The sequence below is a fragment of the Papaver somniferum genome, chromosome 7 (assembly GCF_003573695.1).
Source record: "Papaver somniferum cultivar HN1 chromosome 7, ASM357369v1, whole genome shotgun sequence".
In the NCBI taxonomy this organism is placed as follows: Eukaryota; Viridiplantae; Streptophyta; class Magnoliopsida; order Ranunculales; family Papaveraceae; genus Papaver; species Papaver somniferum.
The window spans coordinates 196,262,158-196,334,246 of NC_039364.1; the positions used below are offsets into that span (position 1 = coordinate 196,262,158).

Sequence of the window (72,089 nt, forward strand, 5' to 3'; positions counted from 1 at the left end):
GACTTAGCTCTAGAGTAACATGCCAGAGTGCCCCCCAACAACTGAAGAATGCACAAACTGCATAATAGAATTTCTAATATCGTTACTAGATACAATGTAAAGTCTTGATTTATACCTGAGAATACCACCTTGAAGAGAGAATGACTTGTCAGAAGGATAGACAAGTAACTGAGACAAAAGTTGCTTAACAATCGGGTCAGCTGCAAAACTGCTGAAAATATCTTGAGTCCATTGAGGTTGAGCTAATGAGAGAGCAAGGCATTTATAAGAAGAATGAGGAAATCTAAATAATTCTTCGGCAGCTGTATTGTCTTATTCTTTTCTGTATCTAATCACATAGTCTAGACCCAATAATTTCATTAACCATTTCTATTATAAAACAGAAGTCATTCTTTGCTCGATAAAAACTTTAAATTCTGGTGATCAATGTTGATAATAAACTAATTATGTGATAAATAATGCTTCCACTTTTGCACAACCATGACTATTGCCAAAAGTTCTTTCTCATAAGTAGAAAGAGCCAAAGCCTTGGGGCCAAAAGGTTTACTAAAGAATGTAGTGGGCTTACCTAACTGCATCAAAATAACACCAAACTCTCTGGAACATGCATTAGTATACGAAACAAATGTCAAGGAAAAAATTGGTATAGCTAAGACTGAAGCAGTCGTCGTAGCATGTTTAAGATCGAGAAAAGCTTGTAAGGAAGAAGTAGACCAATGTAAGGCATCTTTCTTTAGCATGTGGTTTGCTCATGGTTCCATATACTTTGATAGATCTTTTGTAGTACCCAGTAATACCTAAGAACCCCCTCAACTGTTTTAGATTAGTAGGTTGAGGTCAATTCTGCATAACAATTGTTTTGTCAGTATCAACAACAACACTTGCAGAAGTGATGAGATGACCCAAATAATCCAGTTGAAGTTGAGCAAAACAACACTTTTTGAAATTAACAGAGATGCAACGTTGTTTTAGTAAGGATAATGTCTGAGAAAGGTGCTCAACATGTTCCTCTAAGGAGTGACTATAGACAAGAATGTCATAAAAAAAGACCAAAACAAATTTCCTGAGAGAAGGTTGAAAAATCTTGTTCATCAGGGCATGAAAGGTGACATGAGCATTAGTAAGACCAAATGGCATGACCTTAAACTCATGATGGACATGATGGTTTCTAGAAGCAGTCTTATAGATATCTTCAGCATGCATTCTGATTTGAAGATAACCAGATTTAAGATCCAATTTGGTGAGGATAATAGCTCTATTAAGTTCATCTAATAATTCATCAAAGAGAGGAGTTAGAAACTTGTATTTAACAGTCAAGTCATTAAGTTTCCTATAGTCTACACAAAGTCTCTATGACTAAGCGCATGACAGCTTGGCCTTTGAGAGTTTCCTGCCTTGTGCTTGTACCGACCTGAGATAGGTTCTCAAGTTCTCCATTGGCTTACAACATCGAGAATCTTTTTTAGATTCGCATCTAGACTCAGGTCTTTCGCTCCCAACTTCGTATCTCCACTTTATTTGATCGCTTATGACTTGGTCAATGGACATCTGGTTCAGGTCTTCTCCGCCTGACCTTGAGTCTTACTTTGTGTCTCAGTTGTATTATTCTTCAGCTGCCAGTTCTTGGGTAGATGTTATATTTTTTCATCCACATATTTTCCCCCATTTTTAAAGTAAGTCTGTAGACTTATTTTATTAAACTCAAGTTCTCTTTTGCTTTGATAACTCAGTTGGTTTTGATGTTTTAGATGTTGCCTACCTCTTTTAGTGGCTTGCAGCTTTATCAGTGTGTCGACTTTCGTGGTTTGGACTCGAGTACTTTTTTTAGTTTGTATCGCTCCAGGTGCACTATCTTTCCCGAATTTCTTTTGGGGATTTTGGGCCTTTCTGGGTGATACACATGTCCCCTTTTCCCTTCAAAAAGGTAAGTATATTTTCAAAAATACTTTGGATTTGATTATTTACTCGTTGATATTTTGTCTTTTCATGCCAGACTAGGTGTCTTGTACCGTCATAAAGGCGTTGTTGCTTTTTGCACCATGCTTAGTCTTTAAGATGTCTTTTGCTCAGTAATCGAGATAATCAATATCGTCATACTCATTTATTCATTGCTTTATTCTGCTGCTAATTATTAGCACAATTTTCAAATTTGGGGAATTGTTCACCTTCTTGGAATACCAAAATTTTGGTATTTTTTAGTGGTATTTTTTAGTGGTATTTTTTACCCACCGTCAGTTTTGCACCTTTTGACTTGTAGTAGTGTCTCTAATGCGTATAGAGATATGAGAGTGATTTAACCTATTTACCGGTTGTAACCCTATCGGTTTTCTCTTCACTTAAATAGGGAAAGGGTTCATAAAGTTTTTCTTCAACACCGTTCTCTTTACTCTGTTTCCCCTTTTTTTTTTCCCTATTTTAGTGAATTTCTTTTTAGATCTTCAGAAATCTCCACTTCGCTCAACTTTTTTGTTTCTGCAATCATGGATTCTACTATTTCCAGTTTTGAGCCCACTCCTATTGCTGATTTAATTAAGGCTTATTGCATCCCATCTAATATACAAGTCTATTCATCTTCTCCCTCGCTGGTTCGGAAGTTACAGAGTATGGGGATGATGGGCTTCTCATACCAGAGTCTCATCTGGTATGTGGTTTCAAGTTTCCGATTCCTCGTCTTGTGCACGAACATTTTTGTTTGATGGACATTTCTCGTTTGGAGATGAAATCGGAGTTTTATTCTTTTATGAATAAAATTATTATGGCCAACAAGGGTTTGACTAGTGGTGAGAAGATTAATGCTTCTCAACTCAAAACCTAGTTTTCTTGTACTGCCAACAAGAATACTGGTCTCAATAATGTTTCATATGCTTGTACTAGGATTATTCTTGAGTTTTCTCATGATATCGAAGTCTTTTTAATGGCATAAATGATGTTACTGTAACGATGAGCATCTGCTTATATTATTTGGCTTTTGGGAGTACGGTCGTCTCCCTTCTGCTGGTGCGCCTCGCCTGAGGACCTATCTAAGGACAAGCGAGTTTTTTTCTTCTAATGTTCTCGATTTTTTCTCCATCTCTGTTAGTTTTCAAAGAGGATGAAAAGTTCTAGCAAGGATCCTCAACCCAAGAGGGCTCGATACATTCATCCAGCTACCAATGATCCTAAGTACTGGGCTCAGTATAATAGTCGTGTCGATCCCATCATCGACGGTGATGAGGTCGCCAAATTCGTGATGAGTTTTCCTCGTGTTGCTGAGGTCAGCGCTTTTGAGTCCATGTCGACTCAGGCTATGTAGGAGGAGTCATCTCTTGAGCTTCTTCGGGTAATTTATATTTTTTGTCATTACTATCTGTTGATGGGCGAAAACGATTTAGTGGTTTTTGAGGAAAATCACAGGGTTGTGCAACATGCATATCCTCAATTGATCAAATTGTCTAAACCTTTAATAGATGCACTGCATGGGAGTGCTTTGAGTTTGAGATATCAATCTGTAAGACTCCGGCCTAAACCAAGACAATGGACGTTCCAGAGTCAATTAGGTCAAAAAGAGGGATAAAGGTCGACCTGTAGGAGGGAAGCTGAGAATTGTGTGAGATCAATGAGTATTGAAGGATTGTGGATGTGTTGGAGAGTTTTGCAAGTTTTATGACCCAGATACGATGATTCTGATTAAGTTATGTTAGGCTCTTCAATCATGGATTGGTGAACCTATTTATATTGCAAAAATAGTTAACACGTTGATCTCCAATAAATTTGATGGTTGCAAATGAGTGAAAGAGTGGGAAAGTGGGAAATCATGGTTAAACCAGTTTCATATGCATAATAGAATTGGTTGAATGTATATCCACTACTTTGATAACTCCTTCAGTTGCTTGCACGACTTAATCACATTTCTCAACATGGATGTACAAACGTGTTGTAGGCCGCCATACCAAAATCCTAGTGAATATCCCCTCATGTGACGTGATTGATATCTCATGAATGTGGAGTCTGCCAGGAAAAACGTGTATTTAATTGGTCAATTGTTGACTTGGATAGACCATAAGTCTTAATCTTGATGAGTCGAGCATAATGGACGAATGTGGTATGCTCTGAAACTCATGGATTGAGGATAAGGTGTCTGCTGGGACAAAATAATGCACAAACGTTGAGTCTAATGAATTGTGATATATTATTTTACCATTTGAGGCAATAATGATGTTCTGATAATTTGGATCGAAGAGCGTCCAAAGAGATTGCTCGATCATGGACCTATTCTGATATGTCGAGCATTTGATTTATGTAGAGTGCTCATTCCCGATCTAACACGTCATGAATTGTCGAATGATAAAGTAGGAATTTGAGTATTAACTATTGAATGACCAATAGTTGTCCAATTAAATATTGGGTGATCGGCCGAGTGGATGGCCGTCCAAATCATGTTGCTCTCAAACAGTAGAGCAACTAAAATATTGGTAGCAGGACCGAACATTAAAATTAATCAAAAATATTGATTGTTGGATCTATATAAAAGGTATCCACTTTTATCGAATCATCATAAATTCGAAATCCTAACTTTTGGAGAACCCTTAATCCTGAAGATAGATAGTTGTCCAATGTGGGTCAAGGAATATCGACCAACCAATGGGCATGAGAGCCGGCCATTGGTAATATATGGAAGTTCGAGCGTGCGGAGAAGTGTCCATGAAAAAAAGATTTACTTAGAGAAATTATGAAAAGTATGGATGATTATTTAAAATAATAATGAAGAGGCGTGGAACCGGCCGGCCATGATGGCAAGGGACCGGCCAGTCCGGCCATGGTGGTGCACGGGCTACCATGTCCCTTGTGCGTCCATTCCTGCGAGTCTTATGTATTTTGTTGGACACTTGTGCGATGTTTTGTATTTTCAGAAGAGTTTGATCTTGATTGAAATTCTCAATTTTTGCTTGAATGAGCAATTAGGGTTTTTTGCTCGCATGTTCAACATTCAGGATATTAAAATAATGTTATTTTAATATATTATTAGTAAAAAAGACCTAATAGTCATGGGATTAGGCTTTTTTGGAGAGTTGAGCAATATTTCGAGAAATATGAAAAATTAGGAGTTTGCATGAATGTGGGAGTCAAGAGATGTGAGAAAATAATAATAAATAAAAGAATGGAGAGGTGTGGGACCGGCCATGGCCATGGCATGGCCGACCGGTGGGCCCGGTTCCATGCGTGCCTCTTTATTTTTTACTATTTTATTTTCCCTTTTTGCATAGATCTCCATATTTCCCCATTCATCTATATTTTTGGATGCTCATTCGTGCATTACTGCTAAATACACCCGCACCATTTTTTCGGGGCTTACTCGGTGGTGGCCCATATGCCGGAAAGTTGAATATTTATTACTAATCCATGGAATTCTGCTGGGAAAAGCCGTGAATTGAAGTAATGATATATTGTAGTGAAAATAAAATATTTTCTAGGAATTCAATTAATGAATACTGCACTAGAATTAATTAATTGATGGCTCTATACTAGCAGGCAATCTATCTAGGAGCATTATATTTATTTGAGAATCGAGGTATGAGGTAGTAAAAGCATCATACTCGTTCTGAATGTTTATTCTGCATAGTCAGGGAACATTTGCGACATCCTGAAGACGTTATTGCTCTATACAAGTGGTCAGTCAATCCATCTAGGAATCGTCCAATCTTTCTAGATTCTATACAGAAGTGAATACTGAAATTGCTCAGTATTATTGATGAAATATGCAAAATATTCTGAGAGGCTTTAATGAGCACATATTTACGCATGCTCTGAAGAGGCTATACACTCGCTCGGAGATTATCGTGACATGAGCTTTCATGTCTAAATTCTAAAATATAAACTTCACATATATATACTCGTCTGAAGGTAGGTCATAAATATGCAAAATTATGATTTTACTGTTTTAGCCTTTGTCAAAAATCCACCATCAACACTATTATTCATGTTTGTTTTGAGTTATTGCTTCGAGGTATTGATCCTTTTTTTTTAGGTGGTAATGAACATGGCCACCTACTTCTATCAGGTGAGGTATTGGAAGGGTCAGTTCGAATTGGTGAACTGCAGGTTCATCTCTTTGATGGCTGAGCGTTATAAGCTTGTTGAACAAAGTAAGAAGCTTGCACTCAGCTTGGAGCATGAACGGGCTGAGGTCAAAAGTATAAAGTCTCTGTCTATGGATGATTTATCTGGATCCATTTCCCTTCAAGGCCAAGTTCTCATCTCGTAGTTGAGAGGTACCTTTTGCAGAAGAAGGTTAAGATGTTGGACGGTGATCTGGTCCATGCTGAGATGGCTCTAGCAATTGTTGAAGGTCATTCCATCCCTGCTCTCGAGTCTGTCCCTCATGCTCTGGATTCTCTTCATATAAACCCCGAGGTTGCTGATATTGCCATTTCTTCTCAGGGCACAACTCAGGGCTCTGAAGACATTGTTTAGGAACCTTCATTTTCCTCTTTCCTGATCACATTCTCTGTAATTACTCGATTTATTAATGGAATGAGTTTATTATTTATTTTGATGCCTTATTATGTCACATTTGCACTCTTTTGATCCCTTTCCCCTTTTTGATTTCTTTAAATTAGTTTTAAGGTTTGGTATTAGAGAATTTATTAACTAAGTCCACCTTTTTTTTCCTGGTGATTTAAGTTTTCTCTGCTCTGGATCGCCGAGATTTGATTTAATTTGGGATTATCAAATCCTTACTTTGGAATGTTGACCCGGCTTCAAGTTTTATCCAGTGTTCGTAAGCTTAATTTAATTTTGATAACGCTCTAGGAGGGTTGTATTCCTTGCACACAGATGTGGTTCAACTTTTCCTCTATCCTTTTTGGATGATCTTTAGTTTTATTGATTCTGATCCTTTGGGCTTCAGACCCATTTCCTTTATTGGGGATCAAGTTTGTGGCTTATCTGGACTTTATTGTCTCTTTTATGATGGACTACCTAAATCCAGGTGTCTCGACTATTTTATCCACCTGTTTCAGGTGATCCTTCTGTTTTTGCATTTTCTAGTAGAGCTACTGCTTCAATTCGGCTCTTTGTTTCTTCTTCTTCTTTTGGTGTGTGTTTTGATTTCAGTATTCTTTTTCTTGGGTGTCTTTGACACTTTTCTCTTTTTCTGTATCTATTTGTACCATGAGTAAAATTGGCACATATAGGGCCAGAATGTTGCCCGAGCCATTGTTCAGCTGTCATCCAAGCCCGCTAACCAGTTAACCAAAGTAGCCCACCAGCCTGCCCAATATTACAAAGACCGGTCAATGGTCAAAGTCAACGCTCAATCAACGGTCAAAGTCAATCGTTGGTCAACTGTCAAAGTCAGGTTGCACTTCGCACCTCTAGCCAATTTTCAGTCATATTGTCAGCAGTGCTGCTAACCAATTTCCAGCCAAGTACTCAGCCGCACTGTCATCCAGTTTCTAGCCATGCTGATGCGCTGTCAGCCAGTTCCCATCCATACTGCCAGCTCATTCTGCCTGTCAACCATCAATACAGTCTTCGAGCATGCAAAATTAATACAAGAGGGGAGTTTCATGGGGTTTTATGTAGAATTAATGCAAGGCAAGGCCAGGAGGCATGCATGTCAGCTGCATGCAGTATTAATTCCAGCAATTTTATGCAGAATTTAACATGGAGGCATGAATGAGCAGTTTCATGCATAATTTAACATGCTGGAATGAATGAGCAGTTTCATGCAAAATTTAACATGGAGGCATGAATGATCAGTTAATGCCATATAAGTTTATATTGAAATTAGGAATTCAACTGTATAAATAGGGAGGTCCTGAGGGCTAGAGGGGGAGAGGCTAGCAATAAGAAAAAAAATACTATTGTAATTCTAATATCAATAAAATACCACCCCCAAGGGGATTCGTCCGTGGAAGTAGGCAAACCATGTCGAACCACGTTAAATTTGTGTCTCTCATTCTTGACTATTTTTTGTTATTAGCCCTGTTTCCATCAACAACACCAAAATCATCGTGTTTAGTGCCTGGAAATATTTATGGGTGCAAACATTGGCGCCGACCAAGGGTATTACGAGAAAAATGATCGTGTTTTCCTGTTGAGAAAAGTAGTTCTGAAGGCTTCAAAATCAGATTCTAAGAAAGCAGTTTGGATGCCGTCAAAAATCACTAATGCAGTCCAGCTGATCGCTGCTGCTGCAGACCACATAATCGCAGTTACTGCAGTCCAGTTGATCGCAACTGCTGCAATCCAGATTCGCGATTCGAGATTTGCAGAAACTATTACCTTCGGAAACCACTAAAACTGCATCATTACAAAGACCGATGAAACCGCTCCTAGGATGTTCGGTCCACGATAAAAGATGGCGTAAAAATATCATCAAAGTTGTTTCAGTATATTCGATCCGCAACATGATTGGGTCCAGTTTTGATTTCAATCGCTGCAGTCCAGCTTCACAGTCGGAAGCCACCAAAATTGACTCACTGCAGAGGTCGCTAAAACTAATGTCAGGATATTCGATCCGCAGCATGTTTAAGTCCGAAGTTGAAAAAATTTCCTTCCCAAATAACGTAGTGTCTACATGTTCGAGTTTTTCAAGTTATCTACATCTTTAGGCGCTTAAAAATCCTAGAGAAGACTTCTAGAAGAGCATCTCAAAAAGCTCCAGAAAATACCACAAAAGTGAAGCAAAACATTAGCAGAAAAGTCCATGGGAAACAACCACAGTGCCCGATGCACTGTTGCTAAAAGTTCAAGGAGAATATTGTTGCAGACCAGAAAAGATAACAGTTCAGAAAAATGTTGCAAAATGTTCGAAGAAAAGATCACAGTCGAAAACTGTTGCAAGAAGTTTAAAAGAAAAGACCACAGTCTAAAAAAGTGTTGCTAAAAAAAAACGGCGACCGGTAATGCCCTGCGGCAAAGGTCGGTGGACCTGTCACCCACGTCAGGGTTTCATTCACCCACATTAAGTCCACTCACCCACCTTAAGTTCTATTCACCCATGTCAGACACTTCCTTCACCCACGTTAAGCAGTTACAGCATCATTACGTCAGCGAACACTGCATCATCATTGCGTCAGCCAGCATGACATCAGCCAGACCCGGCGGCTCGACCCGACTGCCAGTCCGGTTATCTTCTTCGGCAACAGTTCATCTCTGTTACCTTGTCCAGCGATGCAACAGTAGCAGCGGCTGATCCGTCACCCTCTCCGGCAGTGGCAGCAGGTCGCCGTCTCCGTCATCTTCTCCTGCAACAACGACATAGCAGCGGCAGCTCCGTCATCTTCTACGGCAACGACAAAGCAGCGACCACAGCCGGCGGCATTGTCGGCGGCAAATTCGGGCCGATCAGTAGGTTTCGCTCCAGTGTATCACGGCACAGCGTAGTACGGTGGCCCTGATTCGATGCAACGCGTCGCAAGTTACTCCCATGCTCCTTGGTATATTTACACCCCACCCGTTTAAACTGAAGGATATTTCCACCCCGAGCCGAGCGAAGCAAAGCCAAGCTAGCCGAGTTGCAAGCTAGTCAAGCCATTAGCTCAGGATTTTTCAGGCCCAGTTCGTTTGGCTTGAGGATTTTTCGGCCTCACTTCGTGGGCTTAGCGAAATACAATCATTTTTGGGCTTGGTCTTCAAATTTGTTTCTTTGATATTTTCTTCACGTCCGAATTGGATGATTTTTGGCTCGTTATGATCGTATTTCGATGTCCTACATCATGAAGGTAAAATTTTTACATTTGTAGGAGAATATTTTTGCAGCAATCACATCATCTACATTTTTGGAGCAAGGTGATCATCGAGCAAAGCCATTAAAAAATGGATCACGTCATCAACATGTTAATATCGCGTCTTCAACCGGGTGCCACGTCAGCTAATTCCTACCATAAAAGTTGCCACATTAGCAACTTACCATCTTATTAGTAGAAGTTGCGCCACATCATCTTCTCCTATCCCAACAACAATCTAATTCTCGACTTACTCCACATGCAAATTTGTTTGTTGGATAACTTCTTCATCGTATGTCCGAATTGAGCGATTTTCGGCTCGTTGCGATCGCGTGTCAATTAACAACAACATGTGGGCACAATTTAAACATTTAAAGAAAAATTATTTTTTTGGATTGGAGTGGCGACATCGAAGAGTGGCGTATCTTAAATCACCATATGAAGCCATAACGAAGTCCTCAAAGATTGATGTTGTGTCAATTTAAGTCCACAACATGAAATGTTCATGCTAGTTGTGTAGATTTTAAAATCTCAAGACACTTATGTTTGGTGATCATCACAACTGCTACACTCCAGTTAATCGAGCTGTTGTAGTTCTGTTCCGCAGCAAATACTGCAGTCCAGTTGATCGAACTGCTGCAGTCCTTTTTCGCATAATTACTACAGTCTTGTTCCTCATCAAATACTGCAGTCCAGTTGATCGAACTGCCGCAGTCCTTTTTCGTATAATTACTACAGTCCATTGATCGAACTGATGTAATCCGGTTTTCCTCAAGATTGTTTCAGTACAATTTTCCTCACAACTGCTTCAGTCCAATATAATCGAACTTCTGTAGTTCCATGGAAACTGTCTTCAATCCATTTTTGATTCAACTGGTGCTTTCCAGTCCCGCAGACAAATCTAGTTGCTGAGTCAAGCTGAGACGCTAAGGCAGCAACACTAGTCATTGTCGCTAGTAAACATAAACATAGCCAGTGGTCATCCTAATCACCTCATACACGAAGTCGCAATGGCACTTTTAATATGGTACGTATACAATTTACATATTTTCGCATCTTTTCATATAATTATTCATAATTTTATTCAATGGGCACCTACAATGTGGCGAGCATTTTTCACGAGGAGATGCACACATTTCAATTCTGCGCGCATCTGGAATAGTGGGATTGGCCCCATCGCGAATTCCAGATAGCAGACAGCTTCAAAATTTCATGCGCGAGCAAAATGCAGCAAGGCAGTGCATCCTTGTGCGAGCATTGAGCAGCATGACAATCACTATCTTCTGCGGGCGAGTTGTATATCACTTGGGGGCGAGATATGTAACACCTCATCGTCTAAAATAACTCTCTTGGGGCGAGCTGCGTAACACTCCATATAGAAGATAACAGACAACTTCAAAATTTCATGCGCGAGCAAAATGCAGCAAAGCAGTGCACCCTTATGCGAGCATTGAGCAGCATGACAATCACTATCTTCTGGGGCGAGTTGCATATCACTTGGGGGCTAGATATGTAACACCTCATCGTCTAAAATAACTCTCTTGGGGCGAGCTGCGTAACACTCCATACGCTTGGGCGCGAGTTACATAGCACCTAAATGCAATGCGGAATTCAACTTCTAAAAATCGAAACAAAAGGTAACCCAAACTTCTTAATCCTCCAACGAGTTACAGGATTAAGAGGGGGCGAGCATACACCCTAATATTTTGACGCAATTATTGCAATCAGTAATGTTAAACTGCTGCAGCTAAGTTGATCGAACTGCTCTAATCTAGTTCCTAAACAACTTCTGCACTCCGTTGGACGCAAATGATGCAGTTCAGTTTTGCTCATCCATTCTGTACTCAGTTGGACGCAACTGATGTAGTCTGGTTTTGTTTATAACTGTTACACTCAGGTTTATCGAACTGTTTAAAGTTTAATCCCTCAGCAGCTTCTGCAGTCCAGCTGATCGAAGTTGCTGCAGTTCAGCTCTGCTTGTCGCTTCTGCAGTCAAACTTATCACAGCTGCTACAGTGCAGCGTTTCTCACTCCTCCTGCAGTCCAGCTGACCGCAGCTGCTGCAGTGCAGTCTTGCTCGTCGCTGCTGCAGTTCAGCTGATCCAAGCTACTGCAGTCCAGCTATGTTCGCAGTTCCTACAGTCCAGCTGACCGCATCTACTGCAATGCAGTCTTGATCGTCGCTGTTACGTTCCAGCTGATCGCAGCTGCTGTAGTCCAGCTATGTCCGCAGTTCCTGCAGTCCAGCTGACCGTCTGCTGCAGTGCAGTCTTGATCGTCGCTGCTGCAGTTCAGATGATCGAAGCTACTGCACTCCAGCTATGTTCGCAGTTCCTGCAGTCCAGCTGACCGCAGCTACTGCAGTGTAGTATTGCTCGTCGCTGCTGCAGTTCAGTTGATCGAAGCTACTGTAGTCCATCTATGTTCGTAGTTCCTGCAGTCCAGCTGATCGCAGCTGCTGCAGTGCAACTTTGCTCGTCGCTGCTGTATTCCATCTGATTGCAGCTGCTGCAGTCCATCTATGTTCGCAGCTGCTGCAGTGCAGCTTTACTCATTGCTGTTGCAGTCCAGCTGATCGAAGCTGCTGCAGTCCAGCTCTGTTCGCAGCCCTTGTAGTCCAGCTGATCGCAGCAGCTGCAGAACAGCTTTGCTCAAAGCTGTTACTACCCAGTTTTGCTCAGGACAGTTTTTTGTGTCCTTCGCAGTCCAGTTTACCGCAATCACTGCAGGCCAGTCCCGTAACAACTATAGCGATCTAGTTTACATCGCTGCTTTTATCCTGATTCATATAACTATTGACGACATATAAAGATCGATATCCTATCCAGTAGCACAACCAAGGCCGTTGGAGGTCCAACAACACACAAAATATAAAACCATCTCAACTACTAAAGGGTCACACCCCTTCGCTCGCAACTACCGCGGCTCAGTCCATAATTGATAGCAGCTTAATACCAACAGCTACTACTACCTAGTTTGGTCGGAAATTACTGACAGTCTGCAAATTCAAATTTCGTTTACAACAACAGCTCACACAGTTTCCAGCCGAGTGACATCAAATATAACTCGTCTTTTCCAAACAACAGTTACTAGTCAAGTTCTGCGCAACTACCACGGTTCATTTTACATCAACAGTTATAGCTCACTTTCAACACCACTCATGTCCAGCATCACGCTTCCGTTGCAGTCCAGTTCAGCCTTCAGTCCAGTTTTTGCATACAACAATGGTTCATACTCAATTGTTTCCCATCGATCTTCCAATTGCAATAGCCTCACTTGGGGGCGACTTGATTACGATTTCCACAATAAACGAAGGCAGCTTTCTTTGCGCTTCAATAACAATAATTTACTCTTGGGGGCGTCTTGATTTCTGCAAACGAACAAGGAAGGTTGTCATTTACTTCATACGACAATAATCCACACTTGGAGGCGAATTTTATCATAGTCTGTTAATACAAAATGGAAAACTAACTTCTTAACCCCGCAACAAGTTGGAGGTTAAGAGGGGTCGGTGTTTGTACCATGAGTAAAATTGCCACATATAGGGCCAGAATGTTGTCTGGGCCACTGTTCAGCTGTCATCCAAGCCCGTTAACCAGTTAACCAAAGCATCCCACCATCCTGCCCAGTATTACAAAGACCGGTCAATGGCCAAAGTCAATGCTCGGTCAACGGTCAAAGTCAACCATTGGTCAACTGTCAAAGTCAGGTTGCACGTCGCACCTCTAGCCAATTTTCAGACATATTGCCAGCAGTGTTGCTAACCAATTTCCAGCCAAGTACTCTGTCGCACTGTCATCCAGTTTCTAGCCATGCTGCCAGTTGTGCTGCCAACTAGTTCCCAGCCATGTTGCCAGATGCGCTGTCAGCCAGTTCCCATCCATACTGCCAGCCCATTCTGCCTGTCAACCATCAATCCAGTCTGCCAGCATGTAGAATTAATACAAGAGGGGAGTTTCATGAATTAATGCAAGGCATGGCTAGGAGGCATGCAGGTCAGTTGCATGCAGTATTAATTCCAGCAGTTTCATGCAAAATTTAACATGGAGGCATGATTGAGCAGTTTCATGCAGAATTTAACATGGAGGCATGAATGAGCAGTTTCATGCAGAATTTAACATGGAGGCATGAATGATCAGTTAATGCCATTTAAGTTTATATTGAAATTAGGAATTCAACTGTATAAATAGGGAGGTCCTGAGGGCTAGAGGGGGAGAGGCTAGCAATGAGAAAAAAATACTATTGTAATTATAATATCAATGAAATACCACCCCCAAGGGGATTCTTCTGTGGATGTAGGCAAACCATGCCGAACCACGTTAAATTTGTGTCTGTCATTCTTGACTATTTTCTGTTATTATCCCTGTTTCCATCAAAAACACCAAAATCATCGTGTTTAGTGCCTGGAAATATTTCTGGGTGCAAACAATATCATTTTATTTTTCTTAACCCGCTAGGGATGTTAGCTTCATTGTTTTCAGTGGTGCTGGTGACGGATCTTAGTAAAGAGGTTAACTAGCCAGTTTACATTTTTTGTCGTCTAGATTACTGGTCTGGAGCTTTGATTGTGTTTGTCTTAATGACGGCATAACTCTCCACCGGGATAGGGTCTTTTACTGCTCTTAAGCAATCATTGTCATGACCTTAATTGTATGATTCTACGACCCAATAGAGGTTTTACCTAGTTGTATCTTTTCTGACCAACTCTTCAAGAGATATATTCATAGAATTGATAGAGAAATTTTGGACTTTTTACAGTCTAGGTGATCCGAGATCATTCTTGTGGATTCAGGGTTATCTCCCTGAGTTGTTTTTTTTAGTCAGTGTATCTACTTCACTTTCGGTCTTATTGGACCGTTTCAATTGTTACTTTTCTTTTCCACCATTTCAGCTTTCTTCTTTTTCTGCATTTCACCTTTCTACTTAATTTTTATTTTAGTTCATCAGCTATCTTTTATTTTGAGATTTTCAGCTCTCTTCTTTTGTCGTTATGGGATCTTCAACTCCTCCTTATTTTTCATACCGAGCCTTTTAGCTATTTTTTGTTTTCGGGATTGATGCGTTTCAGCTTTTTCCACCTTTGTTCTAGGCATTTCAGCTCTGCTTCTTTTCAGGTGCACTTTCTATTTAGCTTTCCCTGTATGTCTTGGTATATCATGCTCGCACTTTATTAGAATGTTTTGAATTTCATAGCAGAAATATAAATTTTTACAATTCAGCTTTCAAGCATTTTAGCTTTTCAACTATTTTCAGTTTTTACAGGGAGTTGTCGTTTTTAACGATGGTCTCTTACTGATAATATTCTTGGGTGACTAATGTTGTAGGGGTAACTGAGGTTTTCTCCTAGTCGGTTTTTCGTCTAGCAGGACTCTCTGCCCATTTTCTCGGATACAATGTAGGGTCTTTCCCATGATGCTTTGAGCTTTCCTAGCTTGTATTCTGCGGTGTTGGGCAAAAATTCTCTTAGTACTAGATCACCAACGGTCAGATCCCTTGGTCTGACACGCTTTTAGTTTTTTCTCATACACCATTGGTGTTTTTCTAGTTGTATAAGTGCTCTTTCTCTCTTCAGATCGACTTCTTCGGTCGCTTTGAGGATGGCTTCATCGTTTCTTCCCGACTTGGAGAACAATATTCTTGTTAGAATTTCAATTCAGTGGGTATTACAGCTTCCATAACGAATGGCAAAGAGAATGGGATTCTTGTGTTGAAGATCTTTTTGTTGATCTATAAGCCCATAAAACTTCAGGTACTATGTCCGCCATCATCCTTTAGCAGATAGCAGCATTAGGATTTCTCTTGATGTTTGACAACAATTTCTTGTTTTAAATTTTCGCCTGACCATTTCCCTATGCGAAGTATGGTGTGCTAAACTTGTTTTATTTAGTAATTATCTATGGCACAATATTTGTTTCTTTTCTTCTCATGCTCTGGCATTGCAAATATCCGTTTCTTTAGCCAGGGCACAATATTTTTTTTTTCTTTTCTTTTATTTTATTTATGCTCAGGGGCGGAGCCAGCACATTGCAAGAGTGTGCACTTGCACCCCTGCCATTTTGCTCCAAACCTATTTTAGGTCCAATAAGACTTTTTTTTCTTCTATGGATAAGCCTTCTTTTGTTTCTTTGCACTCTCTAAAAAGAAATTTTTCTCCCCACAACAAATTTTTGCACTCATCTTATAATTTTTGGCTCCATCCCTTTAAACATGTTAATTTATACCTGGTTTAAGAAACATATTTTTGTTGTATATTGTTGTTTCTGTAGAACTGCGCCAGCCTTTTAGCTAGGAATTGAACTGCGCGAGCGTAGCTAACTGCTAAACGAACAGGAGTAGGTTTTGCTCATTAAGAATTAAGAGCATTTCCAATCCTTTCGTTTGTTGAGCCAGGTGGATGTCCAAACTAGTTTTTCCACTATGGTAAAGCACTGGGCGTCAGATCAACAGGCGTGTGAACTAGATAAAAACGCTAGAGTCCATAAATCGAACGCAGGCGTAGGGAAGAAAAACGCTCGAGTCAGAAGAAAAAACGCGCCATCACAAGTAATGTGGCCGACGATTTTGCTTATAACGCCAACGTGTAATTTTTAAAATTCTAATTTCACTTTTTACCACCATCTTCAAACAATTCACTCACACCAAAATTCACTTGAATTTTCTCTTCTAAAATGGCTGAAAAGGCGATCACACTTTTTTGCGATGCAAAACTTGAAGCTACTGTTTCTAATATATGTGGGAGTTTTAAAAAGATTGAAAATTGTAAAAGGGAAGTGCAAGTTTTAGAAGTTGCTCCAAGAAAATGTTCCGCTAAACGGCAAAGAAGAGCTCCAGTTTTGAAAGTTAACAACAAAAAATTCAAGAACAAAGGTGAAACTGTCAAAGAGTGCGTTGAATGGAAAATACGTCAAATGAAGATAAACAGGAGGCCAAAACTTGTACTTGATTTTTATTAAAGTTTTTATTATTGTCTAAGTTTATATCATGTAAAGAATTGGCATTAATATCAATGAATGAAAATGTTTATATTTTAAAATAGATTTCAACTTCAGATTAAGTGAAATTTATTACAATTTAAACTTGCAAATAACATCAAACTACATTTTAATAAACCACAACAAAAACATCAAACTACATCAAATCCAGAGACATTCTCTTTGTAAAGTTCATAGCATTCAAAATGCCTAAACTCTCTCCCGCTTTCTTCAGTAAACTTGGTCTGAGCGATGACTTCCAGTTCTTCGTTGGATAATCCAGAATTGCTACGATGAACCATCCACAATACTTCCGTATAATGTTTGACGTCATTAGTGATGAATGCAATTCTTAGTTCTAGGCTCTTACTATTTCTTATCGATTCGTTCCGCGATGCTACAAAATATCCAGATACTCTTTCTCAGAAATTGTCATTGTTCATTGGTCTCACCATACGATATAACCAACATCGAACAAGAGCAACATCTTCTTCCATTGTAAATTCTGGCAGCGACATTCGAGTACAGTAACGATGTGCTTGAGATGGACCATCTTTTAGAATTTCGAAACACACTTCTGTTGATGGTGGTTTTTAGACAAGGGGTAAAATCGTTAAACCTTACGCATAACATGACGTCACCGGTAACGCTAAACACATTTATTAGAACATTTAATGCACTTATGTAAAAAATTACCAGGGTATCTTTTTTTTCAAATGCTAAACTAGGGTTTCGACACAAAAAACCCTAAGCCGCACAATCGTTGCACATCATGGCAACTATGCCAAAACCAAAGCCGCACAATCGCTGCGCATCATGGCAACTATGCCAAAACCAAAGCCGCACAATCGCTGCGCATCATGACAACCATGCCAAAACCAAGACGCACAATCATTGCGCTTCACGACAACCGTGCCAAATTCGAGCTGCACAATCATTGCGCTTCACGGCAACCATGTCAAATTCTAGTTGCACAATCATTGCGCCACACGCGCCATTGGCACATGCCAAGTGACGCTTACGGCCTAGCATGCCAAGCCGTGCAAACCTAGGGCCAAGCCGCCACACGCGCCATTGGCACATGCCAAGCGACGCCTGCGACCTAGCGTGCCAAGCCGTGCAAACCTAGGTCCAAGCCGCCACACGCGCCATTGGAACATGCCAACCGACGCTTGCGACCTAGCATGCCAAGCCGTCCAAACCTAGGGCCAAGCCGCCACACGCGCCATTGGCACATCCCAACCGACGCTTTCGACCTAGCATGCCTAGCCGTGCAAACCTAGAGCCAAGCCGCCACACGCGCCATTGGCACATGCCAAGAGACGCTTGCGACCTAGCATGCCTAGCCGTGCAAACCTAAGGCCAAGCCGCCACACGCGCCATTGGCACATGCCAAGCGACGCTTGCGACCTAACATGCTAAGCCGTGCAAACCTAGGGCCAAGCCGCCACACGCGCCATTAGCACATGCCAAGCGACACTTGAGACCTAGCATGCCAAGCCGTGCAAACCTAGGGCCAAGCCGCCACACGCGCCATTGGCACATGCCAACCGACGCTTGCGACCTAACATGCCAAGCCGTGCAAACCTAGGGCAAATCCGCCACACGCGCCATTGGCACATGCCAAGCGACCCTTGCAACCTAGCATGCCAAGCCGTGCAAACCTAGGGCCAAAGCCGTTACGTGCGCCATTGGAACATGCCATGCAACACTTGCATTTTGACCTTACCACCTGCACCCGATGCGCAACCTACAACCAAGGCATTCCACACAAGCCATTGGCACATGTCATGCAACCCTTGCATTTTGTCATGTCGCGCCTACATCAAAGGCCACGATTACTCTCAAGATGCAAAATCTCGACCGTCGAATGTCGCCACTGAGCCGACACATCTCTCAAGATCAACTTATCAAACACCAGCGACATGCTACACGTTTTCCACGAAAACACTCGAGACATCAATACATGTCAAAAATTGGGGAATGCTCTTTAGGGTTTTGGTTTGGCGGTTTACAGCATGCGGCATACACAAATTTCCGTTTCAAGACAGTGTATTAAGAATAAAACGGTTAGTAAATGCAGGAAGTAATGGTGAAACGCTCTTTCATTATGGAACATCAATTCCATCAATACCAGGCGTTACCACCTCTTCCCATTTAACTCATCCGTTTCTTTTTCTTACGAGGCCAGAGTACGTTTCACTTAGACTTGTATAAATAGGTCTTACCTATTTCCACCAAGAATAACAAGTTTTTGGTCAGGAGAAATACAATACTCAGAAAGGCAACTTTGCTAGCTTTCCCAAAAAATTTCACCTTCTGATACAATTCAAGTACTACTCTTCCAGAACTGTTCTGGTCTTAACACTCTCTTCGCTTCCCTCCCTAAACCATCCCTTCTCCTCCTCTTTGTGACCGAAGCAAATTCGGAACGACCATTTCTTGGTTTAGGCCGGATTTGTACAGATTGATCTCTCGAATCTAAAGTACTCTCGTGCAGTACATTTGTTTAGGGTTTAGATTTGTTTCTTACTCACCTACTGAAATTATCAAAATCGGCAGAAACGATTTTCACCCATAAACAATTGGCGACCACAGTGGGAGATCGATCTCTTAGTTGCAAAGTTAATTCACGGTTCCGATATTGCCTTCCTGGTTCTATTCTTTCAGCATGGTAGAACTAAGGTCTGGATCCGCGACAAACTCCGAAAGCATCAGTATGGAGATCGCTCCTGGCACTGACGGTTCTTCCAACGGCACTGCTACATCACTTTCCAACCTTAGCAACACGGAAAACACCCCTTTCAGCGTTACACCACCCGTCACCAGAGCCAGAGCCTCCTCCATTCCGAATGCTCCTGCGCAATCCGCTAACTCGAGTGGTATAGAAGGTGCTCCTTCAAGTGTTACACCACCAGTCACCAGAGCTCGAGTCGTCGCTACTACCCCTAACGCTTCAGCAAGCGCGACACCTCTAGCCGCCACCCGAACAACGTCTACTCCCTTACCAGGGCGAGAAAACAGGGGAGGCAGACCTTACATCACCATCGCCGATTTGATGGACAGACAAGAGGTTCTTGCTAGGGCCCAGACAGACATGGTTTCAACCCAGAAAGAGGTGCTTGTTTTTCTCAAAGCCTTAACGGAACGGCTGCCACGGGAGTTACGTCAAACCGAGTCAAGGACAGACACTCCCAACAACCCCGAGGTCAACACCTCAACCCTGTGGGGACTACGCCAACCCGAGTCAAGGACATATATTCCCAATGACCCTAGAGCCGGCACCTCAGCAGGGCGCACTGACACAGGCGAAGAAATTCGTGTTGGAGCCTCAATAACAAGAAATCATCCGTCCAACTTTGTCACACGAGAAGATTTGGAACGGCTTCTCCAGAATCGGATCAAAAACGACGAGACGGATACGCATCAACACCAACCTCCTTACCCAATCGAGATCCAGAGAATTCCCCTCCCAAGAGGGTATCGTCCCCTCAATTCACTTTATATGATGGAACCGGCAATGCACGAGAACATATCTCGCGATTCCTGGAGGCCTTGGGCGGACATAAGTACAACCACGTTCTCCGCCTAAGAGAGTTTTCAAAATCGCTTATCGGAAGAGCATACACGTGGTACAACAGTATCACACCAGGCAGCATCCGCAATTGGGGTGAAATGGTTACGTCATTCTACAGGAAATATTTCTTCGTGTCTGAACAAGTCACTCTCTCGGATCTAGGGAGGATGTTCCAACAAAATGACGAACATCCAAATGATTTTGTCAAGAGATTCAGGATCCAAGCACTGGACTACCACGATCCGAATGTGACTGAACAACAATTGGTGAATTCATGCATCAACGACATGACTCCCATATACCGCGCCTTACTGGAGAACTTACGATTCCAGACGTTCTACGAACTCCATGAAGCTGTCAAACGATCAGCCACGAAAGCACCGGCTTTATTAGAAAGAACCAGACCATCCATAGGTGAAGAGGTGCGTGATGTTCGGAGAAGTGCGCGCCTCCTCAACAAGCCGTACAACACCGGACCCTCCTCTGTAAGCGTGGTGGACGAAAGAGGGAAGAGGAAGGCGCCGATGATGGACCAACACCCTAAACGCGCGGCCCCGACACGAAGGGAAGCTCCGCCACGGAAAGCTACGACTAAGGCTCCCGGATCCCGTAATGAAACAAGAGAGGACGACCTAGACTTCCCGTTTCCAGTCGAGGAAGTAATCGAACTCTTAGAAGCGTGGGTTCAAGATGATGTCATCAGACTGCCACCACTCAGACCCCCACCAACCGAGGCCGAAATGGCAAATCCCAAATACTGCCACTACCATAGATTCGTCAGTCATCCGACCAGCGACTGCAACAAATTGAAGCACATTTTCAAGGAAAAGGTGGAAGCAGGATAGCTTCGTCTAGGAAACGAAGGAGTACATAAAGACCCTCTCCCCTTAAGGAATTGTGGAATCTCTGGGGACTCCGTACATGAAACCGTGCAGTCCATAATGCAACACGTATGCGAAATCCTCTATTTCTCCAGGGCACAACGCCAAGACATTTTCGCGGCCCTCAACCACGTAATATCTGGCAAACGAGTTCTTCCCGCTACAGAAGCCGCACCAAAGGCGCAAGTCTTCCCCAATGATGCTATTGAGAAGCGCAACTGGGGACTTGTAACTACGGTCCATTTGAAGAACATCGAGTTCAACAACACATTAATCGACGCGGCCTCAAGATTCAACATTATTGCTTTCAAGACCCTGAAAGCAGCAGGAATAACAAAGCAAGAGGCTGTCCATTCCCCATCAGTTATCAAGGACCTTGAAGGAAGAAACCTAAACACACCCGGCTACGTCAATCTCGAAGCCAGCGTGGGAAATACTGCAACACATGGGAGGTTCCACATTGTCGAAGAATTGAGTTACGACATGGTCCTGGGACGCCCATGGATACTCGACAACAAGACAAAACTAGGGACATCCCCTCTCCCCGTATCGACGCCCGAAAGAGTATCCAACAAACCGTCTGACTTGTTGTTGTGTCAACAACCTACTGACGAAACTCAATTGCTTGGAGGAAGCCTGCCGGCGGTATCTCACGAGCTCCAAACTCAAATGACTGACTGAACAACCCTCTATACAGCCAGTCATTTCTCGTCATAACCCATCATGGGGACTCGACACGATTATCGAGCGCGATGCCGTCAAAAGGTGTGAATGGAACGCTGGGCGGTTCAAGCGTTTCGCCAAGGACTTGAAAATTGCCCTCGAAGATGACAAAAACAGGAACCGAGCGATTTCCCAACAACCAAACCCGTTCTAGAACGGAGATATGGTGGTCAGGGCTTCCTCGTTTCAAGTCGGAAAGATGACAGTGAATATGACGGTTCAAAAGAGCCCTCCTGAAGGAAAAGAGGACGAACCATATCTGGTGGCCAACATCCTTCTAGGAGGTTATTGCAATCTCATCAACACGGACAAACTGGAAGGTGTGGTGGTCCACTCACGATGGATCGAACCCTTCAATACCTGAAATGCCACACTACCTCACTTTCCGACATCCACTCTTTGATATTTCCTTCATCAATTTCCCTTTTCACCATTACAATTGTATTCCCCCGAGATAAATGCACCACTTGCATTTATCCAGCAAGGTTCCAGTTTTCTTTTACTAAGCAATCTTATCTTTTCCCTCCAGTAAAATCTCCGAATCAAAAAAAAAAATCCTTTTTACCCATCCAAACTAATCTGATATCAAAACCATACCAAGAAGACCACTTTCAGTCAACTGGATGCTCCAATAAAGACAACACGGAAATTAAGACAATCCTTTCCGATAAAAGTCTCGGGGTTATAAGTTTTATTCAGTATGAAGCCACAAGAAGTTCAGCATGAATACAAAAAGTGGGATTGCAGAACGTCAAAACAAATAAGCGACAAGAAAAAACAGCAAAAGAGAAAAACTATTCGCCAGCAAAGACTCGAATCCCTGACGCCCCTATTTAAGCTGCTTCAGACACTTTCCCCAGAAATCCATCGGGAAGCAAAGATTCCACAAGAAAGGCGTGTCAACAACAACTGCCTCCATGTCCCACCTGGACACTGTCCCAGCAGCAGCGATGTCCAATCCCTTCCTGGCTTCCGCTCCAACAGTTGATCTGATATGCGCCACCATGATTTCCCCAGCATCACCAAAATTTCCGCCGTACGTCTCAGAAACTTTCTCAATATCCTTTTGAGGAAGATCCCCTGACTCACCCATGTCGGAATCCATAGAAGTCTGGGCTTTCGCCTGTATCTCGCATGGGTAGACGGAAGGAATACCCTGGATAATTGCTCTGATTTCGCAAAACAGTGACCCAATCCTGTCCAACGACTCCTCATGATAGGAGGACCGGCCTCCATCAACCCCACGACAACTCTCCAAAGACCTGGCGGTGCCATCATTACTAGGAGACGCCATCACGGTATCAATAGAAGAACATGGTTTGCCCTACCTACAATTACTGGAAAGAGGAAGACGATGCAATTTCACCAGCAGTATATATATTATACAAACCCTAAAAAAGAAGAAAGGAAAAAAGAAATGACGGGTGTAACGTTTCCGGATTTTGAATAATGAAAGAATGTCTTGATTAAAGCCGTGCGTGAAGGAAGGTAATCGGTCCCACAAGGAAAAATCCCGTCACTCCCAAAGCATACGCATCTCCCTTGCTAACACCGGCTCTACCAAGCGCCTACTTTCCAAACATCATCCATGCTCTCCTTTGCCAACGCCATGCCAGCCAGATGGCCCATACCCGTTCCAAGCTCCTTGATGCTGACAAGTCCCTCTCACACCAAGTCTATGCTAGCAGCTCCGCCTCGCGCTCCAAAGCCTGACCACAAAGACATATAAACGACTGGGATTTATACAAAGCTTCCATGCAAGAATTGCGAATTCTACTTACATCTCGAAAAACGTCTTACAAGTCTCCTTAGCCCTTTTTCACGACCTACTGTCTCAGTTCTATCCTCGTCTGTCACCATCTTATGCTTACCTTGCAACAAGGCCCCTGTTCCAAGCTAAGCAGGGGACTTAATGTTGATGGTGGTTTTTAGACAAGGGGTAAAATCGTAAAACCTTACACATAGCATGACGTTACCGGTGACGCTAAACACATTTATTAGAACATTTAATGCACTTATGTAAAAAATTACCAGAATATCTTTTTTCCAAATGCTAAACTAGGGTTTCGACACACAAAACCCTAAGCCGCACAACGCTGCGCATCATGGAAACTATGCCAAAACCAAAGCCGCACAATCGTTGCGCATCATGGCAACTATGCCAAAACCAAAGACGCACAATCGCTGCGCATTATGGCAACTATGCCAAAACCTAAGCCGCACAATCGCTGCGCATCATGGCAACTATGCCAAAACCAAAGCCGCACAATCGCTGCGCATCATGGCAACCATGCCAAAACCAAGCCGCACAATCATTGCGCTTCACGACAACCGTGCCAAATTCGAGATGCACAATCATTGCGCTTCACGGTAACCGTGCCAAATTCGAGCTGCACAATCATTACGCCACACGTGCCATTGGCACATGCCAAGTGACGCTTGCGACCTAGCATGCCAAGCCGTACAAACCTAGGGCCAAGCCGCCACACGCGCCATTGGCACATGCCAAGCGATGCTTGCGACCTAGCATGCCAAGCGGTGCAAACCTAGGGCCAAGCCGCCACACGCGCCATTGGCACATGCCAAGCGACGCTTGCGACCTAGCATGCCTAGCCGTGCAAACCTAGGGCCAAGCCACCACACACGCCATTGGCACATGCCAAGCGACGCTTGCGACCTAGCATGCCAAGTCGTGCAAATCTAGGGCCAAGACGCCACACACGCCATTGGCACATGCCAAGCGACGCTTGCGGCCTAGTATGCCAAGCCGTGCAAACCTAGGGCCAAGCCGCCACACCGCCATTGGCACATGCCAAGCGACGCTTGCGACCTAGCATGCCAAGACGTGCAAACCTAGGTCCAAGCCGCCACACGCGCTATTGGCACATGCCAAGGGCTGCTTGCAACCTAGCATGACAAGCCGTGCAAACCTAGTGCCAAGCCGCCACGCGTCATTGGCACATTCCAAACGACCCTTGCAACCTAGCATGCCAAGCCGTGCAAACCTAGGGCCAAAGCCGCTACGCGCGCCATTGGAACATGCCATGCAACACTTGCATTTTGGCCTTACCACCTGCACCCGATGCGCAACCTACAACCAAGGCATTCCACACAAGCCATTGGCACATGCCATGCAACCCTTGCACTTTGGCATGCCGCTCCTACATCAAAGGCCACGATTCCTCTCAAGATGCAAATCTCGACCGTCGAAGGTCGCCACTGAGCCGACACATCTCTCAAGCTCAACTTATCAAACACCAGCAACATGCTACACGTATTCCACGAAAACACTCGAGACATCAATACATGTCACAAACTGGGGGATGCTCTTTAGGGTTTTGGTTTGGCAGTTTACAGCGTGCGGCATACACAAATGCCTGTTTCAAGACAGTGTATTAAGAATAAAACGATTAGTAAATGCAGGAAGTAATGGTGAAACGCTCTTTCATTATGAAACATCAATTCCATCAAATTCCATCAATACCAGGCGTTACCACCTCTTCCCATTTAACTCATCCGTTTCTTTTTCTTACGAGGCCAGAGTACGTTTCCCTTAGACTTGTTTAAATAGGTCCTACCTATTTCCACCAAGAAAAACAAGTTTTTGGTCAGGAGAAATACAATACTCAGAAAGGCAACTTTGCTAGCTTTCCCAAAAGCTTTCACCTTCTGATACAAGTCAAGTACTACTCTTCCAGAACTGTTCTGGTCTCAACACTCTCTTTGCTTCCCTCCCTAAACCAGCTCTTCTCCTCCTCTTTGTGACCGAAGCAAATCCGGAACGACCATTTCTTGGTTTAGGCCGGAGTTGTACAGATTGATCTCTCGAATCTAAAGTACTCCCGTGCAGTACATTTGTTTAGGGTTTAGATTTGTTTCTCACTCACCTACCGAAATTACCAAAATCGGCAGAAACGATTTTCATCCATAAACAACTTCGTAACGAAAAGGCTTACCGTGTGATTCCTCCAAATTATCTAGAGCTGTTTGGATCACTTCATCTTCAGTTACACCGCTGAACTGTTCTCGATCAATTTCTATTACCAGAGCAAGAAATGACTGGACTGCAAGCCTAATAGAATGAAACCAAGCACGCAATCGACGAGCATCTCGGTTTCCTGGGTTTCCCGTCAATGAGACGAACATTGAAAAAACGTTCTCCCAAAAAGAACTATCATGAGAAATAAAAACACCAGTGATTATGCTATGAAAGAAATATGCTTTGCATAGAGTTATATCCTCTTCTTGAGTAAACTTGGGACCACGACTTCTAACAGACATTTATGCAAAGGAAAAGAGATGTAGGAAAAAAGAAGAAGAAGAAGATGTGATTTTGGAGATGGGAGGAATGAAATTTATAGGTGGGGAAAGAAAAGTTTGCCGTTGGAAATAGAAATTTAGCCGTTGGCGTTTGTAGTAAAATCGCCCGCGATTTCCTTTGAGCGCCCGTTTGAATTACCAACGCCTATTTTCTATCATAAATACTTCACTAGGTTTTATTCTAAACCAAACCAACCGATTTATTTCTCAACATCCACCATGTTTTCTAAAGGCAAAGCAAAGCAAATATTATATGTCGAAGCAAAAGAGATTTGTCCATTATGTTTCATGGATAACCACGGTCTTATGCAATATCCTTGGATGTATTTAAAGTGTGCACGGGAAGGTTGTTCACGCATCAGAATAGTGATTGAATCACAATCGAAAAAGCTCAGGTATTTGCAATGTCAAGATCCCAATTGTCCAGAGGAACCACGTATGCTAGATGATGCTATGAAGATTAAAAAACAAGAGGAAGAAAAGATTGCAACACTCTGCAAAAACTTCAAACTTAAAGCCAAATTGAAGAAGGAGTTATTACATTGCAAGCATTGTGGATATGGAGATCACGAATACGAACATTGTCCACAGAGAATCAGTTCATGCTCAAAGCCCGGTTGCAGGACTTTTATGCATTTGCGGACTTCTTCTGAAGAAGACACATGTGGAAGGAATTTCTAGGAATTTCCCAGGTATTTTTTGGTGGAGTGGGCTGATTGAAGTTGTAGGACAAATCGATTCACTATGGTATTATGTTATTTAATTTGTTGTTTATTTTGTGTTATTACGATTGTCTAAAACCATCAAAATCAAGTAATTTAAATTTTTCCTCGATTAAAAATAGCACCATCAATTTTATAAATGAAAACATACTGCATTGAACAACCACACCATACATGAGAATAAAAGAAATACATCAGATTAAGACAACTACTACATAGGCGGCGTTAGTTCTCGGCGGGTGGTGGAATTCCTAGGCCGATGTAGGGATCGTATTTGATGAGCACCCTAAGAATGTTCAAACAAGCATGGAATTCGAACTGACGACCGCGGTGATATGCTGGCCATATCGCTAGAGTTATGGGTTCCACTTCATGTTCGGCTTCACCGTTGAGCTTATTTTTGTGATTCTCCATTAGTTGAACGATGAACTCCGATACATTACAACTAATTACACTAAAACGATGCGCCAATCCCTGACAATCACACCTATTAATGTTCATCGTTTCAGCAGCGAACATTTCAAAAACTTTCTGCCAGAACGTCGATTGTGATACATTCCTACCCGTAGCAACATCAGCGGCAACATCTTGTATTTGAAAAACGTGGGCTCTGTAAATAGCTAAATCCTCTTGTCGAGTATATCTAACACCACGAACTCTGAGAGGCATTTTTGGAGATGATTTGAGAGGGAAGAATGTGTAGAATGTGTGAATTTAGAGTTGAAATGAGGAGTATTTATATAATTCAAAAAATGTAGTTGTTGGATCACAACACTTTTCAGCCGTTCAGATTGAGTCGTTAGCGCCAATGGGGCAGACGCTGGCGCTTTTAACACTGACGCGTGTGCTTTAGCTGAAAACGCGCGTTGGACATCCAAACGATAGCGATTTTCTTTCGGACGCCAACATTGGAGACAATGTCGCCCGTCCTTACCCCAGACGCCCGCTGGATGTTCCGACTCAATGTTCAAAGCAACAAATTTGATGATTTGAACATGGGAAAAAAACGGTTCAGTCCAAAAACTCGTCAAAAAGTACGGATTAGTCCATTCCGAGTTAACTAGGTACAATTTAGTCCAAAAGTTATTTAAAATATAGAAAATACATATATAACCTCCTGATTTACAATTTAGTCCAAATATTTACAGTTTAGTCCAGAGTGACTCGTGATGATGTCAGCAGTTTTAAATAATATATAGAAAAAAATAAAAACAATTTATAGTTCGAACCGTTTGTCCAAAATTCGCAAACTTTATATATTCGGAAAGCTCTTTCCGAGAGCTACAAAAAGAGTACCCATATGACTATATAATTCTCATTTTTAAAAAAAACTTAGTTTACATTGGTGTACAAATATGTACACATAAAAAAATAACACTATCCATATTAAATAAACATAACATGGAACTCAAATGGATTTAAACCATCAACCTCTGCAAACTTTGGCGCTCTACCATTTTGAGCATACGAGTGACATAAGTCATTGCTATGCAAGTAACTTACCAAGTGCAAATAACCTTGTGATAGTTGCCTCAAACATATCGGTGTCTTCCAATGATATTCCACCAGATGGAATAGACCGATGGTCATTCAGTGACATTGCGAGTGCTCGCTCTAGCAATGCAGTGTCATCATCCTGTTACCATATTCAGAAGAAAAAGAAGAAAAGTGTTAGATACATATCAACATCTGTCATAGTAAATTAAGCAGAAAATCTGCAGGCAACAGTTGTGCAAATTTCCAATGATCAAGAATAACCTAGAGGAACCTGTGTGTGCTACATCAAGATTTTTGTGACAAGACAAAAAAGATCATCTAAAACGATATAAATATACAACAGTGGGTGCTAGAGAATGCATGGAGAAGTGTCGTAAATCAGTGCCGGATATAGCAAGAAGCACCGCAAGAACGACTTTACGTGGTGTTTCCTAAAATTTTGAAGAAGCTAAACTCTAAGCTACTCTAAAAAGACATGGCAGTTCCAACTATAATCACGGAGATGTGGACCTCAAGGATATAATATCCTCATTTTTGAATATTATGTAATTCACATTCACAGTAAGAAAATCAGATGATACAAATATCAAAAGCATGAGACCTGCCATCAAATCGCCTGTATTAGCTCCATCAGACATAATGCCAGCGTTTTCAGTCATAGTTGTATCATGTGAACTTGACGCCTGTCCACCTCCTTTTTCTTCTGCAGCCCTTGCAGCAACGTCCTGTCTTGCCCTCTCTTCCTCCATTGAAGCTCTACGAGCAAGAGCAAGGTGTACAAGCATATACACCTGGTATAACAAGCACGAAAAAAAAAGTGCACTTTTATATGCATCCATATAACTGGTGTACAAGAAAATAAACCGGTTAATTCTTACGTACTTTTAAGAATATATGCTTACCAATACTTTTGTTGAATGATCTTTTTTGTTGTATATCTGACCGAGATTCGAGAGGTTGTTGGCAATTTGAGTTACATCCGTTGATGGAAGTTCATGTGGTCAAATAGAAGCAACATTTATAAAGCTACAGTAGATATGATTATTTGGCTGGATTGATACATTAGTAAGCCTGTGTTTATTATGTGAATCAGATCTATATCCTCAACGACTTTGGATTTTAGTTTAGCTTACTCCTGCACTTGGCCTTGATTCTACAATCTCTACGTTGTTATAGTGGAAAGATGCTTGAATTGCTGCTTGCTGGAGAAGTATTGATACAATTGACAGTATTGGAGCAATCACACAGCCCTAACATTTCTGTCGTAACCGACATTCAGTTAATCATGGCGTCACTGATTCGACATCCAAAAAACGAAAAAAGATTGTTCATTAAAACTTGATTAAGAGTCCTAAAATGGGCTACTATGTACACATGTAATTTCTGTCACATGTGTATGACAATGTACACTTATATTATAGGTGTAGAAATATGTATACATGTAATTTCAGAATTATTTTAATAAGGTATCATGATCAATAAAGTATATGTAATCATCTCACTAACATATAGTGCCACTTCATTTTAATGCCAGAAATCAACATACTTTATTAAGTGCATTGGTGATTGAGGCTGTAAGGTACACAGCTTCTAATGTCACACGTTTAATTAAAATATATCACATGTAAAATTTCTATACTAAGTGAACACATCTTCGTATGTTACAACTTGAACCAGTTTATCGACACGTAAAGTTAAAACCAAGAAGAAATATAGGTGAAGATCACTAACCGAGTACTGTGAAACCGGAAACTATACTGGGAATTTCCTTGAACAGCTCAAAGGAAGCACCTTTAATCTTCTTGAACTCTGCGAACAATACAATGGTCAAAATTCAGTTTGGAGATCGAATTTCAAAGCTTACTTTTACCGATAAAAAATCTAACACTTGTACACATTAGTGATTTCCATAATTTTGGGTTTGTATACATAAAATATAGCTCCGCAAGTGCACTAGTGTACAACTATGTACACCTAAATAATCAATATATGGACAACTACGTACACCTAAATAACATAACATGTGTGTACAATTATGTACACTATCATCTGCTTGTTCATGTTGTGCCTAATAATGGGAAGTTAAGATTCATCCATTCTTAACTAAAAAGTGAAAGAAGAAAATTTATATCAGACAGAGTGAGCATGGTTTACCTTCATCTGGGTCCTTCTGTTCTGAAACCAGAATTAGTCTGGCGAGGTTCGAGACCTAAATCTCTACTTTGTTTCTCATCTGGATGAGGACAATCCTTAAAAATACTAGACACCAAAAAACAAAAACTCTACGACGATGTCCACAAGTCAGCACCACATATGAGCATTGTTACTAGTACAGGGAGTAATAATATCCAAGTGAATCAGTCTTCTCGACTCGAGAGAGAAATGGATGAGCTGCAAATAAAGAATATTCAGATTACGATACTGATACAATGAATTACAACCAAAAAAACCTAAGTCACAAGCTACATACACAATCCCAGTGACGTGAAAGTATGGAACGTACGTCCAAGTCATCAATGAAGTTGAAATCTAGAGAAAATAAAACTTGACCTTTGATTGCATTTTGCATTAAGAATCAAAATAAAATATCCAATCCAAGAACAACATGTGCACTCATTAACAACCAATATGTGTATAATTATATGCACATTAACGATCAAAGGGTGTACAACTATGTGCACATTAAAAATCAATAGGTGTACAATTATGTACATATTAAGAATCAACATGCGTACAACTATGTGCACTGTGCACATTAACAATTCGATAACAAAATGTGAAAAAACTTGTAAGGCGAGTGTTCAAAGTATCACATAGTTTTCAAGGATCACCACTTTTGGAATCAAGCATATAAGCTTATGGAGTAATTTTTTCAACATATGCACTAGTTTGTACACCCTGGTATTTATCCAAATGTAATCTTATGTAATCAAAATTTTTTTAACACGTGCACCAGTTTGTACACCATAGTTTACAACACAAGAAATTATAAGAGAAGCAACTAAACGTTTTGTACCACGATCAAAGGGTTATAAAAAAAAAACATCAGGTGAATAACCGAGAATTGTCAACCAAAAATGAACTACAATCTGCACTGACAACACATTCTATATGATTACGATGGGTTTTTATACGCACTGCATGTCACTGCCTACATAATTCATTTTTAGTACATAATGCGTTGAAAATTTCATTGACATGACATTTTAAGTACAAAAGGGCGAGTAGAATTCATCTTTCTTCACCGAAGAGAGCTGTCTACTTATTATCTATCGAAATGTTAACTAGGTATTCAAATAGTTACTTACCAATTTGGAGTTTGACTTGGGTTTGTTGCTGCTGAGATTCTATACTGAAGACTTTTCCTTCACATGTTTCTTTGGATTTCCAGTCACAACTTGAAAGATGGTTGGGAGATCATTCATCATACATACTAAATAAACGTTTCCTGATCACAAATACCAGCAACCGACTTTTTTGAGTTGACATGAAAGATTGTAAGGCATTATTATGAGAAACGAAAGAAAGAAAAGGTACTGTAAACGCAAGGAAACATCATACTGACATGACATCACCCCCACTAAGATGAGCCACATAACCATGAATATTACATAATTTATCTTTGTTCTGTTTGCTCATAATTTAATAACATTAAAAGCTATACTAAAGAAAGCTAGGGAAGACAATTCAAACAGTACTGACAACATTCATTATATACTTTTGTGGCAATTTTTTATTATGCACATGCCTGGTATTAACAAAATACATGTTTACATATAGTTGGTGGAAAGAAAAAGCATTACGTGTTTCACCCAATGCATATGCCTACTAACTGCTGATATATCTCCATAAGGCCACACCATGACCCTACATGCACCAAAATTAATGAACGTATATGACCATTATTTAGTGCCAGGTCATGTGTTTCCATAGAAAATATCGTGTATTCCACTTAATGGACCCTCTAATGAGAATTTAACAGCCAGTGTAAGAGCTAGAAAGTTTTGATGGTCCAGTTCATACTCTAGAAGATTTGGTCTGCCATTTCTCTGTGAAAATCTTATCATCTTTTGTAGCAGTTGGAAAATGTTTGGGAAACAAAATTACCTGTTATTTTTGCTTCTCCTTAGCCAATGATTCATCATCCTCAACCAAGGGTGATTCGATAGTACCCAGTTTGGAAACTCTGCTTTTTTCCTAATCAAACACATCAATCAATAAATTCATAAATAAATGTCAGTATCTTTCCCAAATTGATACCAAAATCCATGATCTACTTTCTTCAAAGCCAATACTATGTAGCAAAGGAACAAAAATTTATTATTGTCTTAACAAAATTGTTATGGACGACAGTTCAGACCAAAACCATAAATAATCTCTAACAACAGAGACATATTCTTTAGAAATACGACCATTATAGTATTTCAAACAAGTAACAACAAACAAACTCAAAAATGAAACCCTAGATTGACGTTTTGAAATTAATATTGAGCTCAGATCTAGATGGGGATGAAAAACAGAAGAAATAAAAGTAAGAATAAATTGAAATCCTTACCTTCCGATTTGAAAGATGGAGATGGAGATGAAGAAGATAATCAACGAAATTTTCATCAAAAACGAAAAGAGAAAATGAAGATATCTTTGGTTTTTCTTTCATCGAAGATTCGCCGTTTGAGAAGAGGAAGAGAGAAGCTAAATGAATGAGTACTCGAGGTTTTCATAGGAAGGTTATACTTTTCGCTAGAAAAATTCAATTTGGACTGAATCGTAAAAGAAAGGACTAACTAGTTCTGGATTCGGTAAATTTGGACTTCCGAGTATAAGGCTTTAGATGACAAGACTAGACTGTCCAAAGCCCACTAAAAATGGAACTAAACGTCAATTTCTACTTTGAACATCCAGTTTTCATGTTTGTTCATGTAGTGGACAAAATGAATAAACTTTGAGTTTGTTCATCTCATAGGAACTGCTCTAACAAGGAAGGTAACGTAAATGTGGAAATTGGCATACCATTCAAGGGGGTAATATAGAAAATCCCTGATTTTATCTGAACCATTTTTAAAGTTTTCGTTGTTGAAGACACGACTTGTTAAACGAAGAAAAGTGGCCCGCTCACATCAGAAAAAAAATGGAAAAGCAACAGACGCAGCTGAAAAAGAGGAAGAAAAACCTTGATTATGATGATGATGAAAATACTAATGTCGACACTATGTTTCCAATATTACTAGTATCATCTCTTAATAACATACACACTGCATTTACTCAATCAAGCAATTACAGAAACTTTATTCAGTTCTTCACTGTCAACCCAAACCTATATTCAACAATTCATCAATACTATTGATACTCCCAGTTTTGTTAGAAAAAAACTAATCCACCCTTCAATTACATGTCTCATTCTTGAGATTATTGGTTTTATTTGACTCTCTTCAATTGAAGATAATCAGAGAATTGCCCTAGATGATGAGATCTTGAGAGGTTTATTGAATTGTTTGATGAAATGTAAATCTAATAAGAAAGTTTTGGTTTCTGTTTGTAATGCGGTTTTGGATGTGTCTACAACCTGGATTGGAAGGGCAAAGCTGTGTCAAGCATTTGCTGTGCAGAAACTTATGTGAGTATTATTATTGGGGCTTTTTTTCCTAAACATTTTGAAGTTTAAGTTCTGTTAATTATGAGAATCAATTCCCTGGCCAACTGGGGTATTCCCAGTTGGCTTAGGTTGAAACTCTGTAAACTATTTTTTTTTTCAATTACTTGGTATGAACCTAACCTGACATTCCATAGCTCTGTGTTTCTTCAGGATGATGCTACTTCAAAACATGTTGTTCAGTATTGTATGGAAAAGGGGAGTAGTGAATTACAGGTATTAGTTCTCGAGGCCACTATCATTTTAATCAACACCTGTAATTTGAAGCAATTGACAGAGATTCCAAAGGAGTTGGTTGAGAACTTCTTGAGATTTGGCTGAAAGTATATTTAGGCTTTCTATCAACAGGAGTGATGGTTCTACTAATTGCACACCTGAGGTGGTCAGAAGAAACATTTTTGGGCCAGACCATTCTGAATTTGAACAATTTATGTTAAATTACTAGGAAAATCACCATTCCTTTTTACGAAGCTCTCGAAGCCTTTGAATGATTGTGGAGATAGTTTCAGTTCGCTCTTTCGATCCTTTAGCTCGAAAAGAACAACAAATGCCATCATTTCGTCTATGTTAGGAGGACTAGTTTTTTGTCCACCGCTCCCATCAGATGATCTAGACATCATTAGTCCTAGAAGAGGTTAAAGGTGGATTAGGTTTCCCTATGATTTACGAGCAGGACATTTGGGTCCTTAAATCAGTGGATATGAGTAACACAAAACCAAAGAGGGAGATTCATTATCACAAGGAACTTACAGATTCCACTGTCATGCCTGATCATAACATGGTTGATGTGCACAAATGTGAAGAAGCATTTCTAGAGGGTTATGCAGTTGCTTTGCGTGGGATGGAATTCCGTTCAGAAACTATTGCTGCTATTGCAGATGGGTTGGCAGTTCTGTCAACCATCTGTAGGCGCCAATGCATACCTCACCCCACCTCGGTCTCAGGGTTTGGCTTGGCACTATGATGACCACTGTGTGTTTATCTGCCAGCTTCATGGACAAAGAGATGGGTGGTTTCACCACGGCAAACTTCTCTGCTACCTTGATTATATGAACCTCTTCATCACTTGACTGGTTCTGAAGTTGGAAATGATGTTTTTGAGTGTAAACAGTTCTTGCTTCAAGAAGGTCATATATTACATATACCCAGAGGTTGTCCTCATGAAGCATATACTGTGGTCTGCCTGAGATTGATGACGTGTCCACTGGGTCTTCCTTACACTTGACACTTGGAACTGAGATCGAGTCTCCATTTGAGTAAGTGTACAAACTTTGTCTCCTCGTAGTTTGGTGAGTTAAATAGTCATTTATCTTATCTTTTTGCGTTTTGTATCTAGACTACCTGTGTTCGTAGATTGATTGAATAACCGTGTAGAGAATTAGCGTAGTCTATCTCAAGCTCATCATGGCAAAGTACAATTAATGTGACTACCATTTTTCCCTCGATAGAGATCTGTTAAACTTACTAGTTACTCTGTGGTTAAAAGGTTGTTAGTGCTAAAAATTTGTCTTAAGATCCCTTTTAGTGTAGTTTGTGATTTCTTAAATTCGCCAAGACATATTTTTGACCATATTTTTTTCTTTCTACTCATCCGACATATTCAAGTCGTAAAGTTTAGATGGATATGTAAAGAAGGCGAAGCTCATTCTTATCACGCTGTGTTAGCACTTCTCTAGCATGATTGACATAACTCTGTTTGATGATCCAATTGTCCTGAGGGTAGCTAGAGCCAATTGAATAACTGCTTAAACTTTTTGAGGATAAAATAAGCTCATATTTAGGAGTGATTTATATCAGCAGATTGGGTAATTGCTTCACATGAAAAAGGATCATACTGATTGGTGGTGCTATTGAAAACTTAGGTACATCCAGGTGCACCCCCTTGGTTTATATATCAGTGAATGTGCATTTATAATCAATTTGCGGATTAAGCAATAACTCAATTTGAACTGAACATGTAAATAAGTAATTAGACTAATGCATAATCTATAATGTGCTGATTTTTTTAAAGATAATACATGAACTCGTTCTACTTATATATTTCTTAGTCAATTCTGTGTCTTCCTTGCACAGATTACCAAAAATTATTGCCTGACATGTGTTCCTTGGTCGATGATATCTATTCTGATACTGAGTAATAATAATTGTTCAATGATTTGTGTATGCTCTTTGTTGTTTTTTAAAGTAAACTCAGTGATGGATTTCTTCTGTTTGTCGTCCGAAATGTCTACTAACTGATTGGGATCATTTAGAATCTGTATTTTTATCTCTGACCCCATAATGCATGTGGATTGGCAGTTTTTGTTTTAACATAGGTAATTTACATGTGCACTGTGTGGTCAACTGACACATGTTGTTGGTCCCAATGTCGCTGGAATGACCAGCTTATGGACAAAGTCTAGTATGGATAATGAAATCGAAAGAGGTGCCATTATTATACCAATTCTTTATGTTCTATATGCTGAAGATAGATAAATATTTGTTAGTATAAACTTTTATTCACAGTTTTAAGAAATACTAAAATAATGATATCATCGGTGTACAGACAAGTATAGAATTAAAATTTTCTAATATGCTTATTTCGAAATGATTGTTACGACACGACTCATGAACTATAATCATTTATAGGATGCTTTTACTTGCAGACACTTTTACCTGCAGACACTTTTCTTGCTTTTACTTATTTGGAAATGATTGTTCTTGCATTTTCGCACACCCAACCTCTGAATCCTTGTAGATCAACCAGCTAAAGAAGATGCTTTTCTGTTAGGAATATGTTTTTATGGTGAAACTGTCAAAAAAAGAATCGCATTGTCATAGGTTTCCCACCCCATCAAAAACTGGTTGATTCTTCAAGAAGTTCTGATGGATAATTTTTAACTTGAAGCCCTGTATGGTCCAGAGTTTTAGAATCTGTTAGGATGATCTATGTCATGAATGCTCTTCAAAACATATCCGCCCTTGGATTAATTCCATGTAGGGAATAGTACTTGGATATGCATTTGTTAAAACGAATAATTGTGGCCTTCTGACAAAAAAGTTTCGGAAGTTGAAATTTCCTACATTTTAATTCATTTTGTATTCACATAATCATTGGCATATAGCTTTTGACTGCAGGTGGGACGGGTTCGCTCATGTTGCACTTCATTGCTGGAACCAGAAACAACAAGTCAATCCATGTATCCATCGACTGTCTGGAGTTCTCAACTTCGTGTACGTAAATCTTTTGCATGTTTCAATACAGCTTATTGGTTACCGAGATTCTGTTTTCCGGAAAGGTTGCATGGTTGCCTCATTTTCACTTCCCCAGGATAACAAAGAAAACCAGCTGAGTGAAAATCTGGATCTGGACCAGAGAAACACATTTAGTTATATTATAGACTGTATTCACAAAGAAGCAAACTTCTTCAAAGCATTCCGATGCGTGGAAGAAGCAGTTCAAGAGAAGAATAAAGAGCTGTTTCAACGAATGAGGTGGCTCCATCATCTTGATCATGAGGGAGAAGCGGATGAGGGTTTTGACTGGAACACCCCTCTGAAAGGATTTGAAAACCTTCTGCATTTATTATGTGAGAACAAAGAAGATGCAGAAGCTACATTTACGTCAAATTTTTGCAAGGCCGCGGTGTTTGAGAATGTCTGCGAAAGCTTTGAAATTTTGCTTCTGAACTACAAAGGGACTAGAAACCACTACATGAGTGGGATGCTTTTGTTGCATTGCTCTTGAGTAAGTTTCAGTATTTAAATGCAGATAAGTCAATATCATTTTGAATATCAATTATCCCGAGTTTTCTCCCTGGTACCGGGGATCGTTTCTTCATCTCGTGGTAATAATAATGGGATTGCTATTGGTTTTCCGGAGAATTATTCACATTATTATGCTACAGCTTATAATAGAAATGTTACATGGTGGTTGGTACATCTGTAGAATAGCTTTGAGGGCACAACGGCACGACGGAAAAATCCATTCCATTGAAATATATGAACTACATTCTTATACCAAAAAGAATAAAATATGATACATTCTAAGTTGAAGGGATCTTTTTGTCTCTCCCTTCACATACAGTTAACTTCTTTTCTATGGTCTGGGATGTTTTGGAGTAGGAGTTGGGTGTGTGGAAACTCCATGGTAATCAACATGATAAACAAGCTCTTCGCCATTGTCCTCAGCTTCTGCTGGAACTCCTTGGATGATATCAGATTGCGTGTTCATGACCTATTTGGAAAATCATTGGAAATTTCAGGTTGGCAATTCTAGAATACGTAAACTTTTTTTTTTTCTTAATCGGCAATACGTAAACTATAAACAGAAAAGAGAAAACCTGTTATAGGGCACTATTTATTATTTCAGTTCTAGAAAAAAAGAAATAGATGAAGAACCTTGATATTTAGCTTGTCTTGTTGATGATTGCCTAGCTTTCTCACACTTGTTTTTCCTGTCTGCAGCAACACTGAAGAAGTAGAAGAAGAAGAGGAAGAAGCTAGTATTGTAATGGTTGGAGATGAGAGAACGAAGATCAAAGTTACTAAGAAGCACAAGGTAATGGAACTCGAAGCTTTCATTTTTCTTTTTTTTGGAACTCAAAATGAAAGCAAATTAGTTAGCTCCTACTGGAAGTGCAGAGAGACTAAATAAATAGATGAAAGATCAAAGACACTCACAGGGAGAGAGGAAGTTTTGTTAAGACCCTTGTCCTCCAATAATGAATACATGGGGTGGGGGAACATGTCTTATGAGGTCCCATTCCATGCCTTGATTGTGATTGAGAAAGATTTTCAAGAGCTTTGAATGACTCCTGTCCTTTGTGTTACTACAATTATTATCTTCCTTCTCTCTTGCAGTTGTGGTAATAGAAAATAGGAGAAAAAAAGGCTTAATTAGTTTCTTCTGTCTTGTTTTTCATTCATTCCTCAGAGAGAAAAACATTGCTAGTGAGTGGTAGTGGGACCAGTGGTTAAGTGTTTTTCTTGGTATTTCTAACCAAACAAACAAATGACACCCACACAGCAGTCTGATGCCTTCAATTTTTTTCTTGTACCCTCAACAATAAGGATGGCTTCTTGTTCCTCACTTGCTGTTGCTGATCTCTCTCTCTCTCTCTCTTGAAAATCAATGTTGAATCATAATATGTTTTTATTCATAAAGTTCTGGAGAGAAGCATGTTGTTGGTTTTGTTTACTCAATATTTAGTGATGTATGCTTTTCTCATCTTTTTCTTGTATGGAGGTGTAGTGAGAGGGAGATTGATAAAACGAACCGAGTGAGCAGCAGGCAGGAATCTGAGTGAAGCAGTGCCAAGCCTGCTTTTTCTTTGCAGACCAACGGCAGCTAGTTGTCATTTGTTGCACATCGAGGGTCAGTCGTATTTCCTCATTCATTGAATTGAACATCATTTTGGTATGGGAACAAGAGATGTGACTCGGTAGATTTGAATAAAAAATGTTTTACAAGCAATTTTACATGCAACTGGGGTATCAATTGTCAGTTGCCCCACACTCATTGACCATCAATTCATCCACACTATAGCCTCAGCACATACTCACACTCATACCGTCCTTTTCTCTTTTTTATGAGAGTATTAGTTTAGTACCAGGTAAAGATGCAAGGAATGGAGTATGGAAGTGCTAGATAGCCTAGATTCCACGTTTCAGTTTCAAGACTGAATACGAAATACAGAAATCACAAGCAAAAATATCTTGCTTAACAAAATATTGTATTAACCTTTTGTTATTAAAAATCATTGTGCTCCTAAATTTACTTGCAACTTCTTTTCAGCTCTAGAAGTCCAGAAAGTCTTTTCCCTCAAGACTGCACGAAATAATACGTCTATGGAGAGAAATACTATAGGGGGCTTTTAATTTGACTAGAGTCAAAACCTTTGCCATTCTGAAATACAGGGGTTTTCTTTTTGTTAGTAAACCCCAATTATACTTGAATACTAATTTTAGAATCCTCCATCAATATAAATAGTTTGAGTCCATACATATAAACTTCTCTTGGAAATTCTCTATACAAATAGCTCTCTCGTTTGTTCTTCGTAATTCACATCAACTTCGCTAGTTAACACAAGCAGGATGATATGTGTTGTTACATAAGGTACGCTAATCGTCTAACCTTTTTTTTTTTTTTTTTAATAATCTAAAATCGTCTGTAAAAGAAAATAATTTATAGGGCTAATTTCCCTTATCGGTCCCTTTTTTTTTTTTTTTTTATGATTGATTATTGGAGAAATTTTTTGTTTGTAATGTAAGTGAGTTCTGCTTTGTCTCGTTTCAGAAGATCGATGATTTCGTGTTCGAAAGACGAAAAACAGAAAATGAAGCCGGAAATTACTTACGAAGAAAGGTGCGCGATAATAAGTGCATGGTTGAAGTGCAAGGACGACGACTTCGACAAACATATGTCTGAGTTGATAAGCCAAAAGAGAAAAGAAATGTCCAGCTACGATGAAGACCGGGAAGAGTTGATTCTTGATTTTAAAAGGAAAGGTTTTAGTTCTCTCAAAGGTGTTCGAGGTTGGGTTGAGAAAGAGATGGAAGAAGAACTTCCGCAAAAAAGGGCTGAATGGAAAAAAGCTAAAGGATGCAAGAAAAAAGTTCCCCGTGGCGCTGACGTCAAAAAGAGAAAGATAGTACTGGATGATGAAACGTGTCAAATTAGGCTCACAACCAGTATTATTATACATATGGAAGAAGGAGAAGAAGAAATCAACCGCAACAAAAGGAACATACGTGCAGAAGAATCATGCTATATGTGTAGTAAGATACAGTAATTGAACTTTTGACTTGTTTTAAAGTTACAGTAGTGCTAGTAATTAGGATTAGTGGAGGATGCACTTATAGTTAGAGCTTTATATATACAAAATGGATCCCTGAACTTAAAGTTTTTTTGACTTAATTTCTCCATATCTTTTTCTTTTAAGGAAAGAATTTTATTTGAAGTACACATAAATATCCCTTTGGATACATTGTAACATCCAAGCAAGGAAGGAGTTTGACCACTCTTCCTCATAAGTAATATTACTCCCATGTTTTGCAATCTTATGTGTACATGGTTAACTTCTCTTACTACGTGAATGTATTTCCACCTAGCAATTTTTTTTTAAAATACTCCCACAATCAGTAACCAAGTTCCTTATGGTCCATTTCATTGTATCTAATCTATCATTTAAAGCACCAATAACATTCACCCTCCAAATACACATGTTGATATTCTTTTTGCTTGCAATGCAGCTTCCAATAGAGCTTTTTTCTCGGCTTGTTTTGGGTCGAATGCTTTAGTCCTGCAGCATCTAGCTCCATCTGCATTACTTGTAAAAGTCCTACTGATTAGTCCAATACATATTGACTTAGTGAGATAATCAAAAGAAGTATCACGGTTTATCTTTATAAAGGGGTATTAACGCTTATTCCAGTTTCTAGAGATTTGCATAATGTTAGGGATAACATTAATGTTACTTGTATTAGACACTCTATTCCAATCAGCATAGTCAGTTTTAATCAGGTGAACAACTTGACTAAAATTTTCCTGTTGATTCTCAAATTTTTTCCTGTACCTGTATTTTCAGATTTGCCACATAATGAAAGCAAACCATTTAAAAACAATATCATTGCATCTTGGCGGGTACTTACCTGGAACAAGCTACATAATGAATAACAACGTTAATGATAACAGGAATACGACTAGGATCAATAGCATTCAAAACAATTTTAGAGAAAGTATAATAAAGAAATAAATGCTGCATGCTTTAAATATAGATGTTACAGAAAGAGCATTTAGAATTTATGTTATTACAATATCTAGATAATTTATCTCTCAAGGGAAGACAGTCATGTAAGCATTTTCATAGAAAATGTAGAATGTTTTGTGAGAGTTTAGTTTTCCAAAAACGGTTTCAAGAGATAGGGACATTGTTACTAAGCCCATTATCTTGATTTTTGTTGTTTAGAATAATTATATGAGCGGATTTTACAGAAAAGCTACTATTAGCACTGAGATGCCACCTAAGACAATCTTTTCCAATAAATGAAATTCTAATGTTAAGGATGGCATCAATAATATGGTTGTCAAAAAGAACTTCCAGAGTTTGAACATTCCAGGTTTTAGTATCCGCATCCATCAATTGAAATAGTGATCATATTACTAGAGAAATTTTGACTATTCACATAAGAAGGTATAGATAGAATCCATCTATTCTTCGAAATATGAATGGATGATCCATCCCCAACCTCTAAGACATCATAATTTTTAATGATATCAAGCCCCTTGTATATACCGTTCCATATCCAAAAGCCATGAATAGTATGAGAGGCATTAAGAGGACCAGAAAGAGGAAAATACTTTTATTTCATGATCTTAAACCACAAAGCATCTTGAGAATGCAACATTCTCCGGGCAAGTTTGGCTAGCATAGCCAAATTTATAATCTCAGTTTGTTTATATTTAGACCTCCTAAAACTCTAGGCTGAGCTACTTTTTTCCATTTATTGAAATAACAAATTTTCTTTCCTTTTTTCTTAATCCACAAAAATCTCATTTGGATTTTATCTGTTAAAGTCTTTGGTACGAGAAAAACAGACATATGATGAGAAGGAAGATTACTAAGGACAAATTGAATTAATACAATTCTACATGTATACTTCAAAAACTTAATTTGCCAGCAAGCTAGTCTATCCCCATATCTACCCAGAAGAGGTAAGAAAGACTGAGTTTTATTCTTTTGCAAATGCAGGGGAACTCCTAAATATTTATCAGTTAACATTATTCGGAAACTTCATTTTCAACATTTTTAGGAAAACCTTTACTAAAAGTAATATGTGACTTTTGATAGTTAATTGATTGACCAGAAAATGAGCTAAGCTACTCAATAATGTTCACAAGATTCCTAGTTTTCTTACCATTGTATTTATAAAAAATCAAGCAGTTATCTGCAAAAAACAGGTGACAAAATGCAGGAAAATATTCATTATTTTTAATCCCATGAATCAAATTTTTATGTTCGTCTTCAAGTAAAGACCTAAAAAAAGAATGAATAAATAATGAGATAAAGGATCTCCTTGTCTAAGTCCTCTTTGTGGAGTGAAAACCTCACCTGGAGAGCCATTCAATAAGATGGAAGTAGAGACGGTACTAATACATTGCTCAATCATCATACAAAAATCATCACGAAATCCTAGATTTTTTTAGAGTAATAAGTAAGAATGGCCATTCTATTTTGTCAAAAGCTTTTTGACATGTCTAGTTTGATAGCCATCCAACCTTTTTTTACTTTAATCTTCTTCATAGATTCAACATGATCATGTTCTATAACATGTTGTCTGTAATACATCTTCTAGAAACAAAAGCAGTTTGGTATGGAGTAATAGTTTTCTAAAGAAAGTTTTTTATTCTAGAAGCCATGAGTTTGGACATCACTTTGTAAGAAGTATTAAACAGAGAGATAGACCTGAAATCAACAACATTCTTAAAACAATTATTTTTAGGAATGAGAGATATAAAGTTATGATTCATTTGTTTTAAAAGATGCTTAGAGTGGAAAAGATATTGAACCGTTCTAGTAAGGTCATCACCAACAGTATCCCATATAGTCAGATAAAAGCCGGGAGGGAAACCATGTGGACCAGGAGTGGTCCAAGGTTTCATATCAAAGACTATTTTCTTAATCTCATCTAAGGTAGGAATGGCCACAAGAGCAATGTTATCTTCCTTAGTAATACAAGGATTAGTGAATCCATGATACTTATTAGGGGAAGAAGGAGTATAAGTTCTACTCATATTGAAGAAGTGAGATTTCAGGTTACTAACAATGTCATTCCTATCAGTGAGCCAAATTCCCATCCCAAATTCGCAAAGAATCTATCTAAGTTTTCTTTCTCATATGGTTGGCCTTATGGTGGAAATAAGTTGTATTTCTATCACCCAGCTTTAGTTCATCATCGTCACTTTTTTGCTTCCAATAGTCTGCTTCCACATCATACCAATAATTTAAGCTATTCTGCAATCTATCAAATTTAGAGTCCAAAGGATTAGTATTGTGTGCATTCAAAATATCAATTTGAGCCTTTATCTTACTGGTTTCTGTACCAATAACACCAAAATGTGTATAATTCTAGTTTCTAAGAATCTGTTAAGTGTGAAACAGTGTCTTAGTTAACTTAAAAGCAACAAAACCCTTAATATTAGCATTCCGATATTAGCAATAATTTCCTTACAGGATGGGTCTCTAAACCATATTTTGTTTAGTCTAAATAGTTTACGGGTCTTGGAATTTATTCTTGTTGTAGAAAACAGAATAGGACAACGATCACTAGCTAATGGAAACAGATGATAAGTTATAGAAATTGGAAAATTATTTAGCCAATTTAGGCTAGCTACTGCTCTATCGAGCCTTTCTAGAATGAGTTCATATCCTTGTCTTCTATTGGTCCTAGGTAACTGGGTTGCCTATGAAATTAGTATCATGTAAACCATTACTGCTAATACTATCATTAAAAGTATCCAAATAATGCTGGCTAACTGGATTACCCCTTGTTTTTCATCTTGGGTTAGAATAAAATTAAGATCACGAACAACAATCCAAGACAGGTTGAGTTGTATAGTAATATTTTGCATAAAGTCCCATTATTTTTTCCTAACAAAGTTATCTAGAGCACCATAAACAATATTGGCCAAGGAATAGTCATAACACCAAAACCGACATTGAAGTAATTGTGACATAAAATGCCGACACCAAGTTCAGGTACAGTTTTGCCATAAGCTAGTCATGCCAGTACTAGGGAATTTCTTCACAGAGATTGGGCCAAATATGCAACCATTACCGGCATGGTTTTACAACAATATTCAATGTCGTTACAGGGAACCGACATTGGATCTATAATAGAGACTATGCCGGTGTTTGTGAAATTAAAAAAAAACGGCTAGTTTTTTGAAAAATACGACCGTTGGTGACTCATTTATATATAATACCCCTCATTCCTTGGGAAAAATCTACGTAAACCACCCACCAAATAACAAAAATCCTTCTCTCAATAAATCAAGCACGTCTAAAGCTTCACAAGGGATGGGAGATTCATCATCTAGCTCTGTTTGCAAAGTAAGTAGATTAAACATTACTAACAATATAAGCTTCACTACTATGACACATAACTAATATAATCTTCTCTTACAGAGTCATCATTGCAAGTGTCAAATTTACAAGTCACCTTCTCATTTAGCCATGGACTGTCCTTTTATTTATTCAAAGTGTAGAAGCTGTGATGGGACACGCCGGTTTTGGATTGCAAAAACTGATGATGCTGAAAATGGAAGAATGTTTCTAAGGTGTTTGAATCAACCAAAGTGCGATGAGTTTTAATGGTTTGACAAAGTTGTTGAACTAGCAGAGTCAAGAGAAAACCACAAGGGTCAATGCAAGCCTATCGATGGGTGTGATGGGTGTTATATGAAGAGAAAGGAATATGTTGAAAGAGAAGAAGAACCAATGAAGATGACCCTTGACACCCCCATCCCGGACGATGTCTTCGAACAGATTCGGGAAACGCTCAAAGGTTACGCAATTGTTGAAAAGGGATGGAAATAGACTACTTAGGAATGAAATAAAAGAGCATTCTAAATGGATTTATACTCAAAACTTGCAGAGTGCCGGCATAGAAGCAACCAAGCTTACAGTGCCGGTTTTCTGTCAACTATGAAAATTTGGAAAAAATCATAAAACCGACATAGATTTTAGAAACACGACTATGCCGGTACCTTCCAATTTCTATACAGGAACATGAAATTTTTAATCTTCTAGTTCCGGTATGGTTTTATAAAACATTTCCTTGCCGGTACCAGGAACCTGCAATGAACTGTAATTTTCGTGCATGCCGGAACCAGTACCGGCGCTGTTGAACCTAAGCTTTTCCATGCCGGTAGCAGTCATTAATAAATCTTGCAAAAATAACATTTTACTAGAAATCTGAACATGTTCAACATAAAACAATCACTAGAAACCTAAACATGTTCAACATAAACCAAACAACTGGATTCTGCTTAAATGTTCTTAATCCAGGTAACATAAACTAAAAAAAAAACAAACAACTAAAGAGTTAACCATGAGGTACAAACGAAAACAAGTTCGGAATTTTTCAAGACGTAACAACCACCATCCAGAAAAAGAAACACAACTAAATAGTTAATCACTTGGTCTTTTGCTTCTTTTGTGTCGGTTTCTTCTTAATTTCCCTGAACAAATCTCTTGCACTAGGGTCGGTTTCTTCAATTTTATCAAGCTTCTCCACGAATTCCTTCACTTCTTCAGTGGATAGCCCCTCTCCATCATCGTACTTACAACATAACTGCTTCCTCAACTTTCCAAGCCGACGCCGCTAGTTTCATACATACAACACATAATTAGTGTATATATGCTAATATAAGATTATGTGTACATTAAACGACTAAGTAATTAAAAATACTTACTAGAAATCCAACGGTCTTATTAAGTTGGGCGATCGTAGGTGGTGTCGGTGCGGGAGTTGGAACGGGAGGGTGTTTCTGGGGTGGAACTTGGACGTCATCCGGGCGGACGACAAAAGGATGTGACCATTGCAGGTAATCTTCCATGTAGTCGGCATCAACCTCATCACCGTTTTCCGCAAGCTCCCACTTATCCCACTGACTAATATCTACCAAACGACGTGGTTCCCTATCCCTCCAATCTGTTGGATCCGGTTTTGGATCATACTCTACATGCAACCGATTAGGAGTTGAAAAGCACCGAGAAAGGCCAAGAACAAAACATTGAAAAGAGTCCATCTTGATATGTGATAATTGCTTATATCCAAGTTGGCGCATCACACGTGTAGGATTGGCCATAACATATCCTTTTGGGTGGAACAACGGCCCATGGTAGAATAAAACGTTAGCAAACCTCAAAACTTGGCGATTTCCTCTAACCTCCTTGTAAGGGTCGAACACAACATCTTTGGTACTCATCGCGTCCAAAGCCAATCTCATATCGATCAGTCGACCTATGTTATCGGGTTTCAGAGTATTGTTGAACTCGCATCTCCTAGCTATAGGCGTATCAGGTTCGGGAAGGTATTTGATCTTCAAGGAGGTCCAGTCCTTGAACAAGGTGGGGAAGTGTTCATAAGCCCACACCTATTCCAAGGTGAAGCAATAAGTTTTATTTCTAAGTTCACGATAAGGGTACATGTGAACAATATACATAATAACATAAGTTTAAAAACAAAATTACCTGCAGTAGAGTGAAATTCCCGACAAATTGGTTGGTTTTAGCCTTAGAGGCCCTTCTCATCTCCGTCATCAAATGGGCCATTACCGCGGTGCCCCAAGAATACCCATAGACATATTCCAACGGATCCAAGTACTAAAGGTAGTTCGCACTAACCCTGTTACCATTAGTGTCAGGGAATACCCTAGTGCCCAATATGTATAACAAGTATGCAGCGGCAGTATAACGAATTTGTTCAGGGTCCCATCCATCCTCCAAACTTTTTTGCTTTGTGTTTTCAAACTTCTTCTTAAGCAGCGTCAACTTGATTGTCTTTGTCTTACCAGACGTGGATTCATAAAAGCTCTCCACAGAAGTTTTGTAGTCCCAACCAAACAACTTCTTAGTCAGAGCGTGCAACTTCGACCATTCTAGGTCCACAGACTCAACTCCTTCTGCAATTGATTTGCCGGTAACATTCAAGCATAGAATGTTCTGAGCATCTTCAGGGATGAAGGTCATCTCCCCAAAAGGGAAGTGCATGGTATCGGTTTCACCATGATACCTTTCGACGAGGCAATTGACAGTCACGGAATCAGGCTTCACATAATTTTCAACCAAAGCATATAGACCAGAATCCATTACTATTTGTTGGACCTCTTCACATTCCTCGGACAATTTCCAACAATCCGCGACTTGGTTTCGGCAAACACGCACAGTCTTCTTATGATCCTACAATTAGGAGACAATACAATTAAGATATTTTACATAAATATACAACAATACATATGCACAAGATAAAAAATTCTTACATAGGTTTGATAGATAGTACGATCCCACGAGTGCTTGTATCCAAATAGGGTTTTCGATTCCGAAGCTTCACCCCAAATTCTACCACGTTCAAGGTCAGGTATCATGTCATTAATATGAGAAAGGTGGGAACCTTTAACTTTCACTTTGTCATTGCCCTTCTTGCCATTGCCTTGTGTTGGTTGTTGACTTGGCCCACCAACTTCGCTTTGGCTTGCTAATTGACTTGGAGGAACCGCATTATCTTCATCCTCACTTTCCTCTTCATCTTGCTCATCTTGATCATCGTGGTTACGGATTACAGCTCGACTATGGTCACCACCACTCTCCCAAATTATACATCTTGTCTCAGCCCCCAGCGCTTTTTGCGACCTTCATCTTTCCCTCGAGGAGGGAGAGATTGAGGAGTATCAAGACCGTCCTTCCTTCTTCTTTTAGTGACCGCATCTTTAGTTTTTCTTTTCTTAGCTTCCTTGGCTTTTGACCTATATCATAAGCAAACGAAATGAATTGGAGACAACTCACTTTCGGTTTTTGTACCGGCATTGACATACTTAAACTAACAACGCCGGTTTAGTGTTCCGGCAGTGAACATTGACTATCGAGAATGCCGGTAGTCATATGTAATTCTCCTGGATATCAAAAGACTACTACCGACACTCTCGAAATAAATCAATTCCATGCCGTAACTTTGTACCGGCAAACAAATCAATCTAAAAGTTATGCCGGTATAGGTGACAAATTCTTAAGTTTTCCTGTATGTTTTAAGTACACTACCGGCATTCTCGAATTATTACAAAAGAATGCTGGTACCCAAAACCGGCATGTAATGCAACCCAAAATCTATGCCGGTACTGGTGACAAATTCATAAACTCTGTTGTATGTTTTAAGTCCACTACCGGCATACACGAATTATTATTAAAGACTGTCGGTACCAAAAAACCGGCATAGACTTCGACCCAAATTCTATGCCGGTAGAGAAAATTCAGTTTCATGTGAATCTGGGGTTGGAAACGGCATTGCATTCATCCATGATTGAATGCCGGAACACAAAACCGGCACCGTATTCATACATATTTCAGTGCCGGTACTCACTGAAACTCAATTGTTTCAGTTAGGGTTCGCGATTCTAACCTAAACCCATTTCTATAAATCGATTTAAACATTCATAAAGTAGTTTAAAATCACTTACCTTCTCACAGAATCCATGGTTGCGAGAGGTTGATTCTCCGAATCTTCTTCTTCTTGCTCTTGAGCAATCTTAGCAATTCTTTGTTCCTATTTTTGTTGAGCAATCGATTTTGAGTTCGATTGGGCATTTGTTTTCTTTCGTGGAGGCATTGTTTATGATTCGGGTAGGTTAATCGACGAAGAAATTTTTGAATCGACGATTAATCGATGAAGAACGATGAAAAAAAACCTAACCCTAAGAGTGTCGGTAGTGAGAATGGGGGATATATGAATTTGGTTTTTGATTTTAATGTTTTAGGAGAAAGGGTATAATGGTCTTTTCATAATGTTTTTTAATTAATCAAAGGGTATTTTAGTATTTTCATACCCAAAAATCACCCCTTAGCACACACCATGGGTTGGGGGAAGTAATCAATATCCCCCAATTCCTTTTTTTATCCCCCAATTTCGCATTCTTTTTAATATGATACAAATAATCTTCAACAAGTACACACCAAACACATACAACATCGGAGGCGTTTAAGATTCAAGAAATCAGAAGCATAGTGGAATTAACGCATAATATTTTTAAGAAGCCATATGTAAAATGGTTTTATCACTAAAATTGACAAAGGGTGGATTGTTAAAGATTTTTTAGGTTGAACCTACTGGCGCTTGTATGCCAATCCATTTATCAAATTTAGATGCCAAAACGTATTCTTGATTTAGTTCACTAAAGTCAGTTTCGAAATAGATTAGGTATAATTAGTAGAGTATGGAATTAAAGCTATCGTTGAATAATGGATATTGAATATTAGACGAAAACATCTTGTAGAACTTCACGAAAGGTTAGTAACAAATACTTGATGCTCTTGTTTACCCCGACTCGTTATCTATGGACACAAATTTCTCACTCGATAGAACAATTCCTATGACCATGGATATAATATATACTCGGGGATATTTTAGCCTAAGACTTTAGTGAGAATTACCTTTCTCTCTGGAAAGGTCCTTATGTTATAGTGAACTAAAAAACAAATTTAACGAGCCAAGAATCAATCAATTCCGGATATGACGAAGAAGTTATGAGTGATTTATTAAACCAACACTTATCATGTGTTGCTAAGGTTGATTATATTACGTGAATAAGAAATTGCTCACAAACTTTTAGCACCAGTTGGTGAACAGAAATCCTAAATACGTAACTAAAGGCCTATTTTAGTCAAGTAATTGGTGTTTTTCTCCTAGACAAGGTAGATTTGTTCCAGAAACCTAGACTTAATCATTCACTATAAATAGAGATTTCATGTAACCACACAAACCATCCTTGAAAAATTGTGTGTGAGTTGCGTAAGGTTGTTTTTCAAATATTTGTTTTTCATGAACAAGAGTGAGTTTTGAAGACTTGACTTGGGGATCGTAAAGCACAGGAAAGCCATCTTCTTTGGTAGTTACTTAACCTGTATCTAGGCGTTTTTCATAGATGTTAGATTTGATAGATCTAGATATTTCCAGATTATTCAAGGTGATCTATTGGGAAAAATCAATTAGGTTACGAATGAGCAAACCATAATTGTTGAGGAGCATCTTCTAAAGAGAATTAACGTTCTGATAGAATATTTTAAAGAGAATTGGCGTTATGCTAGAAGATTTACAAGAGCAATTTATAAAGAGAATCGGTGTTCTTCTAGGAGTTTTACAGATGCGCGAATACGACTAAAGCAAGTATTACATCTAGTGCGATATCTGGTAGTAGGTACTTGGTGTAACTACTCAAATCCGTGTGTATTCAATCTGGACTAGGTCCCAGAGTTTTTCTACAAAATTTTAGTTTCCTCGTGAACGATAATTTTTGGTGTCTATGTTATTTATTTTCCACATTATTGTGTTTTATCATTATAATTAAAATATCACTGGTTGTATGTAATTAAAACTAGACAGTATTAACTCAAGTGTAAAGAACCTATAAGACTCGTTCTTGTTGAATTCATTTCTTGAAATATAAGTTCCCTTGTCTCAGTCCTTTGAAGTGCTTAAATTTGGTGGTGGGGTGACAATTACTAATACATAAGTTTGTGCTGAGGATAGGGCCCAAGAGGCCCAATTTCTCCATCTGGTTCAAAACAATGTCAAAGTCTTTTTCTATGTCCAACTTACATGAACTCTTGTTTTTTAATCTTGAATCAATAAATTCTCAATCTATAAGAACTCCACCACGTATCTTTTTCTCGTTTGTGGATGCTCCTTGGTGTTCAGATATGAGCTATTATAGATGGGGGAAAACGATTTGCTGGTTTTTTAGGAATTGAGAAGACGACCGTACGGAGGAGACTCCTCGAACCGAGCGAAATTTTAAACCTCACACAGATGCACCGCTGCAAAGGGGATGTTTTAGATTCGAGAGATCAATCTGTAGTACTCCTGCCTAAATCAAGACAATGACCGTTCCAGAGTAAATTCGGTCACAAGAGAGGATGGGTTGATCTATAGGAGGGAAGCTGAGAAATGTGTGGAATCAATGGTAATCAAAGATTGTGGGTGTGTGAATTCCAAATACGATAAGCTTTGAGTGATTGAAATTGCTCAATTGAGAGTAGTTGCTCAATTGATGAGTTGATGATCTCGTGTTGTCGATGAGACGTGAGATTGATGATACTGTTGATGATTCAATCATGATTCAGAGACTTATTTATATTGCTGGAATTGTAGACACCATGATTCCATGAAGTGTGACAGTTGATGGAATCAAGGAGTGGGGAAGTGGAGATCATGTTTGAAACCAGTTGCTCAACGTGTGGAGACTTGGTCGATTTTCCACCCACTACCTCATGAATTCCTTCAACTGATTGCACGACTTGCTCACATTCCATCATGTGTTTTAACACACATGTCGTAGACCGCCAGACCAAAACCCTAAGTGATATCCCCCCAAGTGACATGATTGACGTCTCGTGGTTTGTTAGTCAATTGATGACTTCGTGGTTTGATGGGACGATGAGTCCATGTAGTCGTTGAGTTGAACATGATATTCTGAAACTCGTGAATTGAACATGTCATGAGACAGAGGTATAGTTCTTACGATGAAGTGAGCAAGTATTGCTCATTCGATGGATCGTTGAATATTGATTGTTGAACCAATATTCCTTGGTTTGAACAAATATTTATCATCTGAGCAAGTGTTTCTTATGTGATGAATTGTTGAATATTTGGTCGTCTGAGCATGTGCTGCTCGTCTGATGTATTATTGGCAGCGTACCAAAAAATATTAATTAGAATACTGGTCGTTGAACCGAGCATAATTAATTAAATTAATGACCATGAGGTCGTTATAAAATTATTAAGGTTAGAATCTGGAATGATGATCCTTGGATTCAGAAACCCTAATTTGATCAATTCATGATCAATTCATGGTTCGTCAGAATTTCAACCATGGGACGAAGGAGGGAGCGATTACCATGGATCAACCATGTAGTGTCCATATGCTCACTTGAGAAAATACGAAGAAGTCCTGAAGAGTTGACGATTTGTTGGTGAAAGAATGATTAAATGTTGGTTTAATCATTTATTCGAAAATGCTCGTCTGAGCCTTAGGTGAGAAAACCTAATTAATTATGACGAGGCAAGGGACCGACCATGGAGTCATGAAACCGGCCCTGGGTTGCGTGACCGCCTGATGATCACTTCATGAAAATCCAAAGTGTTTGGGAGAGTTTTGGACCTAATACGAGCAATTGTGCAAATTAGGTCAAAATTGTGAAAATTGATGGGACCGGCTTCCGTGAGCCAAAGAGCCAATCTTGGTTGGTCAAGATAGCGTGTTCGTGTCCCTAAGGCGTCCGCGTCTCAGTCCTGAGAATTTTGATATTTTCTGACGTGCAATTGAGCATCCATTCGAGAAAATATGCTAAAATTAGGGTTTCGACGAAACTGAGGAAAACACCATGAGATGATGAAAAATAATTATAAAATAAGGAATGAGGAGGCGTGGGACCGCCGTGGTCAAGGCATGGTCGGCCGGTCGTGACCACGGTCCCGCGATGCCTTTTCCTTAATTTTATAATATTTTGATGATTTCATGAAAAATTCATGAATTTTGAGAAATTTGATGAATTTTGGGAGTTTCCATGAATTGAAGGACTTTTCATGAGTTCAAAGAAGCAAAAAATATTAAAATAATAAAAACAAGGGTGTGTGGGACCGTGGAAGGCATGGCCGGCCGGCTAGGGCCCGGTCCCACGAGTTTCCCTATTTTTTTTAATATTTTTAAGTATTTTAATGATTTGAGGGAATTTTTCCTAATTTGAGAGAAATACCATGAAATCAAGGAATTTGATGAATTCAAGGAAAACTAATAATAGTCAAATAATAAAACAAAGGGGTGTGTGGGACCGGCTAGGGCATGGCCGTCCGGCCAAGGCCCGGTCCCACAAGTTTTCATAATTTATTTTATTTTATTATTATTTGATGATTTGTGCAAAAATACCATGAAATCAAGGAGTTTTTTCATGAAATTAGAGAAATAATAATAATAATAATAAATAATAAAGAACCGTGGGCGTGGGGCCGGTTGGGACCAAGGCATGGCCGGTTGGCCAATGGTCACGCCCCACACTCCTTTGATTAATTTTATATTATTTTTTATGGATTTATGGAAGTACCATGAAACCGAGGAGTTTCCTCGAGACGAAGGAAATTTGATAAAATGAGAGAATTTTCATCAAATCATGAAAAACAATAAAATGCATTTAAAATATAAAACTGGCGTGGGATTAACCATGACACGGTCGTTTGGTCGTGTGTCCGTTCTCCCAGCACCCTAGTCAATATTTTTAATTATTTATTATTTTCTTCTCTATTTTGCATAGGTTCATCGATTCGTTGTATTTTTGAAATACTCGTTCGTGCGGTGACTGTTAGTGTATCGTCGTTGGATACACCTTCACCATTTGAATCGGGGCTTACTTAGAGGTAGCTCGGACGCCCGGTTGTTGATTATTTATTACTAATTGTGGAATCCCGTGGAGAATAATTCACAAAACTGAGTAATAAAATGTTTATTATTAATTCATAGGATCAGCTGAGGATTCGACTACGAATTCAGAATAATAAAGTGAGCATTACCATTCCATGGGATCGTAGATTCGACCATAGAATCAGAGTAATTAAGATTTATCTATTACCATTTATGAGACCAGTTGTGGATTCGATCATGAAATCGGAGTAATGAGATAATATAGTTATTGCTATTCTATGAGATCAAGTCGTGGATTCGATCATAGAATCAGAAAAATTGTTATTGCCATTCCATGGGACCAGTCTTAGATTTGACCATGGAATAGGAGCAATTGTAATTAGGAATAATTAAATTTGTGGCTCTATACTAGCAGCGCAAGCTGTCTAGGAGCATTAATTATCCCGATACAAGCTTGTCGGTAGGTCATATCCTTTATATAGTCAGGGTAAACTTGTTGTTTGTTCCTGAAGACGTTATCGCTCTATACTAGCAGAGCAAGCTGTCTAGGAGCCGTCCATCACGTGATGCTATATAGAAATAATCACTGAAAGTATTCAGTATTCATGAGATATGCCGTTGTCCAGTTGTGAGACTACATATCCACATGTACTCTGAGAGAAGGTACTCTCCGTTGAGAATTCGATGAGAGACCCGTGTCTCGATACTCACGTCTGATTGCTGAATCAGAGCTTTGTATAATTATGAGTTTACGAATTTAGCCTTTGTCGAAAATCCACCATATACATTAAGTCCCCTGCTTACTGAGGAAAGATGTCGTAAGTTGAGACGTTACCGGATTTAGAGAGCATGAGAAAACCACGACTTGATGAAGGCTTCAATGTCATGATTGAAGCGTCGTTTGGTGAGCATAAATTGGCGTTGAACCGCTGGTTTGGACGACGAGTCCGTGGTCGGTTGGGATTCGCGGGTCGGGCCCAATAAGGAAATCCTTAGAAAATTAGGTTTTGGAAATAAAATTGATATAAAAGTGATTAATCCTTTTTTATTTTTTTTCACGCCCAGAGCTCCATCACACCTTCATCTTCATCACGTCCGAGCATCAGGAGTTTTTGCCGAAGCTCCGATCGCCGTCGACCGTCGCCGCCACCGTTCGGCCAGTTTCCGGCGCGCCGACCAGGTGAGAAATCTTTTTTTTTTTTTACTGTGGTTTACATGAATTTCATGAAGTGATCATGTTGAGATCATATACATGTGTATACAATTGGTGTGAGTTTTATGAAAAACCCTAGTTTTTGTAAACGTATGTTCGTTCGATCGTTAGTTTTGAAAACTAACTATAATCCCTGATTTAGGAGAGATTTTTTTTTAGTATATGAACCTAGGTCAGTGATAAAACTTAGTATGAGCTTTCATGTGTACCAAGGTTTTATCATAAAAGAAGTGAATTTTCATGAAATCGGAATAATCCTTCGTTTTAAAGACAAATAACGATGACACGAAGGAAAATATGTATGATGAACTTGTGTCCAGTGATAAAATTTTGCTTATGAGCTTTCATGTAAATACAAAACTTTATCATATGTATGAGATGTGAGCTTTCACAATATTTTTTGAAATAAACCCTTTGTTGAAAAATAATTTTTTTATATATATGCAGCCGTGACATATATTGTAAAATATGATGGTATATTTATTTGCATGAATTTGTTTTCATTAGATAAAATTCTTGAGAATTTATGTAGCAAGTTGCATTAATTGCTGTTTTTTCGAAAAATCAAAACGTGGGTTTTGAGGAACCTTCGAAGATAGACAATATATTTATGATGAAATATTTTATTGTTGTAAACTTCATAGGTCAGTTGTGTGAATGTTCACATTATGAAAATTGTGTCCGTTTTATGAAAAATCAGTTTCGAAATTAATAAAGTTCTTTTTGCAGTTTTCGAAGAGACGAACGATTTTGAGGTGTTAACTCTAGCATTACTATCACTATTGTTAGTGGAAGTATAAAGGTAAGAGTTAAGAGTTACCATTTTTGCTGATGTTGGTTTGTTTACATAGTAGTAATCTTTGATCTTCCGGTTCCAGAAAATGTCGACCAACAATAACAACAATTACGATTACTGGTATTCCTCTTCTTCCTCTGGCTCTTCTGATGAGGATTCCGACGCTCCTGTAGCGAAATAAAAGGCTAGGGTTACCCAGGAAGGGGCGAAGCCTAATGTTCCTTGGGTGAGCGAAGAGTCTCTTTTGCTGAACTCGAAAAGAAAAGAGCTGAAGACAAAAAGGAGGATGCCCGTCAACGTGAAAAAGATCGCACCCGGCGTAAGAGACAGAGGGTTGAGGAGAAGCGTCAATTCTTGGATGGGGTGCCTTCTGATTCTGATGCTTCTGAAGGAGAGATCACATGGGAACCATCCGAGCGTTACATTAAGCCTGATCGATATGAAAGAGAGCATCAGAGGACGATGAAGAAATTGAAGCTGAAGCTGCAGCAGAAGATAATTCGGATTCAGATGATGATGTTATCTTCGTCCACCGGACTTCACCAATGATCCTGACAGTGACTCTGAAGAAGATGATTCCGAGAAGGACAGTGACGATGAAGCTGACAATTCGGATGAGTCCGACGAGTAGTTTTACTTCCATCTTCTTTAGATAGAGCATTCCCTTTTTAGTCTTCATAGTGGATATCTTTCTTTTGACTGTTTAAAGACTTTACTTCAATTAGACTTTTCTTCTGATGAACATTTTGTTAACGTCGATTTCTTCTAATCCATGACATGGACCAATGTCCATATATCCAAATTCATCATGACTTGTCGATTTTCATGAGAAGTAACATAACACGGCTGAGAATTCATGACGTGTACAAGGCCGCGTGGCCTATCCTTTGACCCGTGATGTTCAGTCCCCAGTGTTATTTTCCTCCGCGTCTTGGTATCGATCTTGAAGCCTAGGGTTTCAGTGAAACTCGTAACTGAGTTGACTATGACTATCGCCTATATATATATCTTCAAGACTCCAAATCTATGATCCACGCAAATATTTCTTCCATTCCTGAGTCAGTTTCATCGTGCAGAGAAGTTTTGATCCTACCCTCTTGCCGTCATGTCGAGCAATAGCATTTCTTCTCAAGATGATCTTCAGTCGAAGCGTGAAATAGACGTCTATCTCAGTAAGTTGTACACTTCTTCTTCTTCTCCTTTCTTGTCTCTGTTCAATCGAGATTGTTGATCACAAGAGAATGATTTGTCGTAGGACTGTAAGAAGAATGCTACTCCTCATAATGCAAGGCCTAAGCGGACTGTTAGAGCTCCTGCCCGGTATGGATCGGCTCGTGCTGAAGCTGGATCGTCTGTAAGTAAACCTATGACTCTTGAGATTGTACTGAGTCCCGGGATTAACACTCCTTCGTTTCATCGTAGGCGGATGTCCGTCGTCGTCGATGCTAGACGAAGAAAGAGTGGAAAGTCCGTGACCGTGGTTGAGGTTGAGGAAAGCAGCAGTAACCAGGCATGTGAAGATTCTAGGATCCGTGGAGACCGGAGACGGTGTCCATGCTCGTGAATACCCAACCGCTGGACTTTTATTCGAAGCCCCATTGATTAATACCTTCCCAGACAATGAAATGGTCGGCGGATTCGTGTTCCCAAATGTCATGTATCTCTGTACACCAAGATCTGGAAGAATATGGTCACATTGCCACCACAGAAGTGTAAAAGGCTTCCAACCTTTTTAACCACGGTAGCGGGGTTATTGCGATCATCGAGGAAATGAATCAGATGCACTTGCGAGACGTCAAAAACCATGAGCTGCACCAATGGGATGAAATGATCTCGAATTGTGAGATATTGCGATTCAATGTAAGCTGGCTCCGTCGTCGTCTTGAGATAATCAAGGTTCATAAGGCAGAGGCTGCTGATGCAATTTCCATGAATGCAGCTTTACTGGATGAGGAGAGGATACTGGCTCTGGAGTCAGCAAGGGTTGAGAAAGCGTCGAAGACTTGAAGGCAAACCAAGATTTTTCAGAAGAAGCTTGACGAGGCTTCTTACAGGGATTATCCGTTGCTGATGGTTTGCTCTGAGTGAGCATTTGTGGTTGTTGTTTTTTGAGTAAATCTGAGTTTCTAGTTAGGTGAAACAGTTGATCATGGTGAACGAATTTTGCTCATTTATGAAATGTTTAATGAACAAAGGAGCATTCGTATGCTCTTTGGAGGAATGAAATTACATTTTTGAAAATGCTTGAAATGATGAAGAGGTAGTTTGTTTCATGGATCAGGCATAATAAGCTTTGAGCCATTTGCCATTGATGATGTTTCCTTCCTTTCCTCCATTGATTGCTAAAATTTTGTAGTATCCGCTAGACACTGCTTTGATAACAACATATGGCCCTTCCCATTTAGGAGAGAACTTAGGAGCGGACATGTCTTGTTGAATGTGCTTTGCCGTCTTTAATACCAAATCTCCTACTTGAAATGTTCGAGGTCTTACCATTTTGTTGTAGGCTCTGGAGATCCTCTGTTTGTAAGCTTCCACATATTTTTCCACCTTGGTCTCCTTGATTCCAGCATATCTAGCTCAGCGATTCTTGATCTGGAGATTTCGGCCTCATCCCATTGTACACCACTGGATGCTGCAATCCTGGCTGAGGGAACTTTGATTTCTGCTGGAAGTATGGCGTCGGCTCCATAGACAAGGGAATATGGCGAAGTACCGATCGAGCTCCTTGGTGCAGTTCTGTAAGCCCATAGAGCCATGGGTAATTGCTCATGCCATGATCGAGGATTGTCATGAATCGTCCGACTGATAATCCTGACCAAAGTCTTGTTGGTACTTTCTGCTTGACCATTTCCTTGTGGATAGTAAGGCGTGGAGAAGATTTGTTTGATCCCATATTTATTGAGCAGCTTCTCAACATCTTGATTGGCAAAAGGAGTTCCGTTATCTGTGATGATATGCTTAGGAACTCCGAATCTGCATATTATGTGCTCTTTGATGAAGGCGGCAATCGTAACTCCAGTGGTGCTTCGAAGAGGAATAGCTTCGACCCACTTGGTGAAGTACTCTGTCGCAGTGATGATGTATTCATGTTGTTTTGAAGATGCTGGATTGATCTTCCCAATGATATCTAGTCCCCAGCTGTAGAAAGGCCACGGACTATTCACAGAATTCAACGGGAGACAAGGAGTGTGGATGAGATTACCATGGTTTGGCATTGGTGACACCTCTGAACGTGTGCGGCTGCATCATCTTCCATGGTTGGCCAATAATATTTCTCATGAATTTGAAGAAATAGTTTCCTCTTTCCTTGATGTTCTCCATCATGTACTTCCTTCAGGATTGTAGGGATTTCATGTTCGGCTAAGCACCTCAGTAAATTTCCACCAAAGCTTTTGCGGTATAAGATCCCATCGAGATAGACAATCTCTTAGCTTTCTGAATGAGTTTGACTGCTTGCTTCTTTTCCAGTGGTAGTTCGTTGTCCCGGAGGTATTTGATGTAAGGCTCCCTCCAGTCCCCAGTGTGGTGGACGTCAAAACCTCCAAGTGATGAGGAGGTGTTTGGAATCAGGACAAGATCCTTGTAAAGCTCTTGACTGAGTCTCCATGGATGGCCAGTAGTACCCCATTCTTTGAAGCTTTCTGTAAAGTGTTACCACTAACGTTTGCCCACAGACTTCCTCATGTATGCGCTTGAGCTGTTTTCCGCTTCGTCGCTCCCAAGACATCGTGATAGAGATCCATCAGGGTTTCGATAGTATAGCCCTCCATGAAGCAAGAAGTAGTTCTTCAATTCCTTGAGGCTGACTTGGCCTTCTGAAATAGAGCTGCTCAATTCATGAATGATGGGTGCTCGCCAATCGTTCGCTGGAATGTCTTCGATCTGAGTGAGCCAAGTTGATTACGTACGTCTCTGTACAGTGATCGTTTTCTGTGCTCCTTCGAATTGCAGCTTAGAGGCGAGAGTTTCTAGGAAATCAACATGCCTATTGTTAGTCCGTCCAGTATGGACGATCGTTGCGTCAGAAAAATAGGTCAACAGTCGCTGAGCTTCGGTTCTGAATGGAGCAAGTGTGATTTCTTTGAGAGAATACATTCAATTCATCTGGTTGACCAATAATTTTGAATCTCCCCTTATCTCAAGGTGTGTTGCTCCTGATTTCTTAGCCAAGGATAATCCTAATAGGAAGGCTTCATATTCCGCTGAGTTGTTGGTGCAGTGGAAATCCAACTTGAAGGAATGTGAGAAAACTTCATCGGATGGAGACACCAGCACTATGCCCGCTCCTCCGGTGTCACTACTAGGGGTGGCAGATCCATCAAAGTATATAAGCCATGTTTCTTCCTTGATGACCAAGATGTCTGGGAATTCGCCGGGCACTTCTTCATGTAGTGTTATTGTGTCTTCCCTTGGGAAAGCGGCGAGCAAGTCTGCGACCGCTTGAACTTTGATGGATTTAGGTGGCGTGCAAGCTATGTCAAATTCTGACATCTGGAGTAGCCACTTCGCTGGTATTCCTATCAAGGCTGGCTTTGATAGCAAGAACTTTATGGGATCAGCTTTGGAGATGAGTACGACCCTGTTAGATAGTAAGTAATGTCTGAACTTATGGATTGCATGTACCAATGCCAGGCATGCCCTTTCGGACTTTGGATATCGGAGTTGAGCATCTATCATTGTGCGGCTGAAGTAGTAAATCGGTCGTTCGACGCCTTCGTCGTCTTCCTGAGCGAGGAGTGCGCCGATGGCGACGTCACTGGAGGCTGTGTAAAGAATCAGAGCTCGTCCCTGCACTGAATACCTCATGATGGCCGGTGACAATAATATCTGTTGTATTTTATGGAAAGCTTCTTGTTGAACAGCTGTCCAGGTGAAGCTTGCTCCTTTCTTCAGCAGAGGTGTGAACGAAGCAATAAGTTGAGCTAATCCAGGAATGAAGCGTCAAATATAATTTACCTTGCCCATAAAGATCTGTAGTTCCTTCACGGTACGTGGAGGAGGCATGGTGGTAATAGCTTTTGCCTTGTCGGGGTCGACTTTGATCCCTTCAGCCGTGACCAGGAATCCTAAGAATTTTCCGGAAGAAACTCCGAATGCGTACTTTAAAGGATTCATTTTTAATTTGTATTCTCTGCACCATTCAAACACCTGCCTTAGAACTTCGAGATGAGATGCTCGAGTCTTCGATTTTACCACCACATCATCAACATAGTCTTCTACTTGCTTGTGCATCATGTCGTGGAATATGGCAGTCATGGCTCGTTGATAGGTGACACCAGCATTCTTTAATCCAAAAGGCATCACAGTGTAGTGAAAATTCCCAATGGGAGTACGGAACGCAGTCTTGTTGGCGTCATGTTCATACATCTTGATCTGGTTGTACCCACTATAGCGTCCATGAATGAGAACATACCGTGACCACTGGTTGCATCGACGAGCATGTCAATGTTGGGTAGAGGAAAATCATCCTTTGGACAACATTTGTTCAAGTTCCTGAAGTCGACACAACATCTGATTTGACCATTTTTCTTCTTAATAGGTACCACATTTGCTAGCCACGTTGGATGAAGAATAGGTTTGATGAACCCTGCTGCCAACAATTTCTGGATTTCGACCTTGATTTGATCCTCGACTTCGTGTCTAAATTGTATGGGCGGTTGTTTGACAGCTTTGGAACCAGGGACGATGTGCAGGTGATGGGTGACGAGTTTGTCATCCAGACCCGGCATTTCTTCGTACGTCCAGGCGAAGACATATTGATATTCTTTTAATAATTTTACCAGCTCGGTCCGCTCCTCTGGTGATAGCGCTGAACTAATCAGGATTGTCCTTGGATCGTCTTCAGTCCCAATGTTGATTGTTTCAAGATCGTCAGTGGTAGAGTCAGTGTCGTCCTGTAGCTGTCGTGGGGCATCTTGGACTTCTTCTTCAAGTGATTGCTCACTCTGACACGATTCTTCATGGTGGGGAGACTTTTCATCGTTCTCCCCGATTAATTGCTAATCTTTCCGTCGGCGATAAATGACTCCCCCTTCTACGTCTCGATCAGTCATGAAGTTTGTCCCTGGAGTTGAGACTTGATCATTATGATGTTTAGTCGGTGTAGTAGGTGACTTGATCATTTGAGCAGCTGAGGATGACAGATCGTTATCAGCCTTCTCGATAGTCTTCCAGCTTGGAAGTGGAGTACTGTGAATCCTGCTTGGAGGTTCCGGGATGCCTTTTTGAGATTCAAGGAACTCAGTATCATAGACAGGATCATAAGGAGATGATTAAGCCGGAATGCGAACGATCTTGTTGTCGAGCAGGGCCTTCATGCATTGATGGTATGTTGAAGGAACCACCTTGTTATCATGGAGCCATGGGCGTCCCAGTATTATATGGTAGTCAGGTTCTTTCTCGATCACATGAAACTTCACTTTCGATCGAATCGGCCCCACCCTCAAATCTATGTATGCATATCCATATGTATGGCTTTGACTTCCTTCAAATCCTGTCATTAGGATGGGATAACGATCGATTTTACCTTGTGGGAACCTGGTTATCCTGAGAGTCTTCATATTGACAATGTTGGTAGAAGCACCAGTGTCAACAAGAGTTCTTCTAAATTCGGTGCCTTTGATGAAACCAGTGACATACAATGCTCGGTTGTGTCCTTCATCCGTCATGCGATCTTCTTCTCCAAAAGATATATTGTCGATCAAATGCCCAGGCACTAGGGAGACTTCTTCAACTGATGGTGTTGGTGGCGTTATTTGCACGCTGGATGTTATCTGGTTGAGTGCTGAAAATGTGTTTGTGCTATGATCCCTGGAGAAGTGCAGAGTTCACATAGATTTTCGATCAAATGTGTGACCTCTTGTTCCACCGGCTTCTCGTATGTGGTGAATCTGTTGATTTGAGGGTCATATGACGCTTCAGTCCCCGGTGTTGAGACTTCTGGAGCGGAGGTACCGCCTAACTCAGATGTTAATTTGATGAGAAATTCGAGGATGTGGTTTATCGTCTCCTTCATCAGATCCATGTTCCTGGTATGTGATAGACACATTTTTGTGTCTAATTTGTCTCGATTCTATATATTGATAGTTCTCATTCTTGTATTTATTTTGGTATTTTATCTCTTCGTAGGTGTTTTTGGAGAAATAAGCTTTTGCGGCGAAATTGGCTCAAAACGTGGCATTTGAACCTCCGTAGCAGATGTACCAGTGATATCCCAGAAATACCCCGGAGGAACCCCGAGAAAAGTGTGGAAAACATCCCAGAAAATTACTAAACGCATCCAAGGGACAAGTGTTATACGGACTCCAGAAGCGGATAAGGGGCGAACACTGGATAAGGGGTAACCTTTCCCCTTCACGTTCAAAAACTGAAATTGGCGGGAAATTTTGTGCATGCAACTGGCAGAGTTGGGGATTGATTTCGAAGGTGTCTTAGTGAGATTCAATCGCCATAATTGATTGGGATGGACGTGATTCAACTAAACAAGCCTGATATAGTCGTTTGTTTGGATCGAATTGGGCTAGAAACCGAGTTGGAGCTAAACAGGGAAAGTGTTTTTACACGGACCCTATTGAGATTATTTTTAGAAGTTCTAGAGAGACTAAAGACCTAATAATCTTTCCAAAGATACATATCTATCTAAGGAAGAGTTTGAAACAATCGGAAAATCTCAGAAACGCGTGGAACAATTTAAAGAAAAGATTATTGCCGTAACTGCCAAGAAAAGAAAAGAAGAGATTTCGAGAAGATTTTGGAGAGATTTAATCGGCCTTTTTTATATAAATAGATTGGTTGGGTCATATAGAAGGGGGGTCGGGAGTTTGGGGACCTGGGGAGGGACAGAGAAGAAAAAATCATAGTTCGATCAAACTCTGTTTCTACTGTTGTTGCTGCTGAAGAACACGAAGAACAGACGTCTGAAGACAGTCGTTCTTCAACAGTGTTTACGACAAAGTTGTAGGGGTCGCAGCTGCAGTCTCAACAGCACTTCATATATATCGTTCTTCTTGTAACAGTGAACAACGCCTTTGCAACAGTTATTTCTGTTGCGATTTTTCTGTTCAATTGTTTTACTCCCTTTTAATCAACTTTTGAGCTTTATACATGTATTTTGAGATCATGATTAATATGAGGAGCTAAACCCCAACACTGGTATGACGTAGGAAACCCTATTTCACGCATGTGGTAATTTTAACAATTCTTTATGACTTTTTGCACTTATTTTAATTGATTCATGATTTTCACTAATTAGTTGTGATTTCGTTTGATGGTGTATGCTTAGACGTAAGAGCTTTTGATACACCATGCTTGTGCTTTACATCTAAAGTTTTAAAAATCTATTTTTGGCAAAGAATAAGAGTCCATATTTTTAATATTTGAGCTATAATTGATTGGAGTTATTAATTGAGTCACATGAATGGAATTTGGTGGAATCCTGAATCTCAGTACCTCTCGGTACTGTGACAGCTTTCCTTGTACATATTATATTAAGTCTAAAATCGATTCTCAACAAGTACGAGAAACGAACACTTTACTTACCACTACAAAATTACATCAGTATGGATCTCTAGGATTTGAGCCAACTCTGCCAAAGTCGGGATCCCTCTGCCTTCCATGCCGCCAGGTGTGACATGAGGAATGTCTCCGTTTGAAATATTCTGATCTGAATTAGTTGAATTAGTCCTAAGACCAACCATCTTATGATATTGTTAGATTGCAACCGAGAGATTAATCTCCCACTGTGGTCGCCAATCTGTAGATGGGGAAAAACGATTTGCTGGTTTTTAAGGAATTGAGGAGACGACCGTACGGAGGAAACTCCTCGAACCGAGCGAAATGTTAAACCTCACACAGATGTACCACTGCAAAGGAGGTGCTTTAGATTCGAGAGATCAATCTGTAGTACTCCGGCCTAAATCAAGACAATGACCGTTCCAGAGTAAATTCGGTCACAAGAGAGGATGGGTTGATCTATAGGAGGGAAGCTGAGAAATGTGTGGAATCAATGGTAATCAAAGATTGTGGGTGTGTGAATTCCAAATACGATAAGCTCTGAGTGATTGAAATTGCTCAATTGAGAGTAGTTGCTCAATTGAGGAGTTGATGATCTCGTGTTGTCGATGAGACGTGAGATTGATGATACTGTTGATGATTCAATAATTATTCAGAGACTTATTTATATTGCTGGAATTGTAGACACCATGATTCCATGAAGTGTGACAGTTGATGGAATCAAGGAGTGGGGAAGTGGAGATCGTGTTTGAAACCAGTTGCTCAACGTGTTGAGACTTGGTCGATTTTCCACCCACTACCTCGTGAATTCCTTCAACTGATTGCACGACTTGCTCACATTCCATCGTGTGTTTGAACACACGTGCCGTAGACCGCCAGACCAAAATCCTAAGTGATATCCCCCAAGTGACACGATTGAGGTCTCGTGGTTTGTTAGTCAATTGATGACTTCGTGGTTTGATGGGACGATGAGTCCATGTAGTCGCTGAGTTGAACATGATGTTCTGAAACTCGTGAATTGAACATGTCATGAGACAGAGGTATAGTTCTTACGATGAAGTGAGCAAGTATTGCTCATTCGATGGATCGTTGAATATTGATTGTTGAACCAATATTCCTTGGTTTGAACAAATATTTATCATCTGAGCAAGTGTTTCTCATGTGATTAATTGTTGAATATTTGGCCATCTGAGCATGTGTTGCTCGTCTGATGGATTATTGGCAGCGTACCAAAAATATTAATTAGAATACTGGTCGTTGAACCGAGCATAATTAATTAAATTAATGACCATGAGGTCGTTATAAAATTATTAAGGTTAGAATCTGGAATGATGATCCTTGGTTCAGAAACCCTAATTTGATCAATTGATGATCAATTCATGGTTCGTCAGAATTTCAACCATGGGATGAAGGAGGGAGCGATTACATGGGACCGTGGATCAACCATGTAGTGTCCATATGCTCACGTGAGAAAATACGAAGAACTCCTGAAGAGTTGACGATTTGTTGGTGAAAGAATGATTAAATGTTGGTTTAATCATTTATTCGAAAATGCTCGTCTGAGCCTTAGGTGAGAAAACCTAATTAATTATGACGAGGCGAGGGACCGACCATGGAGTCATGAAACCGGCCCTGGGTTGTCCCGTGACCGCCTGACGATCACTTCATGAAAATCCAAAGTGTTTGGGAGAGTTTTGGACCTAATACGAGCAATTGTGCAAATTAGGTCAAAACTGTAAAAATTGATGGGACCGGATTCCGTGATCCAAAGAGCCAATCTTGGTCGGTAAAGATAGCGTGCTCATGTCCCCAAGGCGTCCGCGTCTCAGTCCTGAGAATTTTGATATTTTCTGACGTGCAATTGAGCATCCATTCGAGAAAATATGCCAAAATTAGGGTTTCAACGAAACTGAGGAAAACACCATGAGATGATGAAAAATAATTATAAAATAAGGAATGAGGAGGCGTGGGACCGCCGTGGTCAAGGCATGGTCGGCCGGTCGTGACCACGGTCCCGTGGTGCCTTTTCCTTAATTTTATAATATTTTGATGATTTTATGAAAAATTCATGAATTTTGAGAAATTTGATGAATTTTGGGAGTTTCCATGAATTGAAGGAGTTTTCATGAGTTCAAAGAAGCAAAAAATATTAAAATAATAAAAACAAGGGCGTGTGGGACCGTGGAAGGCATGGCCGGCAGGCTAGGTCCCGGTCCCACGAGTTTCCCTATTTTTTTAATATTTTTAAGTATTTTGATGATTTGAGGGAATTTTTCCTAATTTGAGAGAAATACCATGAAATCAAGGAATTTGATGAATTCAAGGAAAACTAATTGTTATTGTTATTGTTATTCTATGAGATCAAGTCGTGGATTCGATCATAGAATCAGAACAATTGTTACTGCCATTCCATGGGACCAGTCGTGGATTCAACCATGGAATAGGAGCAATTGTAATTAGGAATAATTAACTTTGTGGCTCTATACTAGCAGCGCAAGCTGTCTAGGAGCATTAATTATCCCGATACAAGCTTGTCGATAGGTCATATCCTTTATATAGTCAGGGTAAACTTGTTGTTTGTTCATGAAGACGTTATCGCTCTATACTAGCAGAGCAAGCTGTCTAGGAGTCGTCCATCACGTGATGCTATATAGAAATAATCACTGAAAGTATTCAGTATTCATGAGATATGCCTTTGTCCAGTTGTGAGATTACATATCCACATGTACTCTGAGAGAAGGTACTCTCCGTTGAGAATTCGATGAGAGACCCGTGTCTCGATACTCACGTCTGATTGCTGAATCAGAGCTTCGTATAATTATGAATTTACGAATTTAGCCTTTGTCGAAAATCCACCATCTACAGCTATAAGATGACTACTTTGAATCTATTATCTATTGCCTTGGATATGATCTTGTATATGTAGTTGACTAGGCTAACTAGCCTGAAATGTCGTGGCATGCTGCATTCTTCATTCTTTGGTATGGGGCAAGTGAATGAGCATTTCAATCTTTCTTCTTCAAAAAACTCCTGAAATACAACCATAAAGTCAACCTTGAGAGACATTTTTTGTATTCATCTAATATGATTTGCTTTTGCACCCTCAATTTAAAGTCTTGTATGCTCATCTTATCCTGCTCTTCTTGTGCATTCAAACTATCAACTTGTCGGTTAGCTCTTTATTCCTTGGGTCAGATTGCACATAATGTTCTCTACACCACTTTTACTATAAAGAACTTCAAGTGTTGTAATTGTTTTTCCCATATGTACCTTGGTGAACCAATACACAACATTCCGAGGATATATAATTATTCTATCTAACCTGCAGAAGATTGGGTCTTTTTGCATACTGGACCTGTTAGAGCACTGCTCGGTCGAACTCGTAAGCGTTGCTATCTCAACCTTGTTTGTCAATACTAGTCATCAAAACTATAAGTCTTGATTTCTAGTCTACTTATAGTGATGTCTAGGACTAGGCTAGACTGTGTAGTTGAGCATTAGATTTCACGGCATTCATCAATTGAAGACGAAGAACTACTGAGGCGAGCTTGTGGAACTTCATCAATAAAAGGTTTGTGGAGACTAAAACTCATATATCACTTGGAAAGTCTATTTCTACTCTATCTCCTATATTGAGACTTAAGTCGTATTATTATGGTTTTCGATTATGCACATTTGAGATTTCGAGCTGAGTTTAACCCGCTTACATATTTCTCGAAATATGTGTTGGTAAGATTTTGCTTCAACCAAGTTCATCTTATATTCTTGACGAAAGTAAAAAGATAATCATGTGAAAATCGCCGAGTAACATCTATTATGATTTTTGTGATACATTCATTTGGTGTAGACTTGGAATGTTTTGTTATGATTATTTCAATAACTTGAAAATTGCTTTGATGTTAATAGTGTGTGAAAACGGCTATTGTCATCCTCTAAGAAAGTTTCAATGATTGAAATAGAGTTTAGAACTATTGGATTATGAACATAGTATGCATTCTTGCATGTATGTGATCCATGACCGGAACTAGAGTATGCATACACGTATGCGTACTTGTAGTTGTGAAGTTCCGTGTACCAAGTACACATACCGGTGCATACTTGCGTAAGGTATAGGTCCGAGAATTTCTGCTGGGTTTTGGAAGTGTACTAAGGTAATTTCTATCCTTCTCCTGTTAATTATTTTGAAGAATCTCATGAGGCTTTTGGTTTATGTCAAGGGAGTGAAAAAGAAAATATCAATACCCCTGATGAGCATCATGCTCATCATATTACAACCTGACCATTCTCTTGTATGTGTATCCTCTGTAAGACCATAAGATGATACACATATCTCTCAAGAAGATGTTCATTTCTTGAAAATCGTTTGTGTTGTACTTTTTGTGTTGATCTTGTTTCTTCCTTATGAGCCTTGCTCCGAACAGTTGTTGTGCTTTGTATGTCTGATGTATTAATTAAATCTTTAGATTTTTCTTCCTTAATGACAGTTGATTTACAACTTTGTGTTTCACTCTTCATGAGCCAAAGTTTCCTGTCATGTGTTCTGAACTTGTTTTCAAAACATGTTCCTAAAACGTTTGCTCCCCTGGGTTTCTGGTTTTTGATATTTGGATCATAACCATGAATTTTATGCACCCGAACCATTACCAAACGATCACATATAGCCCTAGGTTTCCTTGTGAAAATCACTTATATATATATCAAGGATCTCTTTTGATATGTATACTAGTTCGATAACGTCAAGACTTCTTTTGGTGTTTTGATGTGCACAATGGAAGGATGCATGCAATAAGGAAGACAAGTTTGATGATGCCAAAGTTTTTGAACTTCACGAAGAACCTATGTCCATAGTTTGCTTTCAAGCAATTGATCATGAAAAGATCTTCCAGTTCAAATGTCCCTTCAATTGGTTGGAAATCTTCTTCAAGATTTTGAGGTCGTTTGTGAATAACTTGAAATTGCATCAAAGAACTTTGCGTTTCTGAAAAACGAGCTAAAGAAAGCATCTGATGAACTCGCCCTTGTCAGTTCCTTGGTTGCTGATCATGTCTAAGTTTTTTGTTGTTGTTTTGTTTAGTATTTCTTTTTGATTATTATCTAGGAAACTTCTTATGAGAATTTATTCTTGTGTTTTAAGAAGGATAATTAGGGTTTGGAATAGCCATTATTGTGAGTACACATAGCTATTGCCAACGTTTTCGTCTTGCAATGTTTTTAGATTTATTTGTTTAAATTCTAAGTTATTTGGAAGATGATTTTTGCAGTATTAATATTTATGGTTTTATATATTGCAAATTGTTATGGGATATGTTGTTTACGTCCGTGAACCTTGACTGTCCCATATTTGTTCAAAATTTAACTCTATTATATGTCGGTATGAAAGTATTGATAAAAGATAGAATGAACTTTTGACTACAAAAGTTAAGCATATTATGTCATTATTTGATGGAAGATAGGATGAGCTTTTGTTTACAAAGATTAAGTCTATTATATGTCATTGTGCAAATAGTGATGAAAAATAGAATGAATCTTTGATTATTCCGCAGTATTGGTCTTTCCCTAATCCACATCTTTATGTATGTACTGTGTTGCTCCATAAGTTCTCTTATGTTGAGCATGGCCAAATGAATTGATCATTTTTCTTGTGGTTAATTCATTTGAGTTTTTTTTGGATACAAATTCATGTTTCATGTGATTTTTTAATGTCCAAAGAAATCCTTCTTTTCTTGTAAAAGTAAGGTCTCTCTTGTTGTTCTATCGAGAATGACATTTTATGGGGGAGAGTTCTTAATTGAACTTGTGCTTAATTGCCAAATCTTTGTGGGGAGTGCGGCTGTGGAATATTGTAGGGGTTATCTTGTATCTTTATAAACTCCTTGATGAATGCATTTAATTTCAGCTATATGATTACATCTAAACAAGTTGATATGTTGTTCTCTTTTGGTCATGAAGTATCTCTATGAAAATTTCATTAGGATCCCACTATTTTTCGTACCTTTGCCAATTTTTATTGATAAAAAGAGGAAGAATTATTGTGTACTTCATACTACAAATACATATGGTTTACGGATCATTATGTAAGGGGGAGTGGTTTTCATGTGAGTTGAAGTATTGACTAAGGGAGAGTGATACATATCACCATAGTATTGTTGTCAAAGTTGTGATACAATTGAACATTGATGTTGTGTAATAATACTATGACACTGTATAACAATGATTGAGAGCAACTGTTTTCTCATTGTTATTGCTACGGATTTTCAACAACGATGATGTGGAATTGAACACATTTGGAATCATTGGAATACTTGGAAGTGACGAAGATTTCGAGTAATGTTGAAGAACCAAGGAGATCAAGCATTTGGATGAGAATCTACAAAGTTTATTTATTTTGTAATCCATATATTGATAGCTTTGTCACTAAAATTGACAAAGGGGGAGACTGTTAGAGCACTGCTCGGTCGAACTCGCAAGCGTTGCTATCTCAAGCTTGTTTGTCAATGTTAGTGATCAAAACTATAAGTCTTGATTTCTAGTCTATTTATAGTGATGTCTAGGACTAGGATAGATTGTGTAGTTGAGCATTATACTTCACGACGTTCATCAATTGAAGACGAAGAACTACTAAGGCGAGCTTGTGGAACTTCATCAACAAAAGGTATGTGGAGACTAGAACTCATCTATCACTTGGAAAGTCTATTTCTGCTCTATCTCCTATATTGAGACATAAGTCGTATTATTATGGTTTTCCATTATGCATATTTGAGATTTCGAGCTGAGTTTAACCCGCTTACATATTTCTCGAAATATGTGTTGGTAAGCTTTCGCTTCAACCAAGTTCATCTTGTATTCTTGACGAAAGTCAAAAGATGATCATGTGAAAATCGCCGAGTAACATCTTACATGGTTTGTGTGATACAATCATTTGGTGTAGACTTGGAATGTTTCGTTATGATTATTTCAATAACTTGAAAATTTCTTTGATGCTAATAGTGTGTGAAAACGGCTATTGTCATTATCTAAAAAAGTTTCAATGATTGAAATAGAGTTTATAACTATTAGATAATGAACATAGTATGCATTCTTGCATGTATGTGATCCATGACCGGAACTAGAGTATGCATACCCGTATGCGTACTTGTAGTTGTGAAATTCCGTGTACCAAGTACACATACCGGTATGCATACTTGCGTAAGGTATATGTCCGGGAATTTTTGCTAGGTTTTGGAAGTGTACTAAGGTATGCGTACCCGTTCGCATACTGGTGAACCCAAAATCAGACCGGCTACTTAAGTATGCGTACCCGTTTGCATACTTGAGTGGTTAAAGTTCTAAAGTCGGTTTGTTCATGGAC

General features: G+C 39.6%; 2 long non-coding RNA genes across 6 annotated transcripts; one reads left to right on the forward strand and one right to left on the reverse strand.

The window, feature by feature from the left end:
- Positions 1–33,343: 33,343 nt before the first annotated feature.
- On the forward strand, positions 33,344–40,949 carry LOC113299326. Of its 5 annotated transcripts, XR_003334811.1 has the most exons (7): positions 33,344–34,015; positions 34,205–35,307; positions 36,350–36,476; positions 37,169–38,295; positions 38,498–38,591; positions 39,285–40,148; positions 40,329–40,949. It is a non-coding gene; the product is annotated as an uncharacterized LOC113299326 (long non-coding RNA). The 5 variants fall into 5 exon arrangements; XR_003334814.1 differs by lacking the exon at positions 36,350–36,476 and having other exon boundaries at positions 34,189–35,307; XR_003334812.1 differs by lacking the exon at positions 36,350–36,476 and having other exon boundaries at positions 37,156–38,295.
- Positions 37,910–39,212, reverse strand: LOC113299325. Its single transcript, XR_003334809.1, has 2 exons — positions 38,432–39,212; positions 37,910–38,267 (listed from the first exon to the last, which is right to left on the reverse strand). It is a non-coding gene; the product is annotated as an uncharacterized LOC113299325 (long non-coding RNA).
- Positions 40,950–72,089: the final 31,140 nt, after the last annotated feature.